This window comes from Arachis hypogaea, chromosome 1 (genome assembly GCF_003086295.3).
Source record: "Arachis hypogaea cultivar Tifrunner chromosome 1, arahy.Tifrunner.gnm2.J5K5, whole genome shotgun sequence".
NCBI lineage: Eukaryota > Viridiplantae > Streptophyta > Magnoliopsida > Fabales > Fabaceae > Arachis > Arachis hypogaea.
The window spans coordinates 107,071,883-107,133,847 of NC_092036.1; the positions used below are offsets into that span (position 1 = coordinate 107,071,883).

The following is a 61,965-nucleotide window of genomic DNA, read 5'->3' on the forward strand; positions in this document are numbered from 1 at the left end:
AGAAGTCAGAAACAAAGGGGTGTCTGTGATGGCGGAGGACGAGGAGAAAACAGAGACAGAGCTCTGGCGGCGGAGGCTGCTGAAGCTGAGGTTGCTCATCCAGCTGCGGGTGGATTCAGGGAGGGTGGTGGTGGTGGTGACGGAGGAGGAGCTGCTGTCGTAGTCAGGTTCATTATTATTATCTCTTGAGGGTGTGGTGATGATGGTGGTAGCCATGGTGGGTTCTAAGGTAACATATGTGTTATGGAAGTGTGTGTGGGTGTGGGCTTCACATTTTATATGCACAACCAACCCGTCACTTTAATTTTGTTGCCATTCAAATCTTGCACATGCCACACATCAAATAAAATCTGACTTGGAATAAGAATCAATATAATACATCAACTAACCCTTTATTATCATCACTATTTTTTTATAACAATTTTTCACAATATTATTAGGACTCGTTCTAATACTTTCAAAATTGTTTACCCTTTTTCTATAATTTTTAAGAATTATATGTAATATAAGAGTGACGTTTATTATTAATTCAAAACAAAAGTTTACAAAAGGGTGTCTGCTTTTACTAACTTGAAATGCCATTAAATCTGTGTACAGTATATTGAACACATTAGAGAGCCCATGTTTCTTTTGGTATCAAAAAGTGACACTTTTATTAATTATCATTCATACATTTAATTTCACTCGAACAAATATAGATTCTTAATTTTTTTTTTCGGTGTAATTAATTAGTTTTTCTGATAGGGTGTTTATTCATAGGAAAATAAATTGACATCTGTCTTAGATATAACTAAAAAGATTTAAATTAAAATTAAAAGAATCTTTTACTGAATGAGAGGCTACACGGGCAGCAACATATTGATCCTAATTAAGAAAACTTTGTTTTGTCAAAAAGCATAATAGTAAAGATTCCTTAAAAATTAGTATTTTCTGCGGCAGGTAATAACGTTTAGCCTTAAATGAATCTTTAGATTTTTATGGGAGCCGTGGAAAATGTTTTTATTTCTTCTTCATTCTTTTTTGAAATGAAATAATATTTTGTTTAGGAAGGAGTGGTGGGAAGAGGGGTATCAAGGCATTTTTTGGATAGTCCTCACGTTTAATTCTTCTTCTTCGGATTTGTATAGAAAATAGAGACAGCCAAAAAGGGATATATGAAGTAACTAAAAGCTTTTGGTGTTGTTTTCCTTTTCTTTCTTTTGTTTGAGGCATGCTCTTAGTCTCAGGCAGTCAGGCCAATTGCTGACGAACCCACTAGTTATTGTTCTCTCTAAAGCGGTTTTCCAAAAAGTAACGCCCATCAATTCTAATATTATATATATTTTTCTTGCTAAATATATATAATCAATATTTATCGTTCTCTATATATGTCTCTTTAATTGAGGTATGCTTGAAACGATTCTTTATTCTTCTATCTCCAAATTTCTCCATCCAAACATATTCTATAACGACATTTCGGGTATGCAAACGTATATGCTGATGAAATTATCAATTTATCATTAAAAACTTTTCACAGATAAAGTTGTTGAAACATAAAAAAAAATTATATAGAACTAGTTCATATATACATATACAAATTTTCATTCTGTTTTCATCACCCAACTAAACATACTCTCAAAAATAAATTATAGTATCTATACAAGAGAAATCCTAGAAAACTGTTAAAATTTATTATTTTTAATTAACAATTAATCAAAAATGTAAATTAAAATATATTATTGAATTATTAAATTAAAGAAATTTAATTAATAACTAAAATAATAATAAAAAATAATAAATTTTGATAATTTTTTAATATTTTTTGTGTACAGCTAATGTTATTTATATTTATAGTAACACAATATATTCATCAAGAATGTGCTGAAACCTCTGAATGACTATGATTTAATTTTAGGACTTGAGAAGCATATTGATGGATGTTACATATATGACATTTCCTGGCTAACCTTGCCATTGGTAGAACAAGTCCAGAAACACTTTTGGGAAGACATCATTATGGAGTGCACCGTATTATATATTAGTACACTTAATATATATATTGAAAGAGCAGAGAGAAGTACATAATAAAATATTTGGTAATAATAGATATGGTGGAAACTCAGATGGAATCGATTTCACTTAAAGTTGATAATTGAGAGTCATTAAATAATTTGACTGATTTTACTAAATTTTCATCTAGCGACTCTCAACTATCAACTTCACATAAAGTCGACTACATCTGAGTTTTCACCGATAGATAGTGTTATGCCTACAAATTATTCTCTCTCTTATTGTAGTATCCACTGTTCACCTTCATATTTGGTAAATGATTGTCAAAATGATCTTTTTGGGTGCATTACAGATATATAAATTACTTCTTCAGTCCAAAGTAATTAGTAAAAGGATATATAAACTACTAATTAATTAGTTAATTTAATTATAAACCGAAGCTTTTAAAAGTGAATTGGTCAAAAGCAAGCTCTCTTTGTGTTTAAAGCTTATGTAAACCGCATATCAAGAATAATTTCTTTTCTTTTTTTTATTTATTATTCGAATAACAAAGCATAGAAAGCAGGAGCAGCATGCAAACGACATCGTAAACTCTGCCATATATTGATCATAGAGATACCTGGTTCTTCTTGTCTAACACTCCATCATATATACACATTAAGATATGAACATACATTATTCGTTGAAAAAAATTAAATAAATGGTATATAGCAGCTAGGAATGAGGATGCACGAAGAACCCGTGTTCCAAATTGAATTCACCACCTCAATTTGAAATGGGGGGTTGGAAATTAAAGTGGAGTTAGTAATATAGCTTATGTGTCTACGTATGAATGATGATGAGTATATGCATAAGAAATTACGGTACGGAGTAGTAGTAATACAGTAGTGATGTTAATTTATGATTTATGATATTCTTGCTATGCATGTGAACCAATTATGAATGTAGGGGACCTGTCTTTGGTCACTTTTCTTGGGTCCATACTTGCGCCCACCACCTCTCAAATTATATACATATCTATATATCTCTTGTATTTGTATATACTTAGGTGTATGTGATGCTATTTGATGATGTATATATGTAGTACTTGTCAATGTAGTTGGTAATATATACTCCTATCATTTACTCTCAAAATAAGTATTATTTTGATCTCTAAGATATAGGGTCAAAATCAAAATTGTCTTTAATCTTATTTTTAACATTAAAATTGTTTTTGTATGTCTGTAACCTAAAAATTAGTGTAGGATAATATTTTAAATAAATCACTAAAAATACACTCGAATCATTTGAGGTTGACAAAATATTTTTAAATTTTATTATCGATAAAATTATTCTCGAATAATTTTAAAGACCTGCTCTGTTAAAAAAATATATGACGTGACTTACTCGTCAATATTAGAGTCTCACTTACTATATAAAAAATTCTATTTATCAAATTGTTCTTTTTAATTAACATTAAATGTCTTAATTTATGAATGTGTATTTTTTTGTTTTAAAATTATTTAAAGATATTTTTGTTGATAATAAAAATTAAAAATATTTTTATCAATTACAAAATAATTCAGGTATATTTTTTGTAGTTTACCTGATGTATTTATAATAATGTGTCTATGTATGTCATCATATTTGAAGAATATATATCCTAGTATATTAGCTTCAAGAGAAACTAGCTAACTTCAATGTGATGAGTGTTAATTATTAAATCTAACTTTGTTAGTATTTTAGGGAGGCTTGGCTGCATCATATTCCTCGCTTTTAAAACTTTATACATCAGTCAAACAAAGAGTTATCTCTTCCTAAGTCTTATGTATCTTTTTTTTTTGTTTCCCCCTAGAGTAGAGTACATACACTACTACTAGCTGTCACAGATATCCCATTTCATTATGCTGATCTTGTGGACCCATAAAATATACACTCTTTTTCTTTCACATTTTCATTTCCATTAAATTAATAATAATTTGATCACATGAACAGGCAGGGAAAGTAATTATCCAAAAGAGAGGAATTCAAGCACAACTTATTCATGCAAAATATTTTGAGGATATAATGAAAAAAAATGCATGATGGATTAATTTTGAATTGGAATTGGATGCTTCATGTATATATGTTGTGGCATTGATTATTCAATGGCAACACAAATCTTGTTTCCTACTTGGTGACTGGGATTTGTGGATTATCTTACTTTGAATTCTTGCTTCATGAATTTCACATAAAGCCAATAACTCTAATCATTATTCCATACATGTAGCTCTATTAATATAGTTTTTAGAAATTGTTGGAGTTTATTTTTGTTATCTGCAAGATCTTGTCCTTTTGGTTACAATTTGAGGCAGCAAGAACTGAATGATTTTAATTTTGCAGTGATTCAGAGTGGCAAATATATAGGAAGACTCAAAGGTCCATAACATACTTCTCCCCAACCCTTCAAAAGTGCCATCACTCTACACCCCACCATCCTTTTATGATGTCTTCTTGTTTTTATTGTATAAAGGAAACGAACCCGCAATCAAATTGGGACAAAAGTTAAACACAACAAATAAATGTCATTCATATTGAATAGACAAGTGATGTACTTACTCCCTTGCTCTGGATTTGGATGCATGTTGGGTCATATTTTAAGTAACAAAAGATGTAGTCTTTGATAAGTTATTGTTTTCTTTTTTCACTTAATCTATTGATTTGAATTCTTCTTAGGTTTTGAATCTTGATGAGGCTTTTTTTATAGTCTTAAGAATCGAACTGAATTGGTCAATTCAACTTTTATAACTAAAAATAGGTTTAAGATAAAACTGTTTGATAGCAAATTGATTGAAAATTTGGTTAATCGATTTAAAATAATAAATTATAAAAAAATTAATTTTTAAAAGATTATATATTTTATACATAATATATTATTTTATTATTTAAATTTCTAATTCTACAGTTGGATAACCGGAACCTTGGTTCTTTGAGATGTAGGTTGCCAATGTAATTCTAATAAATTATAAAAGAATATAAAGTTACATGAGTATTAGAGTGAGATTTATAATAAGTTTTGACCTGTGAATAAAAATAATCAGGTAATGACTAATCAGACGTATTTAATTTGATAAAGCTGCTATACTATATGAAGTGGGATTGTACTTGATTTGTACACAGGAATCTGAGATATACCCTCTGATCAAATGTATTGGCATGCACTTGGCAGAATGTGGTTAATTTAATGAGATAGATGAATTGGAATAAGATGAGAGCAAATTAAAGCAAGGATGACGCATGCAGAAAGAAAGAAACAAGTTCAGCATATCTTAAGAGCAGAGTGTGTATCAGAGTTCCACTCCTCTTCTTCAATAATTTGGAGCATGCACTGAACAAAGTGTGGCCAATCTGGCAAACCCCTGCAAGATAATGTATCATATAATAACATGTATGAACCAAGCAGCACAATTTAAATAAATGTAGCATAATCAGCACCTTATTATAAATGCTAAACTAATTACATGTGTATAATATAATGGGGAGAGCATAAATTTCAGTGAAGGACACGTACCCGGGAATTGGGGAAAACAGCAATGGCAACCTTATGCCGTTATGCGATCTTGATTTGTTGTTGTCTCAGACATAACATCATGGGCATGGCAGCTTCTGAATCATGGGGTCCAAACACAACTAATTTGTACTCCTTCCTCTCTCATAATGTTTCTCTTTTGAATTGAACTACATCAATGCTTTTCAGTTGCTTGTACATGTATGTATATCCAACATTATATTTGTAATTAGTGAACTATTTAGTTTCTTTCTTTTTCCCTTTTTTTTCTTTTTTAATAGAATTAAAGACTTTTATTTTATGCAATCACAAATATCCTACACTTTAGCTGCCATGAAAAAATTTCAAGTCAAACTTGGTTGGAAATTCAGCAGATATAAAACCTTAAAGAAAACAACATAGTGAAAGTGGCTACTTGGCACGTGTATCTAGCAACTATTATTTTCATGAGTAGTATTTAAGGGTAAAGTACGTTTTTTTATTCTTAATATTGATGATTTTTTTAAATATTTTTAATATTTAATTGTATTTAATTTTTTTAAATATTTTTTATTTGTGTCAAAATTATTTTTGGACATTAACTCTATGTAAAATATTAGGAATAAGATTAAAAATTTTAAAGAATAATTTTGATACAAATAAAAAAACAGGGACAAAAATGAATAAATTGAAAGCGTTAGGACAACATTGAATGAAATTTAATATTATGAGAATTTTGAAAAAAATCATAAAATTTAAGGACAAAAAAGGGATTAATAGTCATATTAATTCCTAAAAGATGACTCATTTTTTAAATTCTGTCATAGAAAGATTTTATCAATCAAATTAGTAATTCAAAAATTATAAATTAATCATTTTTATCCTTCAATCACTCGATTAATAATTTTCGTAAACAATTAATGACATGGAACGTTAACTCACATCATACATAATAGCTAGCATATATAATTAGACGCTGAACAAATATATTTATGAAGATTTATCAAGGTTATATTAGGATTAGGGTTAATATAATTGGGAAAATAAAATTGATAGATTTTCATAATCATATTTATTCAAGGTCCAATTAGACATGCTAGGTGTCATATATGCTATCAAGTTAATTTTTATTTCATTAATCATTGACAAAAACTATTAATTGAGTGACGAAATGATAAAAATGATTAATTTGTAATCTTTAAAGAACTAATTTAATTAATACAATTTTTTAGGAATAAATTTAGAAAATGACTCACCTTTTAGAAATGACTCATTTTTTAAAAATTAATTTAACCATTAATCGGACAAAAAAGAATAATGTTATATATTCAAGTCTTTTAATGAACCAAGTTAAACAATAAAACTTAAAATAATACTAACCATAACTGATTTTTATTATATTAGACTAATTAATTAGATTTAATTAATAAAAAAATTTAAATATGTAATATTATTCGACAAAAAAAAAAATACTTTATCCTTATTTAATTTTACCTAATGTTGTGTTGCTCTTTCCTAACTAACTTCGTCAACAAAAAAAAGACTTATCATCTTAAATGAGTGGAGCGTAAAAGGATAAGCTAGTCCTTATTTGATAGGTCTAACATGATAGGGTTGATAATATAAGAGTCTAATAAATATCACTTCTATAAAGAATTTTATTATTTCCTTTTAACCTCTTGTGAAAAGTCTAAAACTGATTCTCTGACCGTGATAGTTCATGGACAATGATGTTCATGCATCAAAGTTCCATATACTACCCATACCTGTAACCTTTAGGTACAATAATGCTACAACGACAAAACAATATAGCCAAATCCACCCTCCCCTCTCTATTTGACAGCTATTACGGCAGCCGGATGAAATAGAAATCTTGGTAAGAACTAAGAAGTTACGTGCTAGTAGGTGAGAACTAATTTTTTTTTTTTAAATCTACTAAACTATGCTAGGAAGTATTATTATTATTTGGGTTGCCGTTCTAGGAAATATCTTAATGGTGTATTTAATTCTTTTTTATTAAATCTTAGGGGAACCTTATTTTTATCACAATAAACACCTGCATTACACACATAAACCAATTCATATCCACTAATACTAATAGGCAAAGCCACAAGAATAGTGTGGCTTTCGCTTTTCGCCCACGACCAAACCAGTAACCATAGTCATGAAAAGGTGGAAATAATAATTTTCGCATTTATAAGATAGAACGCTGGACCATAAACGTTTGAAGGCCCTGAAAACGGATCTAGGCCTTCACGGTTAAGAACTAGTGGCCTAAAAGTAAACTTCAGCCCACTTGAGAGATTTTTTTTTTTCAAAATTAGGAGTGAGATTTAAATCTAAAACCTTTAGGTGAGGATAGAAAGACTATGTCATTTGAACTTACTTGAGAGATTCTCTTTTTGCATTTATTTCATTTATTTATTTCATAAATCAAATTGCATTACTTGCATAGTTAGCCTTTTGAATTCCATAACAATAGTTGAAATTTTATAATTTACATGTAGACAATAAATTCAATGTCTAGAGTCTAGACTTAGCATCTTGGTCAAATTGTTGTTAATATTCTCCTGCAACACACTTTGTGATTGACACTCTCCAAAGTGCAGGATCAATTTGGTTATTCTTATTTTTTCTTTTTAATCATGAATAAACGTATTAGTAACTATAAGTTATTAGAACCTTGAAACAAATTACTAAACTCACCCCAAACAAGCCTAACCCTAATAATGCAAGTGTTAGTGGCATTCGACACACTACCATAGTAAGCAACAATTCATTCTCAAAATGTCAGAAATAGTGCATAGCTAATAGGCTTAGTTTGTACCAAAAAGGATAAATCTGAACATAAGAAGTGCAGCATTTATCTCTTACAATATGTGTTTTAAATGGGAAACACAAATTTTAACCAAATTTTTTAATTGTACCCTTCCTTTGGACGCTCGTTGGAATCAGTCATAGCCTTTTCCAAGACAATTCAGACAGCGTTGGACCCTACAAAGCCATGAAACATGATGAGGATAACTCGCAGGTCACAATGTTCTAAGAGAATAAATTTATAAGCACTTGGTAATTTCCTTGGAATTCATGTAACCGCAATTATCAAGTGATCTTGTGATGCTCAATTGGTATACTAGAGAAGAGAAACAAGGAAGCAAGGTAACCTGTTTCCCTCACAAGTAGGACAAAGGCAAGGGTTGATTGCAATGGGATCATACATTGGTGACCATGAAATGGTGGCATTCCCTTTGCACAGTTTGCATATGTAGAATCCCTTCCCTCTACAGGCCATACAAGGCAACGCTGTCTTTTTCTGGGGAAAAAATGTCAAATATATGAACATATACACAAGAGCATGATAAAAGAACCATGGCAGAAAAATAAAAGAAAACCCCTTTAGCTTATGCATCTTTACCCGTTTCTTCTCAGAAACAAAGGAAATCGTTTTTAGGGTCACAGTAGAAGCCAAGTTCAAAGCGGCTATTCCACCCAATATGATTCCAGCACCGGTAATCACTGTTCTCAAAGGCCCTGAATTATTCATCTCTTCTTCTCAGAGGAAATTTATCAAACACCTGAACTGCAGCTTCCACAATAACAACATTTAACCCCCCAACTACGTGTCTTGCGATGGGGTCACAAAATGAGACAACTTTGAGCCGTTAAGTACCTACCAAGTTGATATAAACGACTTACCGTTTCGCGGGCATGTTTACCATACGATGTCGTTTTCATACTTGGCTTTAACTAACATTCTAACATCATCGTTCTGCAACAGAAGATCGCGTTAGTGTACTATGTGGACTCAGCTAGAACTACTCCAACGACAATAACCTGTCTTCCATCAGCACTCCTCCATGAAAATCGTATTTTCGAAAAACCCAATTAATATTCTAAATTCTCGATCTACTTCTTCTTCTTCCCTTTTTCTCTTCCATTTCCCTTCCAATGTTTTCAGAAGCCGCAGCTTTGTTCTCAGTTCCAGCAGAAAATGGACCCTTGGAACCAAATCTCTCAAATTATCGTCTTCTCCCTTAAGAGCTTCGTGTGCTCCTAGCTCGACTGTCTATGGCGGCTGGGACGAGGTTGCAGTCGCCGGTGACTCCGATTCGCTGCGCAGCTTTCTCGCTTCCATTGGAATCGATGATAGGAAGAATGTTTTCGTGTTCATCTTGGGCCTTGTTTGCGCCATGGCGATTTCCAGGGTTAGGGTTTCTTCCATCATTGTTATTCCAGCTTCAGCTCTTGTTTTTGCGGTTGGTTTCGTCGTAGGGTTTTTCCGAAGCGGTGCCTTCGGTGACGCCAGGATTAGCGGGACCAAGAGGAAAGATAAGGACGAGAATTCGAAGCAGTTTTCGGAGAAATTGAGGAGCTTGTTGGAATTCTTTGATGAACTCGATGGTGTGGTCAATAACTTGAAGAGCGATGTACAATTTGCCATCAGGAATAAGAAAATTGAAGAGAGTGATTTCTTTGGGTATGTTGATGTCACAGATAAAATAAAGTTGAAGGCTTTGAATGCTAGGAATATTGTGAAGGCTTTAATTGATAATGAGGGAAATTCTAATGGGGCTTTTGTTGAGAACAATAAAGGTAGTAGAAGAAAGAAAGATGCTGGAGAAGCTGGGTACCAGATGCTACAATCTATTGGAAGTTTGTTTGGAGAAAAATCAGTTACCTCGAATTCTAACAAAGTCAGAGAAAATGCTAAGCAAGAGACAGTGGATAGAGCATTGGATCAAGCACCAGGAAACGGTACTGTGCCTCCTGTTGAAGATAAGGCTTCAAATTCAGATAGTAGAGGGAATGGTAAGTTGGATTCTTCTCTAGATTCTTCAATTAGATCTGTTTCGGATATGTACAGAAATGGAAGAACAAAGGGTATTGCCGAGAATGATGATTTTGGATTAGGAGGTGTTGGCAGGAAAACTAATAAATTTCGTGATGAGAAAGAATATAGTTACCGGAACAAAGGATTGAGGTTCACAAATAATCGCAGTTTCTCTCTGAAGATGGATTCCAGCAGTGTAACAGACATGTGGGAATCCCATGACAATCTTCTTGATTCTGAAAGCATGAAAGTCAGAATGGAACACAGGGAAAGTGAATCTTCCTTTGTGCAGGAGCAGTTGCTCAATCAAGGGCGCGAAACTTTCACGTCTTCTTATGACAAGAGGGATGATGAGCCTCATAGGTCTCCATTTGAAGAAGATGCAATGAATTATGATCATCGCAATCAGCATCATGGTGATGACTTGCCTGGGCGTGAGAGTGAATTCAATGCTTCTTCATCTGCAAAGACATCAGATGATGAAATGTTTGGTAGGTTCCTTGCTGAAGCAACCGAACTTCAAAAGCAAGCAAAAGTGTTTATAAAGGCTAGGCATGATGAAGAGCAAGCTGAAATCATGTTATATAGGTCTGCTAACTTATTTTCCAAAGCTTTAGACCTGAAGCCGATGAGTTTATTGGCTGTAGGCCAGTTAGGAAACACTTATCTTCTTCATGGAGAATTAAAGTTGAAGATCAGTCGTGAACTGCGAGGTCTACTTTCAGGTAGCATCCAACCATCATCTGGGAGACGTAGTAGAGTACTGAAGGGAATGCGGAAAAAAATCACTAGTAAAGAAGAAGTTGCACCATTGCTTATTGATGTATGTGAAGAATGTGAAGAGCTTCTGGTTGAGGCTGGCAGAAAGTATAGGCTGGCATTGTCAATTGATGCGAATGATGTGAGAGCCCTGTATAATTGGGGCCTTGCTCTCTCTTTTCGTGGGCAATTGATAGCAGACATTGGTCCGGTATGCATTTCTTGACATCTTACTAGAAAGCAGATTGCTTAAATTCATATAAAAGCTTCTGTGATTTTGCTGTTTGGTTGGCATGATTTCATATGCCAGTTTGATAAGCTCACTTTTGTTGTTTTATTATTTTGTTTTTGTTTGAAGTTATTGTTGTCTTCAAATATCACAGGGTGCTGCTTTTGAGGCTGAAAGAGTATTCCTGGCTGCTATTGACAAGTTTGATGCTATGTTGTTGAAGGGCAATGTTTATGCACCAGATGGTAATGTCTCCTGAATTTGAAATTTATAATTTCCACATACAAGTGCATCTGTAAAATATTTTGCTGACAAATTTCCTGTACAAAGCATATGGGGGCCGTATATGATGACCCTATTTGAATTTTAAGGTAAAAATAGTTTTGAAGTTGTATCTCTGAGAAGAACCGCGATCGGAATATAGGTCTTGAAAACAAAAACATGCATAATAGATGGAGACACATTTGAAGTAACTTATGGATAAGTTACACTTTATCCATGTTTGATGGCCTCATGCTCTTTGTCTGTTTGAATTTTTGCTTAGTGAAAAAATAATAATAATCGACGATAAGCAACATATAAGGCTAGGTTGTTGCTTATGATATTAAATTGATCTTTCACCACATCCCCCCCCCCTCCCCCTCCTCTTCTCTTTTTCTCTCCCGTCTCGTTTTGCATATATCTTTTACTTGATGGTACCATTTTGAAAGTCCTAATGCTATGTTTAACTTGGATCTCGAAATTGTTGAAGCAGCTTTGTTCAGATGGGGTGTGGCATTGCAGCAGAGATCTCGGTTAAGGCCAGGAACCAGTAAAGAGAAGGTGAAGTTGCTGCAGCAAGCAAGAAGGCTCTATGAAGATGCCCTTCATATGGATTCCAATAACATGCAAGCTAAAGAAGCTTTATCCTCTTGTCTCTATGAGCTCAATTACCGGTAATTCTAGCAGTCAATTCATCATGGAAAAGAGTTATCCAAGGGAATCAATCTGCTTTCAGTCCCCTGGTTTGCATAATAATTTGGCCATAGTGGAACTTAGCCATGCATGATTCCTAGTATTGTCTTTTTTGTATTGATTCTCCCTATTTAGACAGAGTCAGCAAAATAATAATAGTTAATAATAATGAGGGTGCTAGCATAGTAATAGAGACACAATCTACAGAATGAGTTCTATTCTTGGAGAGCACCTAGGAGGTTAGGAGAGTAATTTTGACTACCTGATAATAACAAAGGGGACACCACCCTTGGAAAGAAAAAATGATTTTTTTTGTTGGTTTTTTGGGTTTACATTGTATTATATGATATGAATCCTGAAGTGAAGATGGAAATAAGCATGTGGTTTTGATTATGGGTGAAAGAAATAAATTGTAGTTGTGAACACGGTTGATGGTTGTTGGTTGATTAGCATTGTTGTGTGGTTTAGGCGCGTAGTCGTAGGGATAGGACTTAGGAGGCATTCACATGAGTTGAACTTGATTGAAGTGCTCGTACCTTACCTACGTATGACATCCATCAAATGTGGCCTTCTTTTTTGTCTCTACTCTACTGTTTGTTCAAACTTCAAACTGCTTCAATTTCTAGTACATCATCATCGTGATTTCAGGATTAATAATTTAATACTTTCTCAAATTCATAAATAATAATAATAATCATCATTGGATACAGTTACAGGCCCCACGCGCAGCTTGTCTCGTGCCCAAACTTGCAAGTGCCACTTATTCATAAAAATCATAACTGGCTAAATAATTGTGTCTTTAATATTTCACTTAAATTTTAATTTTATTTTTAATGTTTCACGTATTTTATTTTTATTTTGTTTTATTTTATTTTTATTAGAATTAATTTTTTAGAAACACCAAAAAAATGAATGATTTTTTTTAATTTTTTTATATAATTTTTTTTAAGTACAACGAAAATTATAGTGATAGTCGTTATAGTAGTAGTTGTAGTTGTTATGAAACCACTTATCCCAAAAGCTATAGGAGAAGGTAACACTAATGGTTATATCTCTAACATTTTTTTTTCAAGCAAGAGCCTCTCTTTTTGGGTTTGCTTGATTTGCTATTTTTTACACTTTTTTGGGGTTCACCAAAAATCGAACTCTTGACCTTTCGGACATAGAACACTGATACCATGTCATGAAATTACTCATCCCAAAAACTTAAGCTGATGGAAAAAGGCAACATTCCCCTTCAAACAAGAGCCTCTTTTGGATTTGTTTGATTTTTACATAAGCTTTTTTCTCTTTTATTTGCTTTATGCTATTTTTTATTTTTGGGGTTCACCAAGGAGTGAAAAAATAGGAAATCAAGCAAATCCAAAAAAAGAGGTTCTTGTTTGAGGGAAAATATTGCCTTTTCCCATTAGCTTAAACTTTTAGGATGAGTAGTTTCATGACAGTAGTGATTTGAAAGTAACAGCGGCAGAATAATAAGAAAAAATATTTAATAATAGAAAAAATAATTTTGAGACAAAAATAAAATGTTTTAAACGTTACGAGTGAAATTAACACTTAATCAAAAGTTCGAAACATTAAGAATTAAAATAATATTTTATTGAGTAAAGTATCGTTTTTGTCCCCAACGTTTAGGGTAAGTTCTAAAGTTGTTTCTAACATTTCAATCGTCCTATTTAAGTCCCTAACGTTTTAAAATTGACTCAATGTTGTCTTGCCGTTAGGGATCCGTTAACAGAATTGACGACGGGACAAAATTGAGACGGTTTTAAAACGTTAGGGACTTAAATAGGACGAAAACGTTGGGGACAAAAACGATACATAGAAATAAATTTTAATTTAATTTTATCCTTCAATAATATCAATTTTTACTATATATAGTATTCAATATTTTTTAATCACATCTAAGTAAATTATATTTAATCATATTACTGTTATTCTACAAATATTTCATGATAACTAAAAATTTTTAAGAGTAAAATTATAAAAAAAATTAATTTATTTAAAATGAAAGTAATGTGATTAAGTATAATTTACATAGATGTAATTAAAAAATAATTGAATACTATGTACAGTAAAAAATTGATATTATTAAAAAATAAAATAAAATTAAAATTTATTTTTATGTATCGTTTTTGTCCCCAACGTTTTTGTCCTATTTAAGTCTCTAACGTTTCAAAACCGTCTCAATTTTGTTCCGCCGTCAATTCTGTTAATGGATCCCTAACGACAGGACAACATTGAGTCAATTTAGAAACATTAGAAATTTAAATATGACCATTGAAATATTAGGGACAAAAATGATATTTTACTCTATTTTATTCGATCATAAGTATTTGTACAATCTAGTGGAAAATTAATATATTCTTCAGGGACAATAATAAATATATAACTTCTAATTTTAATCCTTAATATTTGAATTAAATCTTAATTTCGTTTTTAATATTTGAAACTTCTTATTTTTATTTCATCTTATTTTTGTATTTTGATTAAAATTATTTTTTTAAAAATATCTTTTCTCCATTATGATTTTTTCTTAGTTGCGACAAAAATTATAACGACAGTGGTTATAGTAGTAGTTACAATAAGTGTTTATGTGAACATCGTTAAGTTGATAAAAAAGATTTTTTTAATAAAATATATTTTTTATTTTTTTAACGTGTCTGATAAATTTTTAGCAGTAAACGTAAAAGAGACTTGCTACACATACAAGTTTTTTTGTCTTACAAGCTATACAAATTGGTTCAAGTAAAAAAAAAAAAAAACACACGCACCACTCCTTTAAAATCGAGCGTCCAACGCACGCGTTCATTATGTCGCACTCTTCCTCTTCTTCCTCGGTCAAAACGCAAATCGTAAAGATTCACACTCTTCTTCTTTTTCCTCAATCAAAACGCAAACTGTCAAAATTCAAACGACATTCGAAACAAAAGACACGTTTCAACTCCTCGCGAAGAATAGAAGAAATCAAGAAGAAAATATACAAATCACCAGAAAAAACGAAGAAATATTATTCAAGGTACTGTTTTACTGTTCTTCTAGATTTTTTTTTCTAGATTGTCTCTGCCATGAGCATCATCTTTAACCAGCAAAATATTAAAAGATTTCAAGAAGAAATATACTGTCTCCCCCATGTTTTGGGTGTATTTCTTAATCCTTTGGGTGTATTTTTGTAATCCATTGGGTGTATTTCTGTAACCGTTTGTGTGTATTTCTGTAATCCTTTATGGAACCATTTGGGTGTATTTCTATAATCGTTTGGGATATTTCTGTAATCGTTTGGGTGTATTTCCGTAATAATTTGGGTGTCCATTATCTTCAAAACAATTTCAAAGCTTGATTTCAGAAACCATGAAAATCGAAAAAAAAAACGAAGCAAGAAGGAGATCCAACAAATTTGGCAAGAAATTCGAAAAAAGAAACGAAATCTTTTGAAAAATGGAAGTTATATATTTGCGCGTTAATTGATTTGAATTGATTTAAAAGTTTGTTTAAGATGCACGTAACATAAGTACGGGTGGAAAAGGGCCAGGCCGCCTGTCAGGGGCCTGCAGTCTGGCCTGTGTTACGCCTGGCCTGTTATAAAATAGGTACAGGCCTAGGCTCTTTTAAAAGCCTTAATACATTAATAGGCCAGGCTCATGCTTATTAATTAGTCTTATAGGCCTGTCAGGCCTGCTTGGGCCTGTTAAAATATAATTAAATATATAAATAATTATTTATTATTAATAAAATTATGAGATATTTTAAATTTATTATATTTTATTATAAATATTTTTCTATATTTTAAATATGTTAGAAGTTTAAAATTTTTTATAAATATTAAATATATGACATATTACATATAACTATTTTTAATAAAAAATAATTTTTTTAAATAATATTTTTATTTTTCTAAAAAAAAATTATCGGGCCTTTTAACAGGCTTCAGGCTAGGTCAGGCTGAATAACAAGTCAGGCCTAGTACTTTATAAAGAGCCTATAACAGGCTGCAGGTCAGGCTCAGGCCAATCAACTGTATGACAGGCCAGGCCGAGCAAAGTCTGGCCTGGTCTGTTTCCACCCCTAAACATAAGCAGCGTGTTTAGTGGGTTTCAGACTTGTAAAGCTTGTAAGCGCAAAACACTTGTATGTAGAGATTAATCCAAAGTAAAAATAAAAAAATATAAAAAATATATTTTTTGAGAAGCTACAATTTATATCATTTTAAAAATAATTTTTTTCTTAAAAAAATATTTCTCATATAATAAATAAACAAAAAATACTTTTATATTGTTGTATTTAAACATAATTATCAAAGAAAAAGATATTTTTGTATTAGATATCCAAATATAAAATTACTTTTATATTTTTAAAAGATCTTTTAAAAAAAATAATTCGAAAAAATATATTTTCTTAAAAATTTATCTAAACAAACCCTAATTTAAATTTTTTGGTGTCTTACCCTAATAATAATAATAATAATAATAATAATAATAATAATAATAATATGAAAAAATATAACAATAGAAAAAAAGTATTTTTAGAAGAAAAAAATCAATTTTTACTAGAAATAGAAAAAATAAGACGTTTGAAACAAAAATAAAATATTTTAAATGTTATAAATGAAAATAACACTTAATTAAAACGTTACTACATATGTATTTTATTCGATCAGTATTTATACTATCCAGTGAAAAATTAATATATTCTTCAAGGACAATAGTAAATATATAATTTCCAAATTGTTATGCAAGATAAAGTATTAGGATTTGATGTCTATATTATTCATACTAAACATAAGAGAATCAGATTTTTTCTCCTCAAAACCCTATGAATGGACTAAGGAGTTCCATACAAATTCCATTGCGAAAGTCAATGTAGATATCTGATAGGAAGCCATAGTTAATTAGTTATCAATCATATAATCTTATAAGCACAATAATGCATGCATCCTCACAAAAAAGTTAAAGAACGTGTGTTTGGTTCTGTGGGATAGTCAATCAACACCCTACGATTTGCACTTTTTTTTTCTTTTCTTTTTTTTTAAGTAATGAAAATACTCTTCTCTTCTTTAATTTTCTTTTTAATTTTTTTAGTTTTATGTCACGTTTATTTTTGGTAGGTGATTAGAAAAATAATTACTGAAAATTTAATTTACAACATCAAATTCAGTCACTGTTAAAGTAATATTGTTATTAAGAATCAAACTTTTAATTTAAAAAGAGATTCTTATAAATAATAAGTAATGTTATGAAACACTTAATAAGTACTTAGGCTATGTTTGGTTGAAAGGAAAGAAATAGAAAGGAAGAAAATAGAAAGGAAAGAAAGGAAAGGAAAGAAATTGAGTGGATTTTTATTTTTTTTAGATGTGTTTGGTTGGAAGGAAGATAAGAAGGAAAGAAATGTTATAAAAAGACAATTTTACCCCTATATTATAATATATATTGAAAAAGTGAAGGGGTAGTATTGGAAATAGAGAGAGAAACATTAATTTTCTCTCCATTTTCTTTCCAATGTTGGAGAGAAAAAAATTGGTGGACCCCACCAATTTTTTTTCCATCCATTTTTTTCCCTTCAATTTTCATCTTCAACCAAACAATGAAAAACAATCATTTTTCTTCCCATTTTCCTTCCTTTTTTTTCAATTTATAAAAAAAATTATTTCTAAAAAAAATAATTGTATTAAATGAAACTTTTAGAAAAATCTTTATTATTATTTCACAGTGTTGTCGAGATAAAATAATATCATTATGAATTCATGTTATTTTTTATATTTTTGTCAAATACTCAAATTAACAAAAATCACATTTTTTTGTGGGTACTACTTTTGATTAAGAAGAAGCAAAATAATTTGATGAATGATTTATAAGAAAATTATATAAATGGTGATCAATTTGAAATATTTTTTCTAAAAATATTATTATTTCTTGTTTAGACCAAACATTTAATGAGTTGATTGATTTTTCTTATTCAAAATGACAATTTATTTTCAAATGATGTTTTCAAAGCAAAAATTATATTGGCTCATATATTAAACATTGTTAAAGAGGTCAACAATTATTTAATGTGTATCATTCTTAGAGATAAAGAAATTATATCTTAATTTATATTCAATTTATATGAATAAAAAAATACAGAGAGTCAACTATATCATTTAATAATATAATATTGATTAATCCAATGGCCTCTTAATAATATAAGGCTATAATTTAAGAGATTTAAAAATTATATTTAAAATATAAAATTTTAATAAATAATACGTTAGTTATATTGTTTTGATTATAAAAATAAATATAATATTAATAAACAGAGTCATCATAATTAGATTTTAACAAAAGCAATTTTTTATTTTAATATCTTTTGTCATGATAATTAATAAATTTTAAAGACAAATTTTATCTTATATATGTTGGTCTGTTAGATAGTACTTGTTTAAACCGATTTTTACTTATAGCTAATTATTTATAGCATTTTTAAGCGTTAAGAATAAGTGTAACTTGAAATAAAGTTTTATCCACAACTCATAAGACAGTATCTGTAAATTCAACTATTAATATTGTTTAAAAAAAAAATCTTTAACAAATATAATTATGTGTAAATTGATTTGGACCATTCCTGTAATTAAGTCCAATACCAAAAATTAGGGTTAAGAGTATGAGAAGTTTTAAGAAATTAGTTTGATAATTAAGATTTAGCTTGGTAAAATTTTTATTTTTTTAAAAATAACTTATAAAAATTAGTTTTTAAAAGATAAATTTTTAAAAATTGTAGTATTTGTATTTGGTAAATTAAATTAAAAATGACTTTTAATAAGTACAAGCAACAATAAATGTGTTTAGTAAAATAATTTTTAAAATTTAAAAATACTATAATAGATATTAATATAAGAATTAAATTTGAATATTAATTAATGTACGAGGTTATATTAGACTTTTTAATTTTGATAAGTACAAGTCAATTTTAAAAGTTTTTCTTTTAAGTGTTTTCAAAATTACCCCTAACTTTTAAAAGTTGCAAACACAAGCACATAAACTTTTTAATTTACCAAATACAAAACGAGGTGCTTGTGCTTAAAGCATCTCTTCAAAAATTTTTACCAAACCAAGTATAAGTGTTCTCTCGAATTCCAAATAAAAAAACGTTACAAAGAGAACACTAACTCCTCATGATTCCTTTTGATATCTAATAAGAGTTAATAGTCAAATTGTCCCTGAAAGATACATCGATCTCCATTTTTGTTCCCTAAAGATAAAGTTAATCAAAATAGTTCCCGAAAGATAATCGAGTTGTTTTCGTCCTTCCGTCATCTCCTTTGCTGAGGTGGCTAACATTGGCTTACGTGTGACGTTAACTGCCAGTGTTGCAGACGCCTAGGTGTACTCTGGTATTGCTGACAAGGTAAGTATGTTAAAATAGTTCAAATCAGTCCCTTAGTTGATGAACCCGAATCCTAAATTCGATGGTGAATAAGTAGCGACCAATAATCAGAGGGCCATATGCTTGGGTAGAACTTGAAATTGTTGGTTCGCGGTGATCATGGAGATAGGAAATGGAGGCCATAGTGGTGGTGTGTCATTTCCGTCGCACGACAGTAATGATTCCAACGCTTCAATGCGAACCAGGAGGAAGACTCATAGGGAATCATATTTCTGTGGGTTGAAGGCTGTGATAAAAAAACTGGGACAATGAAGAACTCAGATAGATTATTCTATGCATGTCCAAGGTACCGAGTGAGTGTTGTGTAAAAAGCTAAAGATTTTTCATCTTGTTCTGTGTTGTTGGGTGTTTTTCATTTTTTTTCTTTTTTGATTTTTCAATTTGCAGAAGGACATTCATTGCAATTACTTTAAGTAGGTCGATGATGATGACTATCAAGGAGTGAATGAAGGTGGAACAAAGAAAGATTATAGAACTGATTTTCAAGTTGAAAGTGACTATGATTAATGAAGGGTGAAGGTGGCATGAAGATTAGGTAGCTTGGAAGCTGAAGTTAGAGCTTTGAAACTACTAATAATTTTCATGTTTGTGGTAGTTGTAATTAGTGTGATCCTTTGTTGTTTGTTATGTATTTTCAAATAAACCAAATTCTGTTGAAATGTCATGGTGTATTGAATTGCATGACTTGAATGAGAATAGATGTTTAATTTGGTTGTTTAAGATTAAGTCTAAACTATCCATTAAATATTGCAAACTAATCAGAATCACTGTTGCTATAAGATATATTAAGCCATAAACAGACTTAGTAATCAAAGTAAGTAATCTTAACATTATCTTAAGCATAAATACCACAGCAAATTCATAAGGTTTTGTAAGAGGATACAAACCTAAAAAGAAGGCTACACCAAAATAAAAGGACAGATACAACTTTCAAATACACAAATAACATGTTTAATATGGAACTTCATTTGCCTTGTGAAAAAATATAAAGTAACCCCATACAAAAGAAAAGTCAAGTAGAACACATTTCTTTTTAATCAAAGTTTTTTATCAGTCTTCCTAGGGTGTTTGTAGCCTGGAGTAGGCACGAAAGTCATAAAGTTGGACAGCGTCTTAGTAGTTGCTGAACTTGTCTCTTTGATTGTCTCTGCAGATATAGCCACTAGTGTAGCTGCAGTAGGTTTAGGAGAGGAAGAAAGTTTGGCTTTCCCTTTAATCACTTGTAAGCTACGACTTGTTCCTACATAATTTAATACCATATGCATTTGTTAGATTATAAAAAAAAGCAGATATTTTTTACAATTGAGTAATGATTATACAACCTGTTGTGTATCTTGGATTGGTGAAATGCTTTCAGATTGGCTAATGTCAATCTCTGTTGGAGGCTGGCTTGGTGATGGAAGTGCAGGCAATGGTGCTATTTCTCCTAGAGCTGGATCATGTTCAACAGGGACAGAGTTCACTTTAGGCTCAGCCCCATTTGCACCAGGGGCAACAACTTCTAGTTGCAGCTGCATCTGCTTGCCGTGTTCCTCAGCATCTACAGCTTTCTTCTTTACACAACTTCTTTCGTTGTGTCCAATCTCATCACAATACATGCATCTGATGGGGTTATACTTCCTCTTCATTTTTGTCTTTGACCTAGTTGGTTGCTCATCCTTGTCCCTTCTGCTTTTCTTTATCGGTCTTCTAGGTTTGGGCATAAATGGTGGTGGGACTGGAGCTGGGTGTGGAGTTTTTTTTCATAGATCTTGTCCTTTGACCGGATTGACATTGAAACAATAAGTCCTCCTGTACACTTCTATCTTTAACCATTCATAACAATACTCTTCAACCCTTTTGTCATTCTTATACTGTATTGCTGATATTGCATGCATACACGGAATTTCTTATAAAACAAATTAAAAGATTAATTAAAATTTCATGCTTGACTGAAGAGATCATAACTAAGTGATGAACTTATTACTTGTGAGTTACTAAAACCTACAACTTTATGTGTGCTTTCCCAAGTCAACCCTTATATTGGTTGACCAGCCATGAACTTCGTACAATTCTTTTTTTTCATTGCCAGACCACTAAGGAATCCAATAGCTAGACAATGTTGTCATTGATTCAAGTCTACTTTGCTGAACAAGGGGGAGAATTTCTTGATAGTTCTGTAACTTCTTCCTATTGTCAATTATACTCTTCATGATGATTCTTCTAACTTCCTCAGCTAAGGTTAGGATGGGCTTGCTCCTTTCATGCTTGATTTTTGCATTGAACGACTCACAAGCATTGTTGCATATGTTATCCACTTTTGGAACTTCACTGAAATGTGCCTTTGTCCATGCATCTTTCGGCCATTTGTTGAGATACTCCCAAACTTTCTGATTGATCAACTTCACTCTATTCATGTTTCTGTTGAATTCATTTGTTGTCCTTGATTGAGCACGTTTCCATACCAAGTCTTTTAACTCCCAGCTTGCCCACTGCTTTGAAAAATTGCGCCACAAATACCACACGCAAAATCGATGGTGAACCCTTGAAAACACTTCCTGAACAGTAGGGATTAAACCTTGCACCCAAGCAAACATACGAAAAGATAATAAATCAAATTAGTCCCTCAATGATTTTCATTAAATCACAATGGTTCTTCAATGTTAATCATTAAATCAAATTAGTCCTAACAGTGTGTTATCATGAATCAATTATATCCTTACTTTCTGCATGTCTTAGATGAAGCACCATTTGTTCTCTCTGTAGTCTCCTAGATCCGTGTGAAGTAACTCTAGGAACCACTTCCAGTTATCTTTATTTTTGACGCTAACAATCGCATAAGCAATCACAAAGATGTGATTGTTAGCAGGGACGGATTTATTTATAAGCTAGTGGGGGCAACTGCCCTCAGTGAGATTTTAAAAAATAAGTAGTAATTCTGAGTGAAATACCATAATTGCTCCCACTATATAATTAATTTTGCCCCCAGTCTAAAGTTTCAAATTCCTAACGCTTCTTTTTCTCCCTTTCTCTCCAAATCTGAAATCCCTAATTGCTTCACGCCTCCACCCTCCACCCTCTAGGCTCCAGAGTTACTGCCGCTAATCCGCCATTCTGCGTCTCCGCCAATCCGTCGATCGTCAGTTTCTCCTTGCATCACTGCTGCACCGCATCTGGTGGTTCTCAAGTTCTTCCTTCTTCTGCGTCACTGCTTGTGATTTGTGTGGTTCTGTTGCTGTTCTTCTTCTGCGTTCCTTCCTTCGGCACTCGATAGTTCGGCGTCTGGTTCTGCTTCTGCGGTTCTACCTTCTTCTTCAGCAAACATCAATCTCTTTTGGACTTTGGGTTCTTCTTTCTTGGGGTATGATCCTCTTCTCTGTTGCTGTTGGTGCCGCACCACTATTGGGTCGTCCTTCTGGTCCTGGAGTTCAGTCTTGGACTTTGCCTCTTGGTACATAATGGGGTTTGGGAACCCAAATCAACCTTTCAAGAGTGGTAAATACCAAACAATTTTCAAGTCTACCTGTAACCAATTAATTATAGATTTATAGCATATGTATATTATAAATAAATAAACTTTTGGGTAGGGTCGTGGAGATTCAGAATAAAGAAATGGTTTGTGTCTTTGTGACTTTGTGTAACATGGCATTGGTTAGGTGGTATTGTGTTGGTTTTCTTGTTAATGAGATAATGAGATAATGAGATTATGTTCTTGTTAATGAGAAACTAACCAAATCCATTATGTTCATTGAGATAATGAGATTCAAATTCTGTTGGACAGTTGAAATGTTATATTTTTATGTGACTGAATAATAATCAATAGTTACTTAGTTAGCACACTGTCTCTGGTTAGTTGCTTCATTCAAGTTTTTGCTCATTTGCTTCATGGTTTGATAATTGATAATTTGATATAGTTGGTTTAGGAACTGTGAATTCGTAATTTAATTTGTTGTGATGATATAATTGACACTTTAGTTTCATTAATTTATTTGTTAATTATTTTTTGTAATTGATACTTTAGTTTCTTGGTCTTGTTCATGTTTCTAATACTAATGCTTTATCTATAAAATTAGCATTAGAGTCATTATTAGAAACATATAATTTAAGTTTATCAAGAGTACGTGGCCAAGGATATGATGGTGCAACTAACATGCAAGGAAAATTTAATGGTTTGAAAACTTTGATATTGAAAGAAAATTCTTATGCTTTCTATGTACATTGCTTTGCCCACCAACTTCAGTTAGCTCTTGTAGCGGTTACAAAAAAAAACAAGTTGAAATTGCTTTGCTTTTTAATTTGTTAACCAATTTGTGCAATGTTGTTGGAGTTTCGTGTAAGCGAAGATATATGCTTCGTGATAGCCAGATGACTAAGACAATTGAAGTATTACAAAGTGAAGAAATTTCTAAAGGACGTGGTTTGAATAAAAAAATAGCTTTGAAAAGAGCTGGAGACACTAGATGGGGTTCACACTATGATGAGTTTGGAAAACTCTAAATTAATATTTGTATTTGTGATGACTAAAATATTATTAAAATATTTAATTGCAAAATTATTAATCTTAATTAATCATATGATAATTTTGTGATGCAGGTTTTATATTGGGATGAAAACAATTTTCTGGTGCAATCCCAAAATACATTCAGCCTTTGGTTTTAATAATATATGATGAATATGGCTGATTTAATGTTACTTGGGCCCAAATGATTTTGATTGCTCTAAGCCCAAGTGTGTTACATGCTTTCCATTTGCTTTGTGCATGTTCCAAATTTCATCAGGAAAGCAAATGTTACTATTGGGCCAGAAATTTAAATAATGTCACAAGCCCAATTTGTTTAGCGTGCATGGACCGAAAGAAAAAATAGGATTGGGGCACATTGATGAAAAACCCAACTCTTTGAATTTGGTTGCTTGCCTTCAAAGGATTCCATTTCTCATTTTGGATGGAATTCAAATTTAATTAATGCATTGGAAACATAAGAAAGAGAGAGAAGATTGATTTGATGGCCATTATGACACTACACGCTACTCAACAAAGGGAAGTGGGAAACTTGAATTCACTTTTATTCTCTCTCTTTGTTCATTGATTATTGTTTAAATCCATTGAATATTTTCTCTCTTCTCTCTCATCTCTTTCTTCTTCTTTCTTCGGTTATTACACAGGAAGCCATGGAAGCTACTTGGAGCTACCAAAAAGAAAGGAAAGCATGCATCAAGACCATCAAGCTAATGATGGCAAGAAAATATACTAAAATAAAAATGAGTTGTAGCTAAGATACTCACCAAATATGGTTAGATTTGGTGAGGATATCTTGATCTTTTCATGCTCAAAAAGGAAAGGATGAAGATTCGGCCAGCAAGGAAGATCTTGGAGGCATGGCTTGTCTTTGATTTTGCTCCACCACCACAGGGAGTAGCTAGAGTGGCGAAGTGATGGTTGAAGGCAGAGATTGAAGCAGATGAAGTCATCATCATCATGAAGCATCAAGGGCCAGAAATCCATCTTGGAGAGGAAGCCAAGGATGGAGTGCTCGGATTGATGAAGAGTGATGACCAAGGAAGGACTAGAGGTATTTGCATGTTGGTTTTTGCATGAGTTACCTCTTCTCTCTTTGTGGCCGAACCGGTTTTGTTGTGAAGGAAAAGAAGCTGAGCTCGGGTTTGTGTTTCAACTGTGAAGGCTTCACTTCTCTATAAAAGGGGTGAACAGTCATGGTTTGAAAAAAAGAGTAAGATTTGAGAGTGCAAGGCACAGAGTTCTCAGAGCTACCTAAACTAGCAGTTCTTCTTCTCCTTCAATGTTTTCTGTTTTGTAATTTTTCTGTTTAATTTTGTTATGTCTTGAGTCTCATGGAAAAAAGGCAAACAGTGAGGTTTGTATGAAAAAGCCATAGAGCGGAAAAAGGCAGAGAGTGCAAAATTAAAAGAAAAGCCATAGATGTCTTAGAGTTCCTTTGTACATCTGTGTTGTGTTTCATGATTTTGTGGGAATCCCCTTGTAAGTTGGGTTAGCACTTTACAAGTTGTAATCTGGATGATTATAGTAAAATTCCATCATTGTTGTGATGGAGACTGGATGTAGGCTGCACTGCACTTAGCAGCTGAACCAGGATATATCTGGGTGTAATCTTCTCTCTCTCTTCCAACTTCAATTCTGTTTTTACTGTTCAGATGAAAAATCAAAAATGTCTCGTGTCAAGTGACGAGACAAAATGAAAATGTCTCGTGGCTAGGGACGAGCTAAAAACAGAAAAGTTTCTTCTAAGTCCAGCAAGTGTTAGCAAGCGAAAAAGGGGCTAAGATTCAACCCCCCTTCTCTTAGCCACTAAAACCATCACACTATGGAACTATACTTAGATTAATTTCTTTGTTTCCTTCTGTGGTCAATGTTCTTGAATATATTGAGAAAAATGGAAATAATTCAGAACATAGAGCTGAAGCATGTCATTTATTGAATGTCATTCAATTGTTTGAATTTATTTTCAACTTGTATTTGATGAAAAATATCTTGGGAGTTACTAATGAATTATCTCAAGTGTTACAAAGGAATGATCAAGACATTGTAAATGCTATGGCATTGGTTAAAGTGTCTAAGCAACAGTTGCAAACTATAAGAGATGATGGTTGGTCTCTTTTACTTGACGAAATCTCATTGTTTTGTGACAAACATAATATTACTGTTCCAAAAATTGATGATATATTTGTGTCACAAGAAAGATCAAGACGCAAAACTCAAAAGATCTCAAATTTGCATCATTTTCAAGTTGAGATATTCTATCAAGTAGTTGACAGACAATTTCAAGAACTCAACAATCATTTTACAGAGGTGAATACTGAATTGCTTCTATGTATAGCTTGTCTGAATTCAAGACACTCATTTTTTGCGTTTGATAAGGAGAAGTTGATCTAGTTAGTTCAATTCTATCCATTAGGATTTTCTTCTACTCAACTTTTGGCACTTGATAGTAAACTTGGGAACTTCATATTAGATGTGCATTCTGATGATCAATTCTCAAACTTAAATAGGATTGGTGCTCTTTCTTAGAAATTGGTTGAGACTCGAAAAAATATTGTTTATCCATTAATGTTTCTTCTTTTGAAGTTAGCTTTAGTTTTTCCTGTAGCAACTGCATCAGTTGAAAGAACTTTTTCTGCTATGAACATCATAAAGAGTCAGCTCAGTAACCGTATGGGAGATGAATTTTTAAATGATTGTTTAGTGACATATATAGAAAGAGAGACATTTGATTGTATTGACAATGAAAAGATTATTCAATCTTTTCAAAGTATGAAACCTAGAAGAATAAAATTTTAAATTATTTATTATTTTAAATTATTATTGTTTTAATTTGTTAGTTAAATAATTTGAGGAATAATCATATTTTATAATACTATAGTATAATTATAAAAATTATTATTATATTATATATATTTTGCCCCCACTGATAAAATTTTCTGAATCTGTCACTGATTGTTAGCATTCTATCCACATGTTGTTAGAATTTGTCCCCATGTAATGTCTTTAAAAGCGCTCCATCCAACCCAATTAAAGGTCTACAACCTGCCTTAAACCCCCTATTGCAGGCATTAAGACGGACATAGAATCGATCAAACAGGGGAGGACTCTCAAGCATGGGGATGACACCTAATTGTATTGTAGATTCAGGGTTGCTAGTCAGTAACTCATTAGCATAGTCTCACACCAATCCATACTGTGCTATCTCATCACCCTCCACAATCTTTCTAGCAGCTTTCAAAGCTTTAGTAATGCATGTGCTATTCAAATACACATTACACTTTCTTACAAACTAGTCATAAACTTCTTGATGCTTCATGGTAGGATGTGTCCTAAGCTTAGGTACTAGTTTACTAAGTGTCCAAGTTTGGGTGGCAGCTCTATTTTTCCTCCTTCTTGGATAGGTGTGAGTATCAACTAGAGTTTTAATTTGCCAAAACCCATCTTGTTTGTTACATGCACAATATACTACCCATGGACAATTTTCAGTCTTACAAACAGCTCTAACTCTAACTTTGTCATTCTTTATAAATAAAATTTTTCTTCCCAATTGGATTGTATAATCCCTAGTTGCTTGCATAAATTTAACTTTTGACTTAAATATTATACTCTCCTCAAATTTCAACAGTCCAAACTTGGTTTTTTCATTAAACTGAGGATATACAGCTGGTTATTCCTCTAAATGCCATGCGTCAGCATCCGAAGCACCATCAAGGTTATCATCACTGTCATCTAAATTTGCCAAGAAAGAATTCAAATCATAAGCTACCCTAACATTTGCCAAATAAATCAATAAATAAATAATCCTAAGGAAATTAATATACCAGAATCAGAGCTTTGTTCATCTTTAGAACCCTCATAGCTAGAGTCATCAATATCTATTTCTTTATTCCCTAATCTGGCCTTAGGAGGCTTGTGCTTCTCTCTGACATCAGACTTGATGTCCCTTCTTGTACTTCTTTTTCTATTGCCAGAGTCATTATCACTGTTACTGCTATACATATTGTCTCCTAGAACTTTGGGAGGCCTATACAGTTCATCTTCAGTACTCTCATATGAGTCACAAGAGTCGGTGTCATCTACCTGAATGGGAGCTTCTTTCACTTGTCTTCCAGATCTGGTGAGTCTGCAATCACTGCTACTTTCTTTAATCTTATTACCTTGTGAGTTTTTGGCTGTTTGATATGATGCATTGGATTGAGGTGGAACTGTATTGCCCTAATGGGTGGTCTTCCTGGGCTAAGGGTCGAGTTTCATGGGTTGCAAGGGAGCCTTCATGTGCTGAGATGTAGTCTTGATGGGCTATGGACTGGTTTAGTGGGCTGAGAATTGGGCTTCATAGCTGGTTTGTTGGGCTGAGAATTGGGCTATGAGGTTGGTCTTGTGGCCTGAGAAGTTTGCTTGTTTGACTGAGGGTGCATTGTTATGGGCATCTTAGCAGGTTGAGAATGGCACTTCTTAGATTGGGAAGAGTTAATCTGCTTCAAGATTTCTGCTTCAATATTGACTACATCCTTCTCCATATTGTTTACAATACATGGCTGTGAAATACAATTCTCAAGGTACAGATTGATCACATTTTAGTTTCTCCTATAATCCTTGCACATTGCAAGCAAGTCTGCATTTGTGACTAAACTTCTCAACTCGGATGAAATGGGAACTCCAGGAGCTTTTCACCAACAGTTTTCAGCTTCAATGTATCCCAACTCTTTATAGTAACTCCTTACAAAGAACACATCAAGCGTGTTTCCTTCAACACTCATCAACACTTTTGTATTGTCAGGTTCATATATCATGTCTCCATCAACATTCTTTTTAAACAATCCACCATGGTGAAACACAAAAGTCATCAAAAGACCTTCTATCTACAATAACAGAAATGAAAATACCCTTAGCCCACAGATTGTCACTAGCTATTCTCAATCATAAGAAAACATATCCTAAACCAAAATGTACATGCAACAAACGAAAAGAACCATCACTAAAATGAAACAATCCTAACTAAAAATCATCACAAAGTCACTAAAAGCAAAGCATTCTAACACACTCAAATTCTTTAAGAACAGTCACACAAAGCCTTAGTCACCCCAAACCCTGCCCTAAATCAGAGGAAAACATACAGCACACTACTAGGAAGACATCACGCCACAGAATGACTCAAAAAACATGAAAAAGGTTTGATCCTTACTTCTAACCGTCGCGATGACTTTCTCCACAATCAATGTTGCTCCAGGAGACGATGAACTCTATATTCCGTAGCAATACCTCTTCTGCTTTAATCATCAACCAACACTGACAAAGGTTGATGGCGTGGTTCAAATGCAGGGTGAAAGGCTTAGGGTATAGCTTGAGGGAGACGACACATTTTGGAGCGAAACGTAGAGAGATGGTTGTTATGAGATGGGGTGAGGCTTTACAATGTTTTGAATCTCTTCTAGACACTAAACGACGACACATCAAGGCTTGGAGGTCATTCAATCAAAACTGCATCATTTTCATTGTTTGCCACGCTGGCAGTTAACATCACACGTAAGCCAACGTTAGCCACCTCAGCGAAGGAGATGACGGAAGGACAAACGTGAACAACTCGATTATCTTTCGAGGACTATTTTGATTAACTTTATCTTTCGGGGACGAAAATGGAGATCGAAATATCTTTCAGGAATGATTTTGACTATTAACTCTATCTAATAACTCAATTTTATAGTTTAATTGCTACATTATAACTTTCGTTCTACTATTAAAAGGATTGTTACAATATAGATTATATATAGACCTAAAATCATGAATAAAATATTAGATGAGAGAAAAAAAAGGGTATTTCATAAAAAAAAAACTCATGAAAGGATAATTCATATAAGAGAAACTCATAATATATAGGCTTTGTTTGGGTGAATTTTTAAGAAAAGATCTTTTTTTTAAAGATCTTATAGAAAAGTAAAAATAATTTTATGTTTGGATATATCATGTAAAAAGATCTTTTTATTTATTAATTATATTTGGATATAACCATATAAAAGTACTTTTTTGTTTATTTATTGCGTGAAAAATATTTTTTTTTTAAAAAAATTTAAAACAAGATGTAAATTGTAACTTCTCAAAAAGATGTTTTTTTTTTAAATTTTTCTAGTGCTTTTACTTTACTATTAGAAATTTACCAAACACGCTAAAAAATAAAAAAAGATATTTTTTCATTGAAAAAATAATTTTTTATCAACTTAATGGCGCCCAAACAAACAATATATTATTCCAAATAATACATTTAGGTATGATCTCTAATTTAATGCATCTCGCGATCTATACTAACTTGAATCAATAAAACTCTACATCCCAGCAAAATACTTAACCAAGTCTAATCAAGTTGTTATAACTGCTTTTCAAATCACGCACCTTCTCCTTCCCCTCCTCCTCCTCCTTCTCCTTTCAAATTCATGCACGCATGTTCTTCTTCTTCCCCTTTTCTTCTTCTTCTTCTTTCAAATTCGCGCACGCAAATTCTTCTTCTTCTCTGATGCTGCGCCTTCTTCCTCTTCTTTTTCTTTTTCATTATACTTCTTTTTCTTCTTCTTCCCTGATGTTGCGTTTTCTTCTTCTTTTTCATTATCTTTCTCTTTTGTTATCGTCATCACAAAAAATACCAATATTTTGCTAAAATCTTTAACGGTTCTGATTTTCTCTGGTGCCATCATTAAGTAATTTTGGTTCATTTCTTAGTTTATTTTGGTTCATTTGTGTGTTAAATTTGAGGTTCACTTTATGCTACTGATAAATATTGACCAAATTTTTTATTCCTTAAGTAATTTTGATTCATTTCTTAGTTTAATTGAAGTTCATTAAATCTAGAAATGAATTGGAAGTGTTTTTGTTGATGATTGATTTTTTTACTACTTATTCAAAATTGAACTAATTTCGGTTTATTTGTGTGTTAATTGAGATCCACTCGATGATTTTGATAAGTATTGACCAAATTTTTTAGCAAAGAAAAATAGAATTATTCAATTATTACTTTATTCAATTGCATTAGATTTCACTACATTCCATTCAATTAGTTCAATTTTGAACAAGCAGTAAAAAAATACTCAATCATCAACAAAAACACATCGAATTCATTTCTGAATCCAAATAAACCTCAAATAAACTAAACAATGAACCGAAATTACTTAAAGAATAAAAAAATTGGTCAATACTTACAGTAGCATCAAGTGAATTTCAATTGACATACAAATGAACCAAAATTAGTTCAGTTTTGAACAAGTAGTAAAAAAGACTCAATCATCAATAAAAATACATCCAAATTATTTTTGGATCCGAATGAATCTCAATTAAACTAAGAAATAAACCAAAATTACTTAAGGAATAAAAAAATTGGTCAATACTTAATAGCAGCATTAAGTAAATCTCAATTAATTCACAAATGAACGAAATTAGTTCAATTTTGAACAAGCAGTAAAAAAAGACTCAATTATCAACAAAATACATCGAATTCAATTCTAGATCCAAATGAACCTCAATTAAAAGAAGAAAAAGAAAAACGCAGCAACAATAACAGCAATAAAAGAACGACGATTCAGAAAAAAACACGCAAAAAAGAAGAAAAAATGCGAAAACAAAGAAGGAAGAATGTGAAAAAGAAGTAGAAATAACGCGAAGACGAAAAAGGATATATTTGTATTAGTGAAACGCGTGTGTATACACGCTGATATAATAAAAGTGGTTTTTGTTGAATTTTAAACTAATTTAATTAAATTTGGTTATAAAAAAAATTTAAATGTGTAACTAGACTAAACTTAAATATCAAAATTCTTATAAGTACAATCCTCTACTATTGAAAATAAAAAAAAAATTAAAAATATTAAAAACTTGAAATAAAAAAATTGTGACGACTTTGTATTTCTAACCTACTCTTAACTCAAAAGGACTAAATACTTCCGAACATAAACATTATCATGTATTACTATCCATGTATAAATGTTCCACTTTAGAGAAACTTAAAATTCTTACTCTTATTTTTTAGTTTAACGTTGATTTTGATGGTAATTTAGTAAAGTTTTTCTAACAACATTTATTTTGTGCGTTTTCACTCAACAGTTAAAAAAATAAACCTTTAGTGTATTTTCCTATAGAAAGTACGAAGATATATACTAATTTTATTTATTAAATGTGTATAATAAAAATAAATATTAGGTTCATCAAATTAAAAGTATTTATATTTTAATTAAAACATTTTAGATTTAAATTTTTAAAAATAACAATTTTTTATGGACATCGAATGTATCAAAACTCTTCTAATGTGTAAATAAAATAAATGTATTTGATATATTATAAGTAAAAATAATGATATTGTTCGTTGGGATTGAATTTTTCGGTTTCCAGAAATAAGATGGAATTCAATTTAAATGACTGTTTGAATTGAATGGTTTGAATGTGAATGTCAGTGAGAGAGCGTAGATGCACGCTCCAAGGAGACAGAGCGGTGAGGCGAATGTCAGTGACTCAGTGAGGTCTGAGGTGAGCGGCTCTACTCCCTCCCCAAACAAAACAAAAACGGCGCCGACTCATATACTAATCTTTTATTTCAAAAATAAATAAATCCATAAATATTACTAATTACTAATTAAACTAAAATTCGGAGGCAAATGTTTGGAATTTCGCCAGAACAAACATTTTAGCAAAATGCCACGAGCGAACCCTTCAGTGCCACGTCAGCAGCAAGTTCTACTTTTTATATGATTCTCTCTCTTTCTCTCACTTCTGCTCCTATAATTACCACATCTACCTTGTCACATTTTCTTCTCTTTCTCATTTTCTCTCTCCTCCTTCTCCCTCTTCTCTCTGTCTAGCTTCAGGAGCAACCAGCTCCAGCAGCACCCTTTCTCTGACTCTCCCTCCCTCTCTTCTCTGCTCCGAAAGCTAGAAGAGACTTGTTGCTTCGGACCTTCCAATCGCATCTACCGACTTTGATCTTCCTGAATCCCCGCCCCAGATTCCACCTTTTTTGGTAACTAACAAAAGCCCTAATTTTTTCCCTGTTACCTAATCGATTTCCGCTGGTTGGGGTTATGTACCCAAAGTTCTAATATTTTTTAGGTTTTGTATCTGGGTTTCGATCGGCTTTGCTAATTGTTGTATGGGCAAGTTGGAAATGATTTTGTGTGTTCTGGACTTTGTCTGATGACGGACTTTTTTTGGACTTTGTTTCTGCTTCTAATAGGGGTTTCTGCGTTTTGCTTTGTGTAAATTGTTTCTTTGTATTTTTGTTGTTTTAGCGCGGCTTTAGTGGTACTCGAGGGTTTCTGTGGTGGTTGTTTTTCGGGTTGCTTCGAGAGTTCGATTGTTGTGCTCCTAGCTCTATTGTAACTTTTTTTTTTGTTTTTTAATTATTTATGTCGGTGTTTATAATTCACAGAGACAGAGGTTATCTAATATGCAGTGTTAAGCTCGTCTCATGGTTTCGATATATCCCTTAAACATTGTGAAATTAACCTTTGTTTTATGAACTGTTGGTCTAATTTACTACTAGAGCTATGTTAGGACTTTGCAATTCATGTTGAATCATTTGAATCTTCATTTTGTATTGTGGATTTGGCCTCTGTGTCATTTCATATTAGTTTCCTACATATTGTATGACAAAATTGAAAGGACTGATGTTATACATCCATCTGTACAACTGTAACATAGTTGTTGTATATTCTGAAGTTAATGTGTATTGATGATCACTATGCAAAAAAGACTCCTTTTCTTCCAATATGATCATCGCTGCATCTTTTGTCTTGTTCTTCTGATGGTGCAGGCTGGAGTTATGCTTATTAAGCTGGAAAATGTGTACAAATGCAAGTACATAATTTCATGAAAAGTGATATTGCATATGCTATTCAATAGAGTTTGTATTTGGTGAATGAACATGTGATATAATCTAAATTTGTTATGTGATGATATATAAAGATTGCAGAAACATGCCATTTCACAGTGGATGGGGGTAATATGACGCAAGGCGGCAAAAAGTGATAATACAGATATGTTTTGTGTTGTATGGCTGAATTATATAATCTGGTTCCAGTTGAATAAGTTAACCTCTGAGGCATACTTTTATGTGATTATAACTATAACATAAGTTACAGCATTTGGAATGCTGCTAATAATATAGTGCATATTTTTCTGTGCTTAACTGATTATATTATTTAATGATCTTAGCCCTCTCGTTCATCTTAATGACAACTAATCCTACTTGTTAGATAGACACTGATACTGAACCTTGTCTGTTCATATCTAATGATTATGCATGTCATGCTGAATGTCTTTTGGGTTCTGTTGCTTTCAACTTGTATAAATTAATACAGTATTATTTTTCAGTTTTACCTATTTTTTTATATTGATGTCATCTATATGTAGATCCAAGTCTATTTGATTGTGTTCGTGCCGGTGGTGAAGATCACCTTAGTATATTTATTAAACGACATTGAATATTCAGAATGCCAAAGGAGAGAAGAGATAGGTCTTTGTCGCATGATAGTACCAGAACATCACCTTATCCAAGCAGCTCTAGCCGAGTCCGAAGATCGGCTCCTAAAAGTACTTTTGAATCTGAGGAAAACGTTAAAGAATGGGAGGACGCTAGATGTCCAGTCTGCATGGAGCATCCTCACAATGCTGTTCTCCTCATATGTTCATCGCATGAAAAGGGCTGCCGCCCTTATATGTGCAATACTAGCTATCGCCACTCAAATTGTCTTGATCAGTTCTGCAAGTCATTTGCTGAAACCTCTTCAGCGCCTCCTCAAGTAGAATCTCAGTTAGAAAGTCAAATTTCAAGCCCAAATTCATCTCATGTCCAAAGTACTGAAGCAAATACCGATGATACGCAAGAAGAAAGAAGTGAAGGATTTGTGACAATGCAATCTTTAGAAGAGGGGACTGAAAAACCAAAGCTAGTATGCCCTCTATGTAGAGGGCACATAAAGGAATGGAAAGTGGTGGAGGCTGCTCGTCATTTCATGAACGAAAAATCAAGGAGCTGTTCTTGTGAGACTTGCACCTTTACTGGGACATATACAGATCTCAGGAAGCATGCAAGAATCGAGCATCCTCTTGTACGTCCATCGGCAGTAGACCCAGAGCGTCAGCGGAACTGGAGGAGGTTGGAACGACAGAGGGATCTTGGCGACCTGCTTAGCACTCTGCAGACTTCCTTTGGAGAGAACAGGGCTGATGATGGTCTTCCTCCCATAGATGATGGTGGTTTGCTGGCTGTGTTTTTCCTTATTCTTCAACCTGCATCCGTGTCTCGTGGTGGTGCTACAGGAACTAGACTCCAAATGCGTATAAGGAGACCTAGGCTCTGGGGGGAAAGCTATGAAGGGGAATCTGGATCTGCATCTAGAGATGATGCAAATGAGTCTTCGGATGGAGGATCAGATAATAGAAGGCGTCGTGTCCGTAGACGGATGAATCCCGAGGATCAGCAATGATGTGGAAAATATTTGCATTATTTGTAAGAGTTCCCAAGTGGGTGTCCCCTCTGATCCTTTCCCCTTTTCTTGCTCTTAGCATATTCAGAGATAGGCATGAATCATGAGACTTTTGTTTGTTGCAGGTGGAAGGAAAGGAGAAGGGGGAGGAGTTATCGGCTTTGATGCTCGAATATGCTCCATGATTGTGCAACAATTCTGGGTTTGCATTGCTGATTGTCAGGGGATGAAGAAAAAGACGTTACTCGCCGGTGATTCGGTGATATCTGTATATTTAGCATTTTTATCCTTCCCAATCTGTGCTGCTATTTCTCGAGGATTTTGAACTAATGAGTTTGAAATAAAAATCTACTGTTGTCTTCAATAAGTTCTTTTACTCATTGTCTTGTTGCCTGCTTTTGCCTCTAGCAATTGCTAGTTGCTAGTTACTAGTTACTAGTTGCTGCCATCAAGTGTAGAAAACCATTCTATGTGCTATACCTGAACTGTTGAGGTGTGTAGTAGAGGAATAATTTCTCTTATTAAGTGCTCCGCAAGAACGTTTCAACGTGATGCAAATCTTTAGGTGTCAATGATTGCCAGTGATTTATAGTAACGATTAGTGTCACTGACAGTTTGTGTAATAAATTTTCTATTTTATAACAATAAACAAGAAGGGGCATGATCACAGATTCAGTCAGCCGGTAGCCAATAGCACAAAAGCAAATTTTATCCATTGAAGTATAGCCGAATAAATGTGGAGGAGGTTTCAATAGGACTTGATTGCCAAAGATATGATAATAATGAAGTCAAGTCATTATTCATTAAACAAACGGGTAGAGGCCTAGAGGGAGCAAAGAATATTCATAAAGACTAAAAAAGTATTTGAGTATTAATAAAGAAATTAATTTTGATGTATCGTTAGTATAAAATAGTTTTTTGGTATAAAATAGTTTTATATGTGTATTAAATACTAATTAATTTTTATATGTGCATTAAATTATGTAATAGCATGTTAGTAAAAATAACATGAATCATATAAATGATCATTTAAAAATTTAATGTTATTTTATACTTTAGCTAAATTGGTAATTTTTTTATATAATTTTTTTGATAAATAACTTTATCTTGTCTTTAAAGCATACGTTAATTATATCTTAAAAATATTTTTTAAAAAAGTGTTTATCTATTTTGGACACATTATGTTAAATTTTTTTTATTGAAAATATAAAAAAATTTGAATTTTTAATATATTTATTTTGTATTTATTAAATAAAAATATTTAAAATTCTTTATTCATGGTAAGTAAAGATACATATTAGCTAAAGTTTTTAAAACAAATAAAGAGGGAAAAAAGAGTTTCAAAAGAAAACAAAGATGTACCACTTAAACAAAAAGAATTAGTGCTTATTCGGTTTACCTCTCAAGTCTCAATAGTAGAACTGGAGGCTATAATAAATTTTGGAGAGATATCAATTTGTATGGCTCTTTTTAATTCTCTCAAAATTAATTTTGAGGTATCTAAAAGTATTTTTCAGTTGAATTATCACTATATTACCACTACATCTACAATTACTCATTATCTCTTACAATTATGTACAGTAAAGTAGTTATTTACACAATATTTTTATTTTTAAAAGTAGTTATCTTATCCAAATAAAAAATCATTTATTTTATGAAAGAAATCCTACAAAAGAAAAGGCCAATTATTTCAACTTACTCGATTCAATCATAAATTTCCCAACAGTAAAACGAATGAGGCAAACAAGAAAAAGTTAAAAAATTTGTTTTATTGATTGATTTTTAAATTTGTTTACAAGAATCCGAATCCAGCAGGAGCGCCTCCCTGTCGATCTGAAAGAAGAAAAGCAAAGAAAGTCGTTTAACCTTACAATTAAGTTAAGGTTTAGGGTTAAGCTTGTGCGTGATTTTGTTTGTTGAATTCAAGGTTCCTTTTTGACAGGGACAGGAGGTGGATCTGTGTCTATTCTCCAAGAATTTCATTTCTTTCCCCACTCCCATCTCCATGCCCATGTCAATAATCGATTGATTCCTTGAAACCATATCACATCATATCTATACTTGTTTGGTTTAAGAATGGGTACGGAGAAGAAGAAAGAGAAGGCGTCGAACTCGAATTGCGGCGGTGATGGTGATGGCTCGGCGGTTGTGTTGAATGTGTACGATCTGACTCCTATCAACAATTACATGTATTGGTTTGGACTTGGAATCTTCCACTCTGGCATTCAAGGTCCTCTCTTTTCTCTTTCTTGCTTTATTGTTCTTAGCACCACATTCAATTCATGGCACATTAATGTTGCGTTTTCTGGTTCGGATCTTCTTGGACTAAACCGGAGTTTACTCCCCTTCCGCTTCAAGATCCCAACTTGGAAATGCTCCCCTTTGATTAAAACAAGCTAAGCTACTCAATATGAGATAGTTGCTTTGAATGATTTGATTGAAGCCTTGGGAATCCGCATCTACCATAGAATTTTGACTTTATGTACTACAATGATTCATATGTGGCTAGTGTGTTTGGTGCTGGATTTCATTTGTCTAAATTTGGGTTATGGATGATTGAGAATCTGTGTTCAACAAATATATAATCAAGAAGGAATGAGTGTTTATGAATTTAATAAATTTATCTGTTTCATATACAGCTGTAGATCGTTTAGTGAATTCTTCCGGATAAGCATGGCGTTTTGCATTATTTGTTTGGAAAGAATTATTCATGTTGGCATTCAGACTTGTTCTGAAGAATATTAAGATTCTTTCACCTATGAACTCTTTTGTTCTGAATTTCTATGTTGTTTTAACTGATACAAGGCTTATTTTTCTTTCTTTTCTCTCTAATAGTGCATGGTAAGGAGTATGGATTTGGAGCCCATGACTTCCCAGCTAGTGGAGTCTTTGAAGTGGAGCCACGGAATTGTCCTGGATTTATATATAGAACTTCGATCACTTTGGGCCATACAAATATGAATTCTTCTGATTTCCGGACATTTATTGAGAATATGGCCTGTGAGTATCATGGGGATACTTATCACCTTATCTCTAAGAATTGTAACCATTTTACGGATGATGTTTCGTTGAGATTAATTGGAAAACCAATCCCAGGTTGGGTGAATCGGCTTGCCAAGCTAGGTAAAGCCATAAGAGAAATTCTCAAGTTAGCTTTCTTTATACCTCCTATGTTTATATTTATCTTCCTGAATTTATTATTAATTAGTAAGACGTTGCTTTCAGCTTTATATTTTTCTCTCTTGCAGCTGAAATTAAATATCCAGCATTAATCTTCTATTTATCCAGTGCTTCTTATTTATGAAGTTTAAATTTTTCCTAAAATTTGACTTGAAATAGAAATTGGAAAAAAAGGAAAAACTTTCTCTCGAAATAGTGTCCACGTATAAGGTCCATAATATCTGCATTTCTTCAAGTTATGTTCAGGGAAGGAATTGTTTCCTCTGAACATATAACTATAACTGTTATTCTGTCTATCTGGAAAAAGGTTTCTTTTCGAAGAATAACTAGTCTTTAGAAAATTTATCATGTTAGAATGATAGCAGTTTTTTGGGCAATGGATCCAATCTACTACACCCTTTTCTCTCTTCTACTTCTCTTCTGCACTTTTGACATCATATACACCCAATTCCAGCACACCATTATGGCATATATAAACATAATGATCATAAATCTAAGTTAGTCTTCTGTTGAAAAAATTTCAGGTGCTTTGTGCAGTTGTCTACTTCCTGAAAGTCTTCAAGTAACTAGTGTTAAACAGCTACCTGAATACCATGAATGCTCAGGTGTGTATATATTCTTGTTCCTTAAAATTTTCACGTCCAGCATTATCTCGAAACATGGAAATTTCGAACTTGTTAATATTTGTAACTACTTATGCTGCCAATTTTTGGTGACTCTTTGCAGATGACGAATTCGTTGAATCCCTCTCAACGGCAACACCCCGTGAGTCAACAGAAATAGATGATGAACCAGAAAAGCACCTTCTGTCACCATCATCTAGAACTGAGGATGTTACTTTCATTAAAGAGACCCCAGTAAAGTGAATATGTTGTGTTTGAGGTGAGAAACTGCCTGGTTAATACAGGATGTGCTCCCTTGAATAGTTATCCATTTGATTTGCAGTGATTCTTTTCTCACAATGTTCTCACTCTTCCATTGTTTTCTGCATTCTAGTTGGTTCATTTATCATAGCTAAAGAATCCAAGCTACATAGTGCTATGTTGCATTTTGTGTATAAAAAAGGTTTTTGTGTGAGGCTTATTTGTGTTTCATTTTCCCCCCTTTTTTATTTTATTTTTTTAGTTGGAAAATGGGGTGGGGGATTATTGGGGCTTTGAAGTATGTAATGTAAATGAATTCCACTTTTGGGAACTGTATGATTTATGGAATATTGTTTTTCTAAGTAGATAAGCCACTTTGATTGATTGATTTTTGTGACAAATCTTTCAAGCACAGATGTGAATGCTTTCCTGCACAATAGTAAAAGAAAGAACTGCCCTCTGCAAGCATGTGAGGGTCAGAAATCCATTTTCTTTCTAGAAACTTCTGTTATTTAGGTTGGTGAAGGGAAAGATGGTTGCAGCTTACAGTTTGGTGAATTACATGTACTCACGAGTTTCAATTATAGAAAACTATTATTGCATTGTAATATGTTGAATGTCTGTTATGGCCATGTTTATTTTTTACATAAATCTGATCAATATATCTTGCAGCCATTTTTTTTGGTAAAGTATGGAGTCATCAGTCATTATTGATAGATAGGCGATTTACATTTTACAATCTGTTGGGAAATTCTCATGGAAAATTACTATACGTATATTGATATTTACTCTAAAATCATGCAACATGTTAGAATTTGTACTTGATTTGATGGTCATTATTTACTAGCCAGCGCCTTTTTGAGATATTGTTAGATACTCTTTTATTAATAGTAGTACTATAATTCTTGACATATGGATCCTTGTGATCATTGGACCCTGTTTATCTGGCAACGGCTCAACAAATATACGCTTTCTTCCCACTCCAAAATATATTTGTCAATGGAGTTTGAGGAGTAATAAACACAATGAGTCAACACTTACTCAGTTACTCTTACAAGTAAAGGTTTTCAAATTTCAACTATTAGATCGTTTATCCATGAATTAATTATGGTAAGTAAAATACAAGAATTGACTTATTCATAGAATTTTTTTTTTTAACTCTATTATTAAAATATCGTCGGTTAAATATACAAATTAAAATATGTATCAATATAGTTTGTTGGTAGATATGTTATTATTATTCGAAACGAAGTCAATACAAAAGTCATTATCAAGTAGTAGTATAGAATATATCTCTTATTAAAATTGGACAACAAAATAATGCGGAATGGCGGTTGGCTGTTGCACCACCTAATTTCTATTTTTTCTTAGTCGCATGTTTGCAAGGATAGACTGGTTCCATTCATTTTACTGGTATTATATTTACAAGGGTTAAAAAATATGTTCTTCTATAATAAATATAACTATATAAGACACTGTCGGCAATAGATTCGGTCAAATGAACCTTCAAGCCATTGACAAAATAACAATGCCGGAACTGATGACTCATGAACATTGTATTTCACGATGAGAGAAAGCAAGTATTCATGGGGAAAAAAAGAAATAACCTATGTATATAACTATATATAAATTTCTCACTTAAAAAAGCTGTAGAACTAAGTTTCAATTTATAGAATCAAAATTAAACCAAAAGTAATTAAAAAAAAAAGAAAGTCCCTCAAGTTTAAACTATGTTTGGACTAGAAAAGGTTGTGAATTAACTGGTAAAGTTAAAAAAATTTATAAGATTATGGGGAAGTGGAATTCTATACAAGTTTACCTAAAGCCTTTCTTGATTGCAGCTTAATAACTATCTACCAGATAGAATAGTGGTAGTTCCCATTGAGTAGGTTGATGAACAATCTTCATGACTAGACATAGATGTCAATAACCTTGCCATGTTATTCTGATTGTGATCCAGCACTGCAGGGTTATCTTCATCTTCAGATATCAAATCAACAAGCACCATTCTACTATCTGGTGGCTCCTCAACTGTGACACGCCCTTCAAGCATATCAGCAACTTGTGCCATACTAGGCCTCATTCGTGGCCTCTCTTGTATGCACCACAATGCAACATTCACCAACCTAACCACCTCACTCTCCTCAACACCACCACCCCCCTCCACCAGTAATCTCTCATCCACAATCTCCATCAACTTCCCTTCCCTCACTTTCTCATTCACAATCTTTGGAAAAAACTGCAACTTCTTCTTACTCTTGTCCTTTGGATCTTCCACCTTACAAACATTCCTTCTCCCTCCAATCATCTCCAACAAAACCATCCCATAGCTATAGATATCAGTCTTCTCCGAAACCCCTCTTTCCAAGAGCCACTCAGGCGCTAAATACCCTCTTGTTCCTCTCAATGTTGTCATAACTTGACTAACATCCTTTCCAACCAGCTTCGAAAGCCCGAAATCCGCCACAACTGCTCTGTAACCCTCATCTAAGAGTATATTCTCTGGCTTCACATCAAGGTGAAGAATCCTTGCCCTGCAATCATGGTGGAGGTAGCTAAGTCCTTTCGCCACATCGATTGCCACTTTGTACCTTAAGCTCCAAGGCAAACACCCTCCAACTCTTCTTCTACTATTGTCACTTTCCTTTTTCGGAAAAATCCAAGAATCTAACGAACCGTTTGATATGTACTCGTAAACAAGGTACCTTGGTGAAGAAGGAGCATTGCAGTAACCATATAAACGCACGAGGTTGACGTGTTGAACGCTAGCAATGGCTGCAACCTCTGATCTGAACTCTCTTTCGCCTCTTTCGGCTCCGTCGTCGATTCGCTTCACGGCAACGGAAGTTCCGTCGCTGAGGATCCCTTTGAAGACCGTTGCGGAGGAGCCTTTTCCAAGAAGTGCTTGAAAACCGTCGGTTGCTTCCTCGAGCTCCGTGTAACGGAATTTAGTTGGGACGCCCGCCACTTTGCGCAAGAAGCTGTACTCTATTCGGAGCTCTCTCCCTTCTGACTTGAACCGTGACTCTAACTGCTTCCTCCGTTTGTTGTAACGGTTTCTGATTAGGACGAAGGAGAAGATGGCCACGATCACGGCCACGTCAGCACCGCATATGAGGAAGAAGGCCTTTGAGAGCTTCAACGCGATGCGAGCAACCATGATCACTATGATCAGTGTTACCACTGATACGATGGCTATTGTGTTGACTTTTTTGTCCTCCATTAACAACGCTTCATTGCTTTCCTTTTTCTTTTCGTTTCAAAGCTTGAAGAGCAAACGAGAGAAACGGTCCTCGTATTAATCAGTTTATTGCAGAAGAAAATGTGTCACTTGTAGATTTAAATATATAATATTTGGTTAGTGAAGAAACAGATAAAAAGATGATACTATTATATTCCTTTTAGAGTATTTGATTATTATTAGTTTATTAAAGATTAGAAGCAACCTAGAAATTGAAGGTAAATTGGGTAATGCGGCTTTATTAGAGAGAAAAGACATAAAGAAAATGGTGGCCGCGGTTGCAATATTTAGAGTGACGACCAAAGAATTATGACAAGCGTGTGCTTTTTTATTTGGTCAATAAATGAGTTCCCTAATGATAGTGAAGAGTAGAGACGGGGAATTTTATGCCCTTTCTTTGTATACAGCGTGGCTTTTAGTTTGGTCAAAAGTTGAGTTCTCCACCCCACTATGACTTTTTGTAAGTATTGGTGAATGTTACAATACTCCCCTTATGTTTGGAATTTTAAAATTTCTCTATATTATTAATATTGTAATGTGTGTTGGCATAATTTTCTATCAGATATTCTATTAATAGAGCTTTTATTATATATTGATAACATCATCAAACAATTAATACCAACAAATTATATTTTTTAAAAAAATTAATATTAAAAAAATTAATACTAACATAAAATATACTTTTAAATAAAAACCATAAAATAATCATAAAATATTAATCTCCCATCTCTACTTATTAAGCAACGTTTTTTTTAATTAGTATTTTATTATTGTTAATTTTTTTATTGAAATAAAATAAAAAAATTATTGTTTCCCATAACAATTTTTTATTTTTATCTTTTAAAATTTATTTTGTTTTAGAATTTCATAAACTCATTACAATACGATCTAAATCGTATTGATATATTTTTATTTTTATTTAATCTAATTTTATTCACATAATTTAAAATTTAAAATTATAAAATTATAAAATTTAAATTTAAATAAATATAATTTAATTAATAACTTAATTTAATTTGATAAAAATAAACGTATTCGTATTATTATACTTATATGATTAATTATATTTATTCAATTTTAAAAAATAACTATTTAAAATCGTTAATTATAAATTAAAAAAAGTAATATACTCATATTATTTTTAATACGATTACGTTTACAATACTCCTTAATAATTTGGTGAATTAACAGTGTATAAAGTCTTTAATTATTTAATAAATTAATACTCCATATATTTTTATTTTTAAATTAGTTTTTTGCAGTTAAAATTTCTATTTTTTTATATTTATTTTACCTCTTCTGCTTTACATCTCTTTCATCATTTCTATTGTCGCGTCACCGTCTCGGAGCCGCTTCGTCTTGGCTTAGTGTTTCGCAGGCTGCAACCGTACCCACGTCGTAGTTGTCTTCTCTTCATCGTGGTTACTCTTTTGGTTGCTCTGTTTAGCTTATCTTAAATCAATTCATATATTCTTGATCTGTTCTTTTATTGTGGATATGTTCTTGTTCCTATTTTTCAAATTTTTGTTGCAAATAGAATATTTTTAGGATATTTTAGAATTTTTATCCCTTATTTTAATTTTTCTGTTCTTCTATTCTAAATATGTTTTGAAATTGTCTTCAATTTTTGCGCCTATTTTAATTGTTCTGGTTTTTTATTTTTCTCCTATTTTAATATTTTAAATTATAATTCAAAATTTTATTTTCTAACTCATTTAAGCAATATAATCCTAAAAGAACATATTAATATTTAAACTTAATACTAAATAATATATTTGATTCTATTAATTAAATTTAAATTCACATCCCCGTGTTGTTTCTTTTATTTACCAAAGATAAAAAATTTAAATTTAAATTTTTATTTTTTAATTTAATAAAACAACTTTAACTATTTAAAGAGTATTTTTATCATTTAAAATTATATGAAAAGTGCATTTTAGTCTTTTAAAATCAAATTTAAATTTTAACATTATAAATTTATTAAAGAGTAAAGTACTGTTTTTGTCCCCAACATTTGGGATAAGTCTCAAAGTTATCCCTAATGTTTAAATCGTCTTATTTAAGTCCCTAACATTTTAAAATTGACTCAATATTGTCCTGTTGTTAGGGATCTGTTAACAGAATTGACGACGAGACAAAATTGAGACTATTCTAAAATGTTAGGGACATAAATAAGACGAAAACGTTGGGACAAAAATAATAGATAGAAGTAAATTTTAATTTTATCCTTCAATAATATCAATTTTTTATGGTACATAGTTATTTAATTATTTTTTAATCACATCTAAGTAAATTACACTTAATTACATTACTTTCATTCTAAATAAATTTATTTTTTATAATTTTATTTTTAAATATTTTTACTCTTAAACATTAAAGAATTTCGACACATTAGAGACAAAAGGTACAATTTATACTTTATTGTATATGTATTATTTTTTTCTTTTTTGCAAGTTTATGTACTAGTCATTTTACAAAAATTTCATAATGAGTAAAAATCTTTAAGAGTAAAATTATAAAAAAATAAATTTATTTAGAATAAAAGTAATGTGATTAAATTTAATTTACTTAGATGTGGTTAAAAAAATAATTGAATAACGATGTACCATAAAAAATTGATATTATTGAAAGATAAAATTAAAATTTAATTTTATGTATCGTTTTTGTCTCCAACATTTTCGTCTTATTTAATTTTCTAATGTTTAAAAATCGTCTCAATTTTGTACGGCCGTCAATTCTGTTAACAAATCCCTAATGGCAGGACAACATTGAGCCAGTTTTAAAATGTTAGAGAGTTAAATAGGACGATTTAAATGTTAGGGACAATTTTAGGACTTACCCTAAACGTTGATAACAAAAATAATACTTTACTCTTTATTAAATGATATCAATCCAAATTAGAATTTGATTTTTAAATAAAATAAAAAAATTTCTGCAATGAAAAAAAATATAAATAAAAAAAGGTGAATGATAATTAAAGTGAGATTAGGGTTAGATAAAAATTATATAATTTGTTGTTAGATTAATTGTTTGAGCTTGTAAGTCGGTGTTAATTTTTAAAAGGGTATTTTTATCTTTATAAAATTATCTATGAGAATATTTGATAAATTAAAATTTAAAATTTTATTTTTTAATTCATTTAAAAAAAATTAATCCTAAAATAATTTTTATTGTTTAAATTTCTAATTTTTTGATGCATGTAAATAACGTCTATACCAAAAAGATATTTTTGTCTTTTTATTAATATCTAAATAAATATTTTATAATTTTTAAATTAATTTTTTAAAAAGATAATTTTATCTTTTTAAATTTAAATATAATTTTTTATTTTTATTCTTTTTAAAATTAAATTAAATTTTTAATTCAAATTAAATAACTTTAATTTTAAAAAACTTTTAGTCTTTTAAAATTAAAAACGTCTTATTTATTTGTTTAATATTAATACCCGTTTAATTTTTAAATCTTTTATAATAATGTTATAATAATCTTTTTTTAAATGTTATAATTGTTTAATATGAATAATATTAATCCAAAATATAATGGGCTTAAAATGGTCCAAATTAAAATAATAATCTTAGTCCAAAGAGATTTTAAATAAAAAAGACAAAAAAAATATAAGAGTTAAGTGTTAACTTTTGTTTAACTCTTTAAAAAGAGTTTTGATACTCAAAGATTTAAGGAGCATTGAATCAGGCGCCAAGTATTTGCTAATAAAGTTATATTTTCTAGTCTTAGTTAATTCTTATCATCTTTTCACTGTTATGGCTTATCTTCTCTATGTTCAATTATGGACTCTTTCTCCAAACTGAGAGTAATTTTGAACTTTATTACATTCGTACGCGATGCTGCCCTCAGCTATAAATACAATTTATAATTTTATATGTTTTTGGGCTTCGTCTACTGAACAGATTTCATTTTTTTTTCAATGTCAAACTTCCTTTTTATTTCAGACTTCTTGCTTTGTCTAACCTTATATTATATTAGCAAAAACGCTGAAGCTTCTTAATTTAACTCTTAAATGCTTATGTATACAATCTGAATACAAGTGACCGCAAGTGTTTGTTCTTTTAATCTTTTTCTTGTTTCTTGTTTCTTTTTTATTGGAAACACATACAAACACACCCACGCCAGACACCATGGGAAAAATCGGTTCGCCTCTTTTTTTTTTTTTTTTTTTCCTATTGGAGGAAGGGGGTTTTGATGTAACTTGCATGTTTGAGTTGTAATGATCCATCAAGTTTCTTTTTTTAGTCATGCATCAAGTTTTATTTGGGTTATGACGCTGAAGCTTTGTTGTTGCTTTCTTGATTTGGGCTTCCATCTTCTGATGAGCCCAAAGAATATCATGTTTTGGGTTGATTAATCCAGATTATATAACAAAAACAAAAACCCTAGATCAAGTCCCAAAACAAACATTACATGGAAAAAAAGAATATCATGGTTATTAAAAAATAATAAATCAGACCATAATTTTTTTTTTGAATAAATTCAGGATAAAAATACAAATAAATAACAACTTGCGGTTCCAAAAAGGAGGTTGTCACTTGTCAGTGTCTCTGTTTGGAGTTGGACTTTCATAGTTATGATAGTTTGATCCATATTTCGTTACATTTAGACTTGAATATCATAGTTAATGTAACTCTCTTCTATTTCCATAGGTATGATTAAGTTTAGAATTCAGAAAATGTAGTTTGAAATTAAAAACAAAGCATGTTATGGTAGAAATTTCCCCTACATTAAAACCTTTGCTAGCTACCTAAGTTGTTAGAAACCTGTACGCTTGTCAAAGGAAATAAAATTTAACACGTATTTGAAGTCATGGAGGGCTCAAATGGACCAACTCGCCATGGTAGAAAGTTCATAGCTATAGCCTATAGAATGAGTAATCATATATATCTGACAGCCACTGGGTCCAATATTAATTATATTAGTAGAGTTGACTTGACGGATCCAAAAATTTTGTATAGTAAAAAAAAAAAAAAAAAAATATATATATATATATATATATAATATGATAATAACTTTTTAGTTTAATTATTTTATTAATTTATATACTTTATCAAATTTTTAGTTAGATTCTTATAATTTAAGAATTGATAATTGAATCATTATATTAGAGAAAAAATTTAATTAATTTTCTAGTAGTTGTTATTTTTCAAAAAATACACACTAATCATAAATAATTTAAATTTATTTTACATCAAATACAAAAATAAATATTTAAAAAAATAAAAAAGTCCTGATTGAAATTTTTTATCTAATATAAGGATTCAATATAATTAAAATTTTTAAATTATAAGAACCTAAATAAAAATTTGATGAAGCTATAAAGAGTAATAAAATAGTTAAATTTAATTTTTATAATTATATTTAGCTATTGTAAAATATATATGATTAATTTTTAAATTATCTAAAAAAATAAAATAAAATACTAAAATAATAATTTAAATTATAACATATACTTTAAAGTTTTATTATTCTAGATTTCATATTTAGAAAATAAAATTGAATAATTTTTTTACAATTAAATATCTTTCTTTATATATGTACTATGTACCAAATAACTATTTAAAAATTTATCTTCGTTATGATTATTATGAAACTAATTTTTTATATAACTGAAAAAAAATTTTCAACTGATATAATTACTATGGTAAAATTAAAGCTTTTTCTTGGTAAAAATGATAAAATTAAAGCAAACTTAAAAAAACACTTATGAAATTATGGATAAATAATATTATTTTAAATCTCAACTAATTGTTAATAAAGAATACTAATTTTATTTAAATTTAAAAATTAATCATAAAAATAAATATTTAAAATGAAATTCTCGAATTGATAATGATGTGCCAAAAATTAAGTGAAAAAAAAAATTCTAGTGGGTCAAATTAATTAATTTAAATGGAAATAAATAATTGTTATTGTTACACACTACTGAAAAAATTTAAATTCTAGTGGAGACACCTAGCTACTTTCACACACTAACATATATATCCGTTCCTGTCATAACAAAATCATAACAATTTCTTTTAAATTTTTGTGAATTTCGTATAAATATTTTTTATTTGTTTTGAATTTCTTTAGAATTAACAAAGATCAAAATTTAGACTTTTGTTCATAAAAATCTTAAATTATGACATAAAATTATTTTTTTAAAATAAATAAATATATATATATATAGAGAGAGAGAGGGACATATAGTTAATTAGGATTGCGAGTAATTTTATTTGGGGAGTGCTAAGTAGCCAAAAAAAAGAGTATAGTATAGATATAGTAGAAACTAAATGCTAGTCTCATGATAAGAGAGTGTACTCCACTTGTTTATTGATAACATACTTATCACCCTTCCTCCTTCTTCATTCCTAGAGTAATTAATTTTATTTCCAAAATTAATTTTTGGCCCTAGAAATCTCTATCAACATTTAATTCAAATAAAATGTAATTTCAATCCAGTGAGTTTACATCCGAAAACACGAAGAAATTACATAGAGTGAGATATCAAGATTTTTCTCCCCCATTTCATTCCATCCACAATTCCAGGAACCAGAAAAACGAAAAGATGCAGAAAGGAGAAATCCAGCAGCTTCGTCATCGGAATATGCCATAGCATTGTATCTTATTCATGTTGGTATGTTATTTAGTTTCATTTTTTCGTTTATTGACATATGGAGAGTACATTATATGTTGTTGCATGTGGTTGGAGTTGATGTTAAGGATGAAAGTTTTGATTTTTATCTTATTTTCATGGGTTTGGGAAAAGGGAAAATGGAATAACTGCAAAAAGATTATGTTTTGGGCATAGGGATGAAGGGAAGGTAACAGAAAAAGGGGCATTTTTTTGTTGTTTTCTGGCGCTTCTCTTCTTCAATAACACGCTGATACGCGTTTCCTCTAATCCCTATTTCTTCCACGCGATTCTGGCATTCAACAGCTTCAACGCAATTTCCAGTTCTCACTTTCACACTATCAACTTCACCATATTCGCATTCACTCACGTTTTCCACGGTAAGTAAAACCCTCTTCTCGTTCGCTTGCTCGTTTTCTCTTTTTGGACTTTGATTATTTGAATGCTTTTCCTGTCTATTGCAACTCACTGAATTTTTTTTGTTCGAACTATTCCGGCCGTTAGAAATGTTATATGATAATGCTTTTGACAACTGTCTTTGTTGTGTTTGTCGTAATGTGACTTCTCTCTTCTAGTATTATTAATATTTTCATATGATAATCATTCTTATTTTCCTCTCTGAAATCTTTGTTAATTGGGATTGTGGAGTCACTTTGTAATTATGCAATAATATATTTGTTTTGCAATGCGAGTGATATGTTCTGATTATATGTTACAATATATATTACTCTTGAATCTTGATACTGTGTGTTAGGTTGAGTTTTGTATTTTTTGGTTTTTATTTTGGGAGAAAATATTTTCTCTTAATTCATTATGGATATGGCAAGATACTGTATAAAATTTCTGTCATAACTTCAATAACATTTGGTGTGTTCTTCATGGATGTTATCCAATATGACAATTTATTTATTAAAAGCCTTTCTATCAGTATTTCAATTCTCCATTTTCTATGAATATTTTTTCTTAAACAACTGAAAAAAAATGCTATGAACTTGTTTGGGTGCATTGTGAGTAAGTATCGAAATCAGCCAATAAGACCCAGACTAAGTCAAACTGTGATAAGTATACATTAATTTTCTGATGTGTTATAGCTCCCTGATTGATTTTTTATATGTTATGTGGTTTGAATTGCTATTTTTTATATTTGGTGTTGTGCTTTATTTCAAGTAATTAATAATGTGACAAATATGAAACAGCCATTTCGTTTAAGTTGCCTCCATATTTCGAAAGTCTCCACTTGAAAAGCCGAGAATCGCATACCGTTATCTTCGAGTCCTATAGGTATGTTATATAGTTTTATCTGTCTATTAATTGTGTTTCGAATAATTGGCTTTATGGGGCTCGGAGACAATGGTATTGCAATTATTTGAAACACGATTAATAGACAGATAAAACTATATAACATACCTATAGGACTCAGAGACAACGGTATGCGATTCTCGGCTTTTCAAGTGGAGACTTTCGAAATATGGAGGCAACTTGAACGAAATGGCTGTTTTATATTTGTCATATTATTAATTACTTGAAATAAAGCACAACACCAAATATGAAAAATAGCAATTCAAACCACATAACATATAAAAAACCAATCAGGGAGTCATAACACATCAAAAAATTAATGTATACTTATCACAGTTTGACTTAGCCTGGTCTTATTGGATGATTTTGATGCTTACTCACAATGCACCCAAACAAGTTCATAGCATTTTTTTTCAGTTGTTTAAGAAAAAATATTCATAGAAATGGAGAATTGAAATACTGATAGAAAGGCTTTTAATAAATAGATTGTCATATTGGATAACATCCATGAAGAACAAACCAAATTTCATTGAAGAGTTATGACAGAAATTTTATATGGTGTCTTGCCATATCCATAATGAATTAAGAGGAAATACTTTCTCCCAAAATAAAAACCAAAAAATACAAAACTCAACCTAACACATAGTATCAAGATTCAAGAGTAATATATACTGTAACATATAATCAAAACATATCACTTGCATTACAAAACGAGTATATTATTGCATAATTACAGAGTGACTCCACAATCCCAATTAACAAAGATTCCAGAGAGGGAAATAAGAATGATTATCATATGAAAATATTAATAATGCTAGAAGAGAGAAGTCACATTACGACAAACACAACGAAGACAGTTGTAAAACGCATTGTCATGTAACATTTCTAACGGCCGGAATAGTTCGAACAAAAAAGATTCAGTGAGTTGCAATAGACAGGAAAAACATTCAAATAATCAAAGTCCAAAGCCCATAAAGAGAAAACGAGCGAGCGAGCGAGAAAAGGGTTTTACTTACCGTAGAAAACGTTAGTGAATGCGAATATGGTAAAGCTGAGAGTGTGAAAGTGAGAACTGGAAATTGCGTTGAAGCTGTTGAATGCCAGAATCGCGCGGAAGAAATAGGGGTTAGAGGAAAATGCGTATCAGCGTGTTATTGAAGAAGAGAAGCGCCGGAAAACAACAAAAAAACGCCCCTTTTCTACTACCTTCCCTTCATCCCTATGCCCAAAACGTAATCTTTTTGCAGCTATTTCATTTTCCCTTTTCCCAAACCCATGAAGATAAAAATCAAAACTTTCATCCTTAACATCAACTCCAACCACATGCAACAACATATAATGTACTCTCCATATGCCAATAAACGAAAAAATAAAACTAAATAACATACTAACATGAATCAGATACAATGCTGTGGCATGCTCCGATGACGAAGCTGCTGGGTTTCTCCTTTCTGCATCTTTTCGTTTTCCTGGTTCCTGGAGTTGTGGATGGAATGAAATGGGGGAGAAAATTCTTGATATCTCACTCTATGTAATTTCTTCGTATTTTTGGATGTTAACTCACTGGATTAAAATTGCATTTTATTTGAATTAAATGTTGATAGAGATATTTAGGGATTTGATTGAGATGAAATAGAAATTAATTTTGGGAATGGATTTAATTACTCTAGGAATGAAGAAGGAGGAAGGGTGATAAGTATGTTATCGATAAGCAAGTGGAGTACTGGCATTCAGTTTCTACTATATCTATACTATACTCTTTTTTTGGCTACGTAGCTCTCCTTTTAGTATATATAGCAGTTGTTTGTGAACAGGTGTTCAAAAAACAAGAAGTAGGTATGACTCGTACCAGGAGCAAAAAAGAGACACATAAGAATAACAATCCCGAAAGAGGATCGCGGAAAAATACTGGTGGACCAAAAAAGGTACCTTGAATGATTAGCGGTGAATTAACTATAAACTTGGGATATTGTTTTCTGATAGTAAATGTTAAATCCGACATTTTCCTTCGTTGTCACTTTGTGCTAATTATTTATGTTTGTGTAGAAAACACTGGTATTTAGGTGCTCGTCATGTTGCGTGGCTTCAGTTATAAAGCAATTAGACTCAGACGCGGGCAGATAGAATAAACAGATTTGATAAGAATAGTGATAAATAGAATGATAAGAGAGTAGAATAAAAAATAAAACTGTTATTAAGAAATATAAATGAAGTAAATTATGAAAAACTTTGGCTGATTATGGCCGAAAAATTTTAATTACCAAACTTTTTCTTTCTTTGAGGGGTCTTAAGTGTGACACGTTTTCCATTGGTGAATTACCTAATTTTAGGTATGGCAGTCATAGAATTGGTGATTACCATCGCCAGTATAATATGCTTAAATTGAAATTTGGAGGTTTGGCACAACGGTGTTACAATCATACAACCACAAATTTAGGCACGTATAAGTAGTGGGAATATAGAGAAATGGTTCATGCATTATAGGATGATGATGATGATGATGATAGGATATCACATGGTTGATGGATTGGAGAGTCAAGTTTTGTCTAAACTATATGATTCTAGATTTGGTAATTTCTATTATCATCTTATCATCATAAGATAAAAGACGAAATTTTACTTTAATTAAAGAGAAATGATAATCTTTCGTCCTATAATAATAAAGTGATAAATACGCAATTGATTAAAAAATGCGACACAATATTTGATGGTCCACTTAAATTACCTGTATGCCCTCGCCCTCTGCATACTCTTCTTAGGAATAAATTTGTTACTTGAAAGTGCATGTAGATGCACATGCACATGCACATGCATTAATGTCTTGAATTACTCTACAAGCTTCTTTTATGCCAATCTTGTTGAACCTCCAGATTGTTGACTTCTGAAATACATTAACGTTTGACTTTTTATACTCATATTCGTTGGCAACTTGAAATTAAAACCTCTTCTAAAGCAAAGGTGCTGAATGAATGCAAATTGCAATTTCCCTGACACTCTATATATAAAATAAGAATTCACCTTATCATCAGTTTATGTACAAATATTTGTTAGTAAAGTATTTCTGTCCAAAGAAATATGCAAAGATCTTCCAGTGTGTCAAGAGCTTCTGGTGAGTTCTTCATTGATTTGTCAACTACAGCTTCAGTTGGATTGCCAGTAATGCATAATAGTAATCTGTACTCTGCATTATTATCTGTGTCTGATGATGATGATAGCAAGAAGGAGAGCATCACCGATCTTATTAATGGTAAGTCTAATTATAAGTCCCAAGGAGAAAAGGTCATTCATCTCATACCCTTTGTGCTTTTCCTTTGTGCTTTCGTTCTTTGGATTTTCTCTCACCCCTAAACCTTATAATAATGTACCCAAAAGATCAATAATATATATGAGCCAATTCCACGCTTCTTAATTAGCTTCAATATATATATATATATATATATATATATATATATATATATATATATATATATATATATATATATATATTAATTATTTTTTTCTGCTTTCCATATGTCATTCATATCCAATATAATTAGAGCGTATTTCATTCTTTTTGTATGCATATATACACTTAGTATATGATCGTTTTCTGAACTTTGAGTCATTTTCTATCTCAGATTCTCCTTACAAGATGGAAACTAGACATAGTGGTAATTTCCTCTTTTTTTTTTCCTTGTTAAAAAGTAATATTACCACTTCGGTAATTATAACTTATTGGAACATAATATATCCGACTAAGTTCATTCATAAGATGTGATGGAATTCCCACACATATTTTATTTACAACTTGAAGGCCTCTTACACGTGAAGCTGTGTATAGCCAAACTTAAACTAAAGCAGATTTTAACTAACATGAACTATATTTATTTATTTATTTATTAAAAAAATACAAAGAGATAATGAATTTAGTCAACAATGTGAATAATAGAGTAAAAAAAAAAAATCAGATGATAATTAATTTAATTAATTTTTAATAATTTTTTATTTTAAATTAAAAAAATAAAAATTTTAAATAGGAACAGTTACATATCTTCCTCTCTCGGCATGTGGGGTCAGTATTTCGGAGTCTTCCTCTCTTCATCTTACCGATCCGTCGCCGCTAGAAATATCAGTCGCCGCCCAGAGCACCAGCCGACACCGCCTTATACACTGCAAACGTCCGAGTACCCCTTCTCGTGTATAATATATACAAATTTTTAAAAAATAATGTAATTTATCTTTAAATTTATGACTTTAGTTTTCTTTATAGTTTATATATATAACATCTAACAGTTTAACTAAGCCAAGAAGAAAACCTAAGGAGCCAACCTCGTCAGTCTTCACCTTGTTATTAGATATCGGTCTCATCACATTGATCAAGTTGGCCAGGGAATATCATTTCTATTAATTGAATAGCATTAATTAATATATACAATATACAGCAACTTTTTAAAAGCCATTTTGTGATAGAAAAAAATATTACAAATAGAAGGCAAATGAACTAAGCGATGATTTTCGAGATTAATCATATAATTAACATTTTAAAAAGCTGGAATAAAATGAAAACAACAATGATGATAATAATAAGTACATTGATATAATGTTGTGCAACCCATTTGTGAACGTTGGATCTTATTTGCTTTTATATAGTCCTTGTCACAATATCTATCATATCATAACCATTTTTTTTTATAACCTTATGTTTGTTATGTATATTGTCGGCACATATAGAGATATGTTGTTTTACATAGAATTATAAGTACAATAATACGTATTTATTTATTTTATTTTTTACAGAAAAACTTTCATTCGAATTCGTAGAAAAACTAACAGCCCTTAATTATGGATCGAAAAAAAATATAAGATCTATATATATTTAAAAAAAAGATAAGTATCTATCGTCAAATATTAGTAGACACAACATTTGATTACAAAGAATATTAATAAACAAAAATATAAACAAATGTGAGTCTCTTTTAATTTGTTTATAAATCTACATAAACGCGCTATAACATAGTGAAATATATTTTTTTTTGAATAAATTTAAATACTTGCTAAATTTGCAGATATTTTCATAAATAACAAGTTCCTTTTAAAATATCTTTCTCTCAAATATGAAAAATTTATACTACCAAAATCAAAACACTAATAAAAAAAGCATTATATATCGCAAAAGGAAAAAAAAAATAAACCACAAAAGGATTGTTGAAGTTTAGATCTAACACTGAAAAAAAAAAAACCAAAAGCAAGGAGAACAAAAAGATTGAAAACTAAAGTAACAAAAAAAAATAGAAGTAGGAAGAGGAAATAGATAATGGACTGACAACAAATTTTTGAAATCATAATTGGGTGGAAGGTGAAGGAGTGCTGGGCCAGTTAACTCTGGAGCCAGATATAGATATTAATAGCCTCGTTTAGGAGTGGACAGATAATAGAGGAGGATGGAACACTGATAAACTCAGAAGAAATCTCTCGGAGGAGTACTATTCAGAAAATCACAAATATGCTACCTCCTGCTCAGGACAGAGAAGATAATAGAGAAAGTTGGAAACACACTGTAGATGGTGATTTTTCAGTGACATCAACATATAAGGCGCTGAATAATTGGACTAAGCCAACCAAGAACGTATGGATGTATCTGTGGAATTAGAAGGATCCCCAAAGAGTAAAAATATTTTTCTGACTTGCAATGCATGGGAATACGCTAACAAATCAGAGGAGGGCGAGAATTTTTGGAGGAGATGATACATGTCTTGAGGAATTGTCCAAAGGCCTCTACAATTTGGGTAAACCTTCTTAACACTAGTGAAATCCCTAGATTTTTAGCACTTAATTGGAGGGAATGGGTGGAGGAAAACTTAAAAAATCAATTCGGATAAGTCCAAAGAATGGAATGGAAAGACATATTCATCACTACTTCTTGGCGATTATGGTACTGGAGAAATAGAAAAATTCATGACGATAATTACACAAGACTAAACAAGCCATATATATAGAGATCATCAAATAAGCAGCAGAGTTCAAACAAGCAATGGAGAAAACTTACCTGAAGGGGCAGTGGAATAAGTGGAGAGAGGCACACATTTGATGGGAACCACCTTTGATGGGCTGGGCAAAAATTAACACCGATGGAATTTAGCAAGGACTCAACGGCAGGGCGGGATATGGCGGTCTCATTCGGAATGATGAGAAGTGGGTGGCGAGGTTTACTCACAATATTGGGTGCGGAACAGCTTTCAAGGCAGAACTATGGGGATCGTCCAAGGTCTGAACCTAGCTTGGGAGTTGGGGTTGAAGCAAGTGATTCTGGAGAGTGACTCTAGTGTTGTCATTAACATGGTAAATGGAGAGAAGAGTCTCTTCCTTTTTGTACATACATATAGAGAAGGTAATAAGAGATCAGGACCAGCTTTTTGAGAGGCTCAAAATTAATATTTTCAAGGCTCAACAATTTATGAAAGATCATGCTGATGAAAAGAGGCGACACTGAAAATTACAAGAAGGGGACATAGTGCTGGTTAAATTACAGCCATATCGTTAACAATCGGTTGCACTACGAAAGAATCATAAACTAGGAATGAGATTCTTTGGCCCCTTTAAAATTCTTACCAAACTTAGCCCTGTTGCATACAAGCTGCAATTGCCAGAAAGTGTTAAAATATATCTAGTATTTTACATTTCATTATTAAAAAAATTTCGTGGGAATGATACTCAACAATATATTCCATTGTCATTAACAACTAGTGAACAAGGTCCAATAATAATGCCACAAGTAATCTTGGCCAAAAAGATGATTATACAGGGTGGTAGTGAGGTACCCAGCTATTGGTGCAATGGGAAGGCACTCCTCAAGAGCTTGCCACATGGGAAGACGCTAAAGATTTTCTTAAGTCTTTTCCTCACTTCAACCTTGAGGACAAGGTTGTCTTTAAAGGGGAGAGTATTGTAATGAGTAAAGAAAATGAAATAAAGACAAAAAAAGTAATTCAACCACAAAAAAAAAAAAAAAAACTAAATATAGAGTTAGTTAGAGTTGAGGGACAGATGACAGTAGATTAAATAAAAAAGGAAATGCACAAAAGTTTGAGACAAGACAGATAAATACTCAACTCAAAGACTAAGACTATGTGCTGCAGATAATGAGTGATAATCTTTTTTCTATCTAAATATTCTTCTCTTCCTTCTGCTCTCCCTCTAGTCACTAAATTTTCTTATTATTGTGAGGTTTATTCCCTTTCAAAGAAGACTTGAATGCTTGTGCTACGTCTAATGCTTGAAGATTTTCATTACTTTCATTAAATTTTTTTTATATGGTTGGTTATTGTTACATTAAAGAGTCATTATGAACTCTTGCTATTAATTCTATTTTATTCTCCTTGAGTTACTTCTAGTTACATTACAAAGAGTAATGAAGAGATCAGCAACAACTTCCAAAGAGAAAGTGAGTCAAGATCTAGTCTATGCTCAAATTCAAGCTAAAGAGAGACAAAGATAGATCAATTGAACTAACAGGATGCACAACCAAAGCTTAGTATCAACCAAATCTTCCCCACCACTCTCCTTTCAAACGAAGGTATATCACATATTATGGCATTATCAGTTTTTTTTTTCCAAACGCTTGAGTTATTGATTTGGGAACTACTAACCATGTAACATTTGCCATCACCTCATTTCAAAACCTTTATCAAATAAAATTAGTATTGATCAATATGCCTGATGGAACTCATATTATTGCACAATTAGAAGAAACAGTTTATTTTTCAAATGAATTTCATCTAAAACATGTCTTTTATTTACCTGATTTTAAGTTCAATCTAATATCAGTTTTAAAATTGACAAAAGATTTAAGATGTAAACTGATATTTGATAAGTATAACTGTGAAATTTAGGACAAATTCAATAAGAGAACGATTGATGTAGTTAAACAACAAACGGGACTCTGCATTTGAGAGCCTAACTCCTATTTCAGCTGCACATCCTCATGACATTCACAAATAAACACAAGCACATTGTGGCATCTCAGACTTGGTCACTTGCCACATGACAGAATAAATGTAATGAAACAAGATTATGAATTTCTACATAATACAAAATGTAATAAGTTATAACCCATGTGATTCATGCCATTATGCCAAACAAAAAAGATTATCATTTTCAAATGAGCAATGCTAGGGGGCCAGCAATTTTTGTGATTGTTAGCCATCAACTAGCCATCAATGATGATTTGATGGTGTGAGATTGGTATGAGATTTCATCCAATGGCTCACCTTCCTCTGCTAGTTATATGCTGCTGGCCAAAATTCAATAAAACTGCTGGCCCCTAGACTTTTCCTTTTAATAAATGAGACTTACAAAAACAAACCACACCTTTTACACTTTTTTCTTTTCTCTTTTATGCTACTCACCATTCTTACAATAAATATCTTCTAAACTTAACTGCAAAACAAACTTTTTTATTGTAACTAACTATGTCTAGCTTGTAACTAATTTTTTGTGCTAAATTGTTAAATTGACGGACTCACGTGATATTAACGGTGCATTATTGATCATATAATTTGGTTGAATCTTCTTTTTTGAACCAAATAATATAATCATTCGGATTAAGCTCTTTTAAAATTAAAAAGTTGATAAAATAAAAAATTAAGAGCTTATTCACATTTTGATTAAAGTAGTAAAACTCACGCATAATAAAATTTAAAATTTAATGATAATTAATTTTTTACTTTGTCATTTTATAATTTATGTATTTTAAAATATATTTTTTCTAATTAATATAACCATGTCTGGGTATGAAATAAATAAATAAGTAAAACTTTATATCACCAAGATCTATATATATCTCTTTAATTTGTTCGATCTTACATTAGTTTGGCTACAACATATAATTTCTTTTGAAAGTTTTAATCTGGATTATAGATAGATAAATGACTGATACAATGCGGTGGAGCTAAGCAACAACAACGGGTTTGGTTGTCTTACATTACAAGTTGGGTGGTTGACTGTGATTTTGGCCAACCATAAAATAAAACAAAGTACCGAAATTATTTGATCCAGCATTGGTGTTAAGTTTTAATTAAATTTTAACATACTATTATAGTACCTTTTTTTTTTTTAACCGAAGGGTGAAAAGATTATGTGTTTGTTTGGGCTTTATTATTTTGATAAAAAAAAATTCAATAAATTTTTTTTTATTTTTTAACGTATTTAGCAAATTTTTAGTAGTAAAAATAAAAAAAATTTAAAAGCTGTAATTTACATTTTTTTTTAAAAGATCTTTTTTTCTTTAAAAAAGATATTTTTCATGTAATAAATAAATAAAAAATACTTTTATATCGTTATACCCAAATATAATTAATAGATAAAAATATCATTTTGTATGAGATATCCAAACATAAAATTACTTTTATTTTTTCATAAGATTTTTTTAAAAAAATAATTCAAAAAAATATTTTTTTAAAAACTCACTCAAACAAGATCTATGTCATTTCAGCTATAACTCATTGGTATATTATTATAGTATTTATTAGTAGAAAAAATAATTATTCTGAATTAATTATATGATATTATATACTCAATTGTTATTTAATCTGAAAGTTCTGAACTATTGCTTAAAGTTGCTTTCATCTATCATTGCTGGCGTTGTTAACGTTTCAAATTTAAAATTGTGAAATTATTACTTGTACAGTTGCTTAAAGCAAATTCACAACGAATTTAATTTTCTTTTTTTTTTTTAAATATATATACATAAATTATTTAAAGGTAGATCATGATCGTTCTTTGGTACGGATTAGAATCTTAGGTAGGATAAGATTGGTTTTTTGAAGTTATTACTGACCTCAAATGTTTGAAGAGAATGAAATTGAAAATGTGTGGCAGGGAAATGAATTTGGCTCGTGAATGGTGGGGAGTGGGGACTGTATGTATATATATGCACCCAAAGAAGTTTTTGTGGATTGAATGCAATAGTGAATAAAAAATTCAAAAGAAAATAAAAAAGAAAAAGAAAAAGAAAACAATAATTAAGAACCTTTTGATAGAGAACGATCTATTGATTCTATTCCATGCTTTCAATATATAGCTGCAATTATTTTTGTGACGTATTTATGGAAATTTCTCTTTCAGAATTGAATCGTTTGTGTAGTGATACTGATTGCCTCATAAAAATGTAGAGACTCCTCTGAAAACTAGCTTGATGAATATTCAAATATATATTGTTTCAGTGTCGATCTAAATTAATTTTTTTCTTGTCAGATTGACAATGATGTAATGCAATTAATAATAGTATAATACAATAATATGAATATACACCCTTTATTTATACTTTTTAAACCAGAATATCTGTTATCAAGTTTTTAAAATATTCGACTTTTGATAAAATGGCTTCTAAAAAAAATTGACATTTTAATATTCTAAAAATATTTTAATTTGACAAATATGTTATTATATCATAAGTGATAAATGAAAAACATATTTGATCTAATTTTTTGTTAAAATATTTGAAAAATTATTTTAAAAATATATCAAATAAATTGAGAAAAAAATTAATTTCTAGATATTTTTAAATTTTTTTAATTTTTTTCATTCACATAAAAAAATTATTTAATATAAAATTATTAAATTTAAAAGATGAAAATATTATATTTTTCTAAAAAAATTGTAAAAATTGTGTAGAAATATAGCCATTAAAATCTCGAATATACCTCTTTGTATTCAATGTATTTTATTAAAAATTAATTTTTTTTGCAACCAAGATAATAATTTACTATGAACTTCAGTTTTTTTTTAAGATAAAACTCAACACACTAAGTAAAACAAATGATTAAACAGGATAAACCAAAAAATAAAAATAAAAGTTACAATCAACCTAATTCTTATGTCATTTTTGACATAGCTATCAACATAATGAACTAACTACTACATCACTTCCTAGAGCAATCAAATAATTTAGTGACACAATCTATTAAATTTGTTGTCTTATTCTAAAATATTATATAATTTTTGTGTAACCAGATATTTCATACGACAGAAAAGAAACCAACTAACCACTTTATGTGCATTTCTTTTTTCAAAGACATAGTCCTCCAACTCTCGAAGTATTCTTCTATCGTTTCTGAGATAGTTCAAGTACA

At 31.3% G+C, this 61,965-nt stretch overlaps 6 protein-coding genes across 14 annotated transcripts in view; 3 read left to right on the forward strand and 3 right to left on the reverse strand.

The window, feature by feature from the left end:
• LOC112707915 (protein kinase PINOID 2) overlaps nucleotides 1–277 on the reverse strand; it is a 1,827-nt gene extending 1,550 nt beyond the window's left edge. Inside the window, exon 1 of the mRNA XM_025759953.3 lies at nucleotides 1–277. This exon is cut by the window's left edge and continues 422 nt beyond it. Within this exon, the coding sequence (XP_025615738.1) occupies nucleotides 1–216 (216 nt within the window). The 5' untranslated portion in view covers nucleotides 217–277.
• Nucleotides 278–8,256: 7,979 nt separating this feature from the next.
• LOC112707938 (uncharacterized) lies at nucleotides 8,257–9,057 on the reverse strand. Its single transcript, XM_025759992.2, has 3 exons — nucleotides 8,910–9,057; nucleotides 8,659–8,807; nucleotides 8,257–8,488 (listed from the first exon to the last, which is right to left on the reverse strand). The coding sequence occupies exons 1-3, from the start codon at nucleotides 9,036–9,038 to the stop codon at nucleotides 8,446–8,448; spliced, it is 321 nt and encodes a 106-aa protein (XP_025615777.1). The 5' UTR covers nucleotides 9,039–9,057; the 3' UTR covers nucleotides 8,257–8,445.
• Nucleotides 9,058–9,196: 139 nt separating this feature from the next.
• On the forward strand, nucleotides 9,197–12,692 carry LOC112707922 (uncharacterized). 2 transcript variants are annotated; one of them, XM_025759974.3, is made up of 3 exons: nucleotides 9,197–11,295; nucleotides 11,468–11,558; nucleotides 12,068–12,692. In XM_025759974.3, exons 1-3 carry the CDS (start codon nucleotides 9,352–9,354, stop codon nucleotides 12,250–12,252), a joined length of 2,220 nt encoding a protein of 739 aa, XP_025615759.1. In that variant the 5' UTR covers nucleotides 9,197–9,351; the 3' UTR covers nucleotides 12,253–12,692. The 2 variants fall into 2 exon arrangements, with proteins under 2 accessions (XP_025615759.1, XP_025615750.1); XM_025759965.3 differs by having other exon boundaries at nucleotides 9,206–11,295; nucleotides 12,065–12,692.
• Nucleotides 12,693–32,812: 20,120 nt separating this feature from the next.
• LOC112707947 (uncharacterized) lies at nucleotides 32,813–36,013 on the forward strand. 8 transcript variants are annotated; one of them, XM_072212106.1, is made up of 4 exons: nucleotides 32,932–33,182; nucleotides 33,975–34,014; nucleotides 34,127–35,686; nucleotides 35,775–36,013. In XM_072212106.1, the coding sequence occupies exon 3, from the start codon at nucleotides 34,654–34,656 to the stop codon at nucleotides 35,647–35,649; it is 996 nt and encodes a 331-aa protein (XP_072068207.1). In that variant the 5' UTR covers nucleotides 32,932–33,182; nucleotides 33,975–34,014; nucleotides 34,127–34,653; the 3' UTR covers nucleotides 35,650–35,686; nucleotides 35,775–36,013. The 8 variants fall into 8 exon arrangements, with proteins under 8 accessions (XP_025615788.1, XP_025615805.1, XP_072068207.1 ...); XM_072212265.1 differs by having other exon boundaries at nucleotides 34,127–35,672; XM_072212086.1 differs by having other exon boundaries at nucleotides 34,574–35,686.
• Nucleotides 36,014–37,147: 1,134 nt separating this feature from the next.
• Nucleotides 37,148–40,381, forward strand: LOC112707965 (deSI-like protein At4g17486). The gene is made up of 5 exons (XM_025760039.2): nucleotides 37,148–37,879; nucleotides 38,485–38,772; nucleotides 39,354–39,434; nucleotides 39,556–39,711; nucleotides 40,108–40,381. The coding sequence occupies exons 1-4, from the start codon at nucleotides 37,726–37,728 to the stop codon at nucleotides 39,693–39,695; spliced, it is 663 nt and encodes a 220-aa protein (XP_025615824.1). The 5' UTR covers nucleotides 37,148–37,725; the 3' UTR covers nucleotides 39,696–39,711; nucleotides 40,108–40,381.
• A 941-nt stretch (nucleotides 40,382–41,322) lies between these two features.
• Nucleotides 41,323–43,241, reverse strand: LOC112707979 (probable receptor-like protein kinase At5g20050). The gene has a single exon (XM_025760049.3). The coding sequence runs from the start codon at nucleotides 42,913–42,915 to the stop codon at nucleotides 41,542–41,544; it is 1,374 nt and encodes a 457-aa protein (XP_025615834.1). The 5' UTR covers nucleotides 42,916–43,241; the 3' UTR covers nucleotides 41,323–41,541.
• Between the last annotated feature and the right edge of the window lie 18,724 nt (nucleotides 43,242–61,965).

Coding starts and splice junctions, on each gene's coding strand:
- LOC112707938 (XM_025759992.2), bottom strand. CDS start 9,038: ATGAATAATTCAGGGCCTTTGAGAACAGTGATTACCGGTGCTGGAATC. Junction 8,808..8,909: donor TTGTTTCTGAGAAGAAACGG/GTAAAGATGCAT, acceptor TTTTTTCCCCAG/AAAAAGACAGCGTTGCCTTG. Junction 8,489..8,658: donor CCTACTTGTGAGGGAAACAG/GTTACCTTGCTT, acceptor ATGGCTTTGTAG/GGTCCAACGCTGTCTGAATT.
- LOC112707922 (XM_025759965.3), top strand. CDS start 9,352: ATGAAAATCGTATTTTCGAAAAACCCAATTAATATTCTAAATTCTCGA. Junction 11,296..11,467: donor TGATAGCAGACATTGGTCCG/GTATGCATTTCT, acceptor CAAATATCACAG/GGTGCTGCTTTTGAGGCTGA. Junction 11,559..12,064: donor CAATGTTTATGCACCAGATG/GTAATGTCTCCT, acceptor AAATTGTTGAAG/CAGCTTTGTTCAGATGGGGT.
- LOC112707947 (XM_025760003.2), top strand. CDS start 34,654: ATGCCAAAGGAGAGAAGAGATAGGTCTTTGTCGCATGATAGTACCAGA.
- LOC112707965 (XM_025760039.2), top strand. CDS start 37,726: ATGGGTACGGAGAAGAAGAAAGAGAAGGCGTCGAACTCGAATTGCGGC. Junction 37,880..38,484: donor CTTCCACTCTGGCATTCAAG/GTCCTCTCTTTT, acceptor TCTCTCTAATAG/TGCATGGTAAGGAGTATGGA. Junction 39,435..39,555: donor TGAATACCATGAATGCTCAG/GTGTGTATATAT, acceptor GACTCTTTGCAG/ATGACGAATTCGTTGAATCC.
- LOC112707979 (XM_025760049.3), bottom strand. CDS start 42,915: ATGGAGGACAAAAAAGTCAACACAATAGCCATCGTATCAGTGGTAACA.